At 49.1% G+C, this 69,060-nt stretch overlaps 1 protein-coding gene and 1 pseudogene across 1 annotated transcript; both read left to right on the top strand.

Moving 5' to 3' along the window:
• The first annotated feature begins 22,818 nt into the window (after positions 1-22,818).
• On the top strand, positions 22,819-24,783 carry LOC120924709 (annotated as a pseudogene).
• A 29,537-nt stretch (positions 24,784-54,320) lies between these two features.
• Positions 54,321-65,526, top strand: LOC120924710 (involucrin-like). The gene is made up of 2 exons (XM_040335724.1): positions 54,321-54,457; positions 63,782-65,526. Exon 2 carries the CDS (start codon positions 63,784-63,786, stop codon positions 65,167-65,169), a length of 1,386 nt encoding a protein of 461 aa, XP_040191658.1. The 5' UTR covers positions 54,321-54,457; positions 63,782-63,783; the 3' UTR covers positions 65,170-65,526.
• Positions 65,527-69,060: the final 3,534 nt, after the last annotated feature.

Raw genomic sequence — 69,060 nt, 5'->3', positions numbered from 1 at the left:
AACCACTTGGTGCCCCCAGGCCGTCATATGACGTCCTTGACTTTGTGCGGATCTATCTGAATGATGGGGCAGCTACAGGCATCATTCAGATATCGGCATTTTCAGCCGGCGATTCCCTACGCCATAAGAATGATCATAGTGGCTGTTCCGCCGCTTGATCGTTCTTACGGGTGGCAAGAGGGGACTCCCCTCCCGCCGCCCTCCGGTGCTTCGAACGACTCACCGCTGCAATCGGTGAGTCGGAGAATGGATCCGCCAGCCACAAATGTTCACCATAGAGATTTTCAGCGTACCAGATGGTCGCCGGAGTCTCTATGATCGTCGGAGGCCGGGTGTGATGTTATGACGTCACGCCCGGCCTCTGCATTCAAAAAAAGGGCGCCGCCTCGGCTGGGGATTGCACTGTAAAGGGGCACTGTGATGTAATGGGGGCTGCACTGTAATGTAACGGGCTGCACTGTTAAGGGGCACTGTAATGTAACGGGGGCTGCACTGTAAAGGGGCACTGTGATGTAACAGGGGCTGCACTGTAAAGGGGCACTGTGATGTAACGGGGGCTGCACTGTAAAGGGGCACTGTGATGTAACGGGGGCTGCACTGTAAAGGAGCACTGTGATGTAACGGGGGCTGCACTGTAAAGGGGCACTGTAATGTAACGGGGGTTTCACTGTAAAGGGGCACTGTGATGTAATGGGGGCTGCACTGTAATGTAACGGGGCTGCACTGTTAAGGGGCACTGTAATGTAACGGGGGCTGCACCGTAAAGGGGCACTGTGATGTAACGGGGGCTGCCCTGTAAAGGGGCACTGTAATGTAATGAGGGCTGCACTGCAAAGGGGCACTGTAATGTAACGGGGGCTGCACTATAAAGGGAAACAGTGATGTTACTGGGGCTGGACTGTAAAGGGGCACTGTGATCTAAAGGGGACTGCACTGCAGTGGTGGCCGCTCATACAGGACACAAGGGTGCTGCCCTCTAAGCAATGCACCCCGCCCCTAATTTCCATGCAGCGCGCTGGACGCATGGATTTTTTGGGGGATTTTTTTTTTGAAGCACATGATTAGAACCTGAGGCTCTAATTGGCTTCAAAAAGGGTGGGCAATGTTCTGCTCCGAGAACCCACCAAGTTGTGTGACAGTAGCGAATTAATATTCGCTAATGTTCTCCTCACGACCAATTAGGAAGCAGGTCCTGAGACCCGATTGGCCGAGAGTCCTAAGTCCTGATTGGCCCGGGAGGAGAAGCGACCACCGGGACTCAGGAGGAGATGCAGGGGGAGAAGCCGCAACATGGTGGGGTAAGTATGGGGCTAACGAGGGGCCTGGGCTGGCGGGCGAGTAAGTGAAGCGGCGATTGATCAATCGAACAACGGGGGGTGGGGGTAAGCAACGATCGATCATTCGAGCGAGGGGGTTTGGCTTGATGGTGGGAGGCGGTTGCTGGCTGGGTTGGGGCTGCGGGCCGGCCCCCCAAGAAAATTGAGCACCAGCCGCCACTGCTGCACTGTAAAGGGGCACTGTAATGATTGCAGTGTCCCTTTGCAGTGCAGTCGCCTTTGTATCACAGTGTCCCCTGTCACAGTGCCTCTTGCAGTCATATCCCCCAAAATCCCCCCCCAACCCCCCCCCCCCAATGTCCTATTTCAGTCTCTGCCTCCCCTACACAGTCCTACCTGTAGCAGGGTAGAGGCAGTTTTCAGCCATGTGTCTTCTCCCAGGTCCCCCCTTCCCCCATTGCTGATGTCAACCTGTCAGCAAGGCAGGGGTCGGGAGGAGCTGCAGATCTGGATGGAGGGCGGGAGCTGACAAAACTTATCATGTTATTAAGTGGGTGATTAGCTGCTTGGTAATTATTATTATACACGATTTATTTAGCGCCAACAGTTTACAGCGCTTTGCAATGTATAGGGGGGGCAACACAGTTACAGTACAGTTCAATACGGAAGGTACAGGAGGGCGTGGCTTGTAGAGTGTAATGGCTACCCATGTAGTGAGAGGTTCTCAGCCGTTGGAGACGTCCTTTTCCCTGGCAAGTGGCGATATGCAGGTACCGCCGGTATATCCCATCAAACGCCCTTTCAAGAAACGAGACGGGCTACGTTTGCAGAGTCAAGCAGACTTTTAATGCCACATTTTTCTTCCTTATATCTGGTTACAAACTGTACAGAAACAAATGACTCTCACCCCCCCCACACCCAGGGGGGCTTCAATACACATACTTTGAAATAATGACATTCCCTTGAGCCAATCAGTCGCTAGCCGTTTTGGCTCCTAAACTTAGCTTGATCAGACAATAGAATTCAATTAACCTTTAAAACAATTATCACTCACACATAATCCCCATCAGCATACACCTCACAGGAGGCTGTTACCTACACAAAAGAGAGTTCATTAGCTATGCAAAGGGTACATTAGCATTCAGCAGTGAAAGAGACCCTTGTCCAATTAACCCTTTGAGCTCAGAATACAATGTGGTACATCCAATTGTGACAAGCCATGCAGTTCCTTGTAGTCCTCCCTGCATGAAGATTATCGATGTCCCGGCAGCATGCATAGGTCCGTTACATAGAGCTTACAATCTAAAGGGAGGGGGTGGTGGTACAAAAGGTAGTAGCTGCAGAGAATTTGATGGGGGTGGCTCTGGGATAGTTGTAAGGTGGGTGTGGGATAGGCTTCACTGAATAAATGAGTTTCAGGGATCTCCTGAAGGTGGACAGGGTAGGGGCTGATTGGACATACTGGGGCAGGGAGTTCCAGAGGATGGGAGAGGCTCTGGAGAAGTCCGGAAGGCGAACATGGGAATAGGTAACAAGGGAGCTAGAGAGCAGGAGGTCCTGGGAGGAGCAGAGGGGACGATTTGGGCGATATCTGCAGATGAGGTTGGTGATGTAGATGGGGGTGATGTTGTGAATGGCCTTGTTGTTGTGAGTGAGTGAGTGAGAAACTTATATAGCGCAACACATGCGAATTGAATCGCCTCTGGGCGCTTAGTATCCGTTCCCTACTGTCCTTTTGCCTTCAGAAAATATGGGTTTTGAGTTTTTTTCTGAAGGCCAAGTAGTTCACCTCCAATCGGCAGGGCCGGCGCAACCACCAGGCGGACCAAGCGGCCTCTTGGGGCGGGCAGGTCCGCAGCCTGGGATGGGGCGGAAAGATGACCTTTTTTTTATTTTTTTATTTACTGTCCGGAGTTGCCGCCGCCCTCCGGCGCCCGGTGTCCCGCTCCAGGGCTCGAGAGTTGCGGGAACGGCGTCTGTAGAGGAGAAGGGAGGGAGAAAAAGTTTCACTGGCACCGCACTGCCCCGCCCCCTCCCCCGGCGAGCTGTTGCAGAAGAACAATAACATCATTAGCATGTGACAAGCCTCTGTTGCCTGACTAGTAACTCCCCCCAGCAGGAGATCGTGGCCAGCACTAGCTAAACTTCTCTTCTCTTCTCTCCTGCTGAAGGGAGCATGCTGGCTGCTTGTAATTTTTTTTTGTGATGGACGCTGATGAGCTGACCAGCCAATCTGCAGGCACTTGATAGGGCTAGGTGCATGCAGATTGGCTGGTCAGCTCATCAGCGTCCATCACAAAAAAATTTACAAGCAGCCAGCATGCTCCCTTCAGCAGGAGAGAAGAGAAGAGAAGTTTAGCTAGTGCTGGCCACGATCGGGTTTGTCACATGCTAATGATGTTATTGATGTTAGGAAGCAGCATGGATGGAGGGTAAGTCACAGAAATTGTGTGTTACTGTGCCCCCCCCCCCCCTGCAGACTTTAATTAAACTCCTGTTTAAAGGGAAACCTGGCTGAGGTTGACAGGCTGGCATTGTGAAGATGGATGAGGATGACTCTGGGTGGATATGAGAGTTGCATTGTGGAGATCCTCTTCACAATGTAACTCTCATCCCCACAGAGTCATCCTCATCCATCTTCACAATGCAACACAATCATCTTCATCCCCACCCAGCACCATCCATCCCTCTCTAACGCATCCCCTGCACGATCTATCCCTTTCCACAACACATCCCCACCCAGCACCATCCATCCCTCTCCACAACGCATCACCACAACGCATCACCACCCACGCCAAGCACCATCCATCCCACTCCACAATGCATCCCCACCCACCCCTCTCCACAACGCATCCCCACCCACGCCTAGCACCATCCACCCTCTCCACAACACATGGCTGTGGAGGAGGCGGGTACAGAGAGAGGTGGCTGTGGAGGAGGCGGGTACCACCCACCCCTCTCCACAACGCATCACCACCCACGCCAAGCACCATCCATCCCACTCCACAATGCATCCCCACCCACCCCTCTCCACAACGCATCCCCACCCACCCCTCTCCACAACGCATCACCACCCACGCCAAGCACCATCCATCCCACTCCACAATGCATCCCCACCCACCCCTCTCCACAACGCATCCCCACCCACCCCTCTCCACAACGCATCCCCACCCACGCCTAGCACCATCCACCCTCTCCACAACACATGGCTGTGGAGGAGGCGGGTACAGAGAGAGGTGGCTGTGGAGGAGGCGGGTACCACCCACCCCTCTCCACAACGCATCACCACAACGCATCACCACCCACGCCAAGCACCATCCATCCCACTCCACAATGCATCCCCACCCACCCCTCTCCACAACGCATCCCCACCCACCCCTCTCCACAACGCATCCCCACCCACGCCTAGCACCATCCACCCTCTCCACAACACATGGCTGTGGAGGAGGCGGGTACAGAGAGAGGTGGCTGTGGAGGAGGGGGGTACAGAGAGGTGGCTGTGGAGGAGGGGGGGTACAGAGAGGTGGCTGTGGAGGAGGGGGGGTACAGAGAGGTGGCTGTAGAGGAGGGGGTACAGAGAGGTGGCTGTAGAGGAGGGGGGTACAGAGAGGTGGCTGTACAGGAGGGGGGTACAGAGAGGTGGCTGTAGAGGAGGGGGTACAGAGAGGTGGCGGTAGAGGAGGGGGCACAGAGAAGTAGCTTTATAGCCCTCTCTGTACCCCCCCTCCTCCACAACCACCTCTCTGTACCCCCCTCCTCCACAACCACCTCTCTGTACCCCCCTCCTTAAAATGACTAAGATTGTATTTTTTTTCTTTTTTAATAATTATGAGGTGGCACTGGTGGGCAGTAATGAGGTGGCACTGATGGACACTAATGGGCTGAACTGGTAGGCAGTGATGAGGTTGCACTGACAGGCTGAACTGGTGGACACTAATGAGGTGGCACTGTTGGACACTGATAGGCTGCACTTTACCTCTCCACCCTAAACAATAACCTCCTCCCCAACCTAGATTTTCTGAGATAATGAAAAAAAAATTAAAAATATCGGCCATCGGCCGCCCCAATTTTGACATATCGGCATCGGTATCGGCCAGAGAAAAACCCATATCGGTCTACCTCTAGTCTGCACTGTAGGGGTGTCTGCATTGTAGGGGTGTCTGTACTGTGGGGGTCTGCACTGTAGGGGTTTCTGTACTGTGGGAGTCTGCACTATAGGGGGGTCTGTACTGTAGGGGTGTCTGTACTGTGGGGGTCTGCACTATAGGGGTGGGGGTCTGCACTGTAGGGGTGTCTGTACTGTGTCGGGTTGGGGTCTGCACTGTAAGGGTTTCTGTACTGTGTGGGGCTGCACTATAGGGGTGTCGGTACTGTGGGGTATGGGGGTCTGCACTGTAGGGGTGTCTGTACTGTGGGGGTCTGCACTATAGGGGTGGGGGTCTGCACTGTAGGGGTGTCTGTACTGTGTCGGGTGGGGGTCTGCACTGTAAGGGTGTCTGTACTGTGGGGGTCTGCACTATAGGGGTGTCTGTACTGTGGGGGTCTGCACTGTTGGGGGGTCTGAACTGTTGGGGGTGTCTGTGTAATGGGGTCCAGAGGTGCAGGGTGCTATGTAATGTAAAGGGGTCCAGTGGTGTATGGTGCTGTGTAATGTAAAGGGGTCCAGTATGTTTTACATTTAGTAGTATGGTGTATATTATACTAAGAATTTCTGGTGTGGCGTGGTTACAAAAGCACAAATTAGTGTGTTTTTTTATATAAAAAAATTATTGAAAGAAACATTTTTGCAAGGGAGGTGGGTGGCCGTTGGGGGGCGCCAAAATGGAGCTTCGCTTGTGTAGGCAGAAATCCTTGCACCGGCCCTGCCAATCGGATGGTGGTTGGTAGAGCGTTCCATAGTCTTGGTCCTTGGACTGCAAATCTTCGTTCTCCTTTGGACTTGTATCTGGCTTTGGGTGTCTGAAGTAGATTTTGGTCGGTGGATCGGAGAACGCGATTGGTGTTGTGACATTTTAGTTTTTCGCATAGATATTGGGGGGAGTTGCCTTGAATACACTTATGCGTTAGACAGAGTGCCTTGAAAGTGATTCCGTCTTTTACTGGCAACCAATGAAGGGATCTCAGTGAAGGTGAGATTGATTCCCATGGTTTTTTACCAGTCACGAGTCGAGCGGCCGTATTCTGAACGACTTGCAGGCGAGTGATTTGGTATTTGGGGAGTCCTAGATAGAGGGCATTTGCGTAGTCGAGTCTGGAGTTGATGATTGTTCCCACCACGACTGCAATGTCCTCTTTCGGGATAAAGGGCGTGAGTCTGCGTAGTAGTCGCAGCAGATGGTGGGATCCGCTGACTACTGACTCTATTTGTGCATCCATTGTCAAAGATGACTCAGAGACTATTGACATTGGTGCTAGGGGTGATGGTTTGTCCCAGAATGGGCGGGGGTGTCCATGTTGGTGCAGGAAATCTCTTTCGGTTGGCGCGAAACAGGAGAAGTTCTGTTTTTTTATGTGGTTAGCATTTTGAATTTTACACGGTGGGGGAGGGGAAGCCAGTGAAGGGATTGGCAGAGAGGGGCAGCAGTCACGGATCGGTTAGTGAGATGTATTAGCCTAGCAGCAGAATTCATATTAGACTGAAGGGGTGAGGAGCCTGTGTAAGGGTCGGCCATTAAAAAACATTTTAACCTTAGATTCATGCTCATTTTGTGAAGGGGAATCGGGTAGTTTTTTTTAAAATCTAAGCAGTACTTACCGTTTTAGAGAGAGATCTTCTCCGCCGCTTCCGGGTATGGTCTTCGGGACTGGGCGTTCCTATTTGATTGACAGGCTTCCGACGGTCGCATACATCGCGTCACGAGTAGCCGAAAGAAGCCGAACGTCGGTGCAGCTCTATACGGTGCCTGCGCACCGACGTTCGGCTACTTTTGGAAAATCGTGACGCGATGTATGCGACCGTCGGAAGCCTGTCAATCAAATAGAAACGCCCAGTCCCGCAGCCCATACCTGGAAGCGGCGGAGAAGATCGCTCTCTAAAACGGTAAGTACGGCTTCGATTTTAAAAAAAACTACCCGATTCCCCTTGACAAAATGAACATCAATCTAATGATAAAAATTTACTTTTCGGGTGACCTCCACTTTAAGGAGAGAGTTGCAGTAGGCAAGGCGGGAAATAATCGCGGAGTGAATAAGTTGCTTTGTGTTGTCATTAGTCAGGAAGGGTTGAATTCTGGAGATGTTGCGGAGGTGAAGGCAAATAATATGAAATAATATGGTGATTTGAAAGACTCCTGCTCTCCAGAACAGATCTCTAGCTCCTCCCCCCTGCCCTGCTGATAGGATGACATCGGTGGTGGGAGACACGGGAGAAGACACACGGGCTCAGTGAAAAATACACACAGCAGGAGGTGAGCAGAAACCACGGCCTGTGGTAGTCCTGTCGGGACCGTGGTCAACGCTCACCTCCTGGCCATCAACAGATAACGGAGCGGTACCGGTCCACGGCCCGAGGGTTGGGGACCCCTGCTTTAAAGGACTTCTGGACTTTTAGAGGAGTTTGTATTCATGCTTCTCCCTCTAATATAAACTTTTTCCCTGCTTTTCCAAGATATATTGCTGGTGGGCAACTGGGAATCTCACACCCACCTCTGCGAAATTTCCCATGCTGGCTCTGCTCCTTCCGCACATGGTGCGGCTGCCTATTATGCATCACATAATTCATAGACATACAGTAAATGGGGATTTTTTTTTCCATGCATGTGTTGAAAGAGAAGAGCCAGAAGTAGGTTCGAGACTCCCCCTGGACCACACAGAAAAGTTCTCTTGAAGTGGGGGCAGGTGGGTAAAGGCCTTTAGGGGGCGCTGTCGTGGGGAGAGTACTTAAAGGATAACTCTACTGAAGGCACAGCTATCCAAAGAAAATGTATTTAGGGTATAGGTATAAAGAGTTGGCTGAACGATTGAGGCACACATCTGCAGAGTGCCGACAAAATGTTATAGAACTATCCTGTATGTTTATAGGCACCATCTAGTGGACATAATGTGGTATTTGTTTTTAAATACCTTAAAGTGATACTAAAGGTTTGTTTTTTCTTTTTTTTTAAATAACAAACATGTCATACTTACCTCCACTGGGCAGCTCGTTTTGCACAGAGTGGCCCCGATCCTCCTCTTCTGGGGTCCCTCGTCAGCTCTTGCGGCTCCTCCCCGCATTGGATAACCCCCTAGGAGAAGCGCTTTCCCGAAGTGGGTTACCTTGCGGGCGTTCTCCTGAGTCATTCATTTGGCGTCCATTAGACGCCGAGTGTATGACTCAGCCCCGCCCCCTGGCACCCGAGCCAATGGCTGCGCTGCTATCAATCTATCCAATCAAAGCCTGAACTATGTGGAGAGGAGGATGGTGGGGGACGCGCAGAGAAGATGTATGGGCTCAGGTAAGTAAAATGGGGGGAGGCTGGGGGGCCGGTGACTGCCAGGTGTTTTTTCACCTTAATGCATAGGATGCATTAAGGTAAAAAAAACACGAACCTTTACAACCCCTTTAAAGTGATATTAAAGGTTTGATCTTTGTTTACCTCCCGCCCGCCCAAAGTACATATACTGTGGGCGGGTGGCACAAGCAGACCGGATCACGTACATGTAAGTGATCAAGCCTATTTTGGGTTAGAGGCATGCAGCGCACCACTGAGTCAGTCGCTCCTGCCCCCTCCACTGCCCGGTGCTCCAGTGAGCACTGGGGGCAGAGCGGAGAGCCATGACTTGCAGTCACCGCTCTCTGTTCCAAAAAGGCAGAGAACTGAGCTATCAGTGCTCATGTGATTGTCCCAGTTCTCAGGCAGGGGGCAGCTGCAGACAGATGCTGCAGGATAAAGGTGAGTATATATGCTTGTTTTTTGTTGTTCCACTCCTTTAATGCACAGTGTAGGATTTTTTGAGCCTGATGTGTCCAATGATACAGCACTATAGACTTAGGCCCAGATTCACAGAGAGCGGGCACACATTACGCCGCTGTAGCGCAAACAATGTACGCTAAGCCAACGCTTCGCAGAGAGGCAAGCATGGAATTCACCAAGCCAGTGCTCCCAACGCTGCGCTGGGTTTCGAAGGCGTACGCCGGCATAGGTGGAAGTGGGCGTGAGCCATGCAAATGAGGCGTGACCCCATGCAAATGAAGGGCCGAGCGCCAGACAGATACGTATCACGAACTGCGCATGCGCCGAGACGTGGATGCATCCCCATGCTCACTACCACGTCGGAACAACTGCCTAAACTACGCCGGATCACTGCGTACGTCGTGAACGTAACCTACGCCCAGCCAGACATGTCCAACGTAAAATACGCCGGCTTGTGTTTCCTGGTGCAGACCTTTGCATGTCTGCTGCTGGGTTACACCTCCTTTATGGGGAATAACTTTACGCTGGACGTACAACTTACGCGCACTGCGTCGGGCGCACGTATGTTCGTGAATCGCCTCACTCATTTGCATATTTGAATGGCTAATCAATGGAAGCGCCACCATGCGTCCAGCCTAAATGTGCAACCACCCTACGCCGGCGTAGGCAAGTTATGTCGGCGGGATGAAGCCTGTTTTTAGGCGCATCTTAGTTTGTGGGTCCGGCGCACAGATACGACGGCGCACATTTGCACTTACGTCGGCGTATCTTGTTATACGTCGGCGTAAGTGCTTTGTGAATCTGGGCCTTTGAGTTTATCTTGGACAGTGTTGACCATCGGAAGTGAAAGACCTGAGGTCTGAGTTCTTCTAACATCTGTACGCCTTTAACCTCAAGACACCATTGTTATTTCTGTCACCAACGAGAGTACCATTTAGCTGTGTTCCTACCAGGGTGATGGTTTGTCGTGGAGGTTGTCTTCTATCTTGTTGGTTTGGTGAGGAAATGGTCTTCAATCTTGATTATTTGATGATGAATTGGTCTTCAGTCTTCATGGTATGGTGAGGAGGTAGTCTCCAATCTTTTTCGTTTACTGAGGAGGTGGTCTTCAATCTTGATGGTTTGGTGAGGAGGTTGTCTCCAATCTTGTGGGTTTGGTAAAGAAATGGTCTTCAGTCTTCATGGTTTGGTGAGGAGATGGTCTTTAATCTTGATGATTTGGTGAGGGTGTGGTCTCCAATTTTTATGGTTTAGTGAGGTGGCGGTCTTCAATCTTGAAGATTTGGTGAGGACGTGGTCTCCAATCTTGATGGTTTGGTGAAGATGTGGTCTCCAATCTTGATGGTTTGGTGAGGAAGTGGTTTTCAGTCTTGATGGTTTGGTGAGGAAGTGGTTTTCAGTCTTGATGGTTTGGTGAGGAAGTGGTCTTTAATCTTGATGATTTGGGAAGGGTGTGGTCTCCAATATTGATGGTTTGGTAAGGAAGTGGCCTTTAGTCTTTTTTTTTGGGGGGGGGGGGGAAATTTTATTCATTTTTCAAGTATAACATAGGTTTACATTGTACAAAGCATTTCCTTTACATAAGAGATTAACCCTCGGATGCCAAAACAGTAACCAATATGTACAGTAGCAGGAACAATGTGGATAGTACACATATTACACATAGATTGAGTAATCATCCATGCTTAGATCCAACCTCCTACATCTCCAGGGAAATACCCCTATGTACATGCATATAAATGAGTGGCCTTCATTCTTGATAATTTGTTGAGGAGGTGGGCTCCTATCTTGATGGTTTAATGAGGAGGTGGTCTCCAATCTTGCAGATTTGGTGAGAATATGGTCTCTACTGTAATCCTGATGATTTGGCGAGGAGGTGGTCTCCAATCTTGATGGTTTGATGGGGAAGTGGTCTTCAGTCTGTATGGTTTGGTGAAAAAGTGGTCTTAAATCTTAATTGTTTGATGAGAAGGTGGTCTTCAGTCTTGATGGTTTGGTGAGGAAGTGGTCTCCAATCTTGATGGTTTGGTGAGGAAGTGGTCTCCAATCTTGATGGTTTGGTGAGGAAGTGGTCTCCAATCTTGATGGTTTGGTGAGGAAGTGGTCTCCAATTTTAATGGTTTGGTGAGGAAGTGGTCTTCAGTCTTGATGGTTTGGTGAGAAGGTGGTCTCCAATCTTGATGATTTGGTGAGGAAGTGGTCTCCAATCTTGGTGGTTTGGTAAGAAGTGGTCTCCAATCTTGATGGTTTGGTGAGGAAGTGGTCTTTAGTCTTGATGGTTTGGTGAGAAGGTGGTCTTCAGTCTTGATGGTTTGGTGAGGAGGTGGTCTCCAATCTTGATGGCTTGGTAAGGAGGTGGTCTCCAATCTTGATGGTTTGGTGAGGAAGTGGTCTACAATCTTGATGGTTTGGTGAGGAGGTGATCTCCAATCTTTGGTCCATCGCTCAGTGCTATCAATGTAATTCTTCACAGACACCAGAAGAAGTGGAACTTTGAAACCACAACATGACCTGTGTAATTGACAGGACCACACCATCAGACCGAAGATGACAGATAATGTTATTGTCTTTTAACCTTGAACATTGCAGACCTCAAGAAGGCTAATGATGTATATATTTTTTTTATAAATGTTTTGTCAAAATCTTTTCAACAAATATTTGGAATAAATTACTGATATATTAGAGGATTTGGTCCTTTGCTTTACTAGTAGCACCATCTGCAGTCTGAAACACTTTTGACATTTTCTCTCTGGGTAGAAGCAAAGGAGCACAGCAGGCTCTATGGCATGACTAGGGCAGCCGGATAACTTACTGCACCAACCAACACAAATACATATACCCCTTAACTCTCTATAAATGACCACACTGACACCTGCTATATTAAAATGGCCTGTTCGGCCTTTATTTAACAAAATAACCAAAATAATTGTATATATATATAAAAATATATATATATATATATCCCAATCCCAAATATATAAAACAACAACATTTTAAATAAACATTTTTACCATTCCTTGGTTGTCAGCCCCCTGACAACCCACTGATCACTCTTTTTGGGCCTGTGGTACCCTCGTAGCTAACAACATGTCCCCAGTCGCAACCACCGCCTCGAGGACCCTAGCTGACCACAGACCCACCCACTTCTCCCTGGTGGTCCAGACTGACACCAGACCACCGAGGAGGACTCAATCCCTGAAACGTGCCCCTACCGTTGTACCCAACCATCCTTCTCTTTAGAAAAACGTCAGGGCACACACCGCCACTGCGGCACAAGTGAGACACCTCACACTTGTGCCCGCCGCCAAACGAAAAAAGCCCTCCTGATGCCCTCCTCCAATCCCAGGGCCCAAAGATCGATCCCGATCGGGTTGAGATGCACCCCATCTCCTCTCAAATACCTCCAGGTCTCGACTTCGAGTTCTGGATGGCGAACTGCCACCCCCCCCTGTTGGACTACAAACCTGCCCACCTCCCTGTTTACTTTTATACGGGCCTTATCTAACCTTTCCAGCGACCGAGCCTCTCTCCACGCCATACGAGCCACAATATCTGACCAGACTATGATTAAGTCGGGAAAAGAGGCCCGGAGACGCCGGAAATCCCATTGGATGTCCTTAATAACCTGACGCATAGGACGAATGCCCAGGTCATTCCCCCCCGCATGTATTACCAAAATGTCCGGTACCCGGTCTAAACTTGCGCCCCTGTGAACCTCCGGTACTACCTTCTGCCACATCAAGCCCCGGATACCAATCCACCTGACCCTTCCTTCCTCCCTGGGCAAACCCAGCTGTCTACCCCCGGGCTTGACATCCGCCCGCCTTGCCCCCCAAAAAACAAATGAATGTCCCAAAATCCAGACTAGGCATCCTTGGGGATCTGAAATGACAAAATTGAAAATACCTAGCAAAAAGCCCCAACTAACACATAACATGACATATCATAAACACATCAGTCAACATATTCATAACAAACACTTAAGCACCAGGTAACGCAGAAGCCTGATCACTGGGGGGGAAGATGCCGAGATATTGTTAATGGCCCACACCACCCCCATGTTGTCGCAATTGAACCGCACTTTCCTATTCCTGAGAGATTCCCCCCACAATTCCACTGCCACCACAATGGGAAATAACTCCAGTAACACCAAGTTGCGAAGGAAACCAGCTTCCTTCCATGCCTCCGGCCAGGGCTCAGCGCTCCACCGACCTTGACAGTAAGCTCCGTAACCCACCGACCCTGCCGCGTCTGTGAACAACACCAAATCAGCATTGCTGACCGGTCCTGTTTGCCACATCGAGCGACCATTGAAGGAATCCAAAAAGGTCCCCCAAACCCTCAGATCATCCCTCAATTCAGTGGTCAGCCGCACAAAATGGTTCGGCACTCAAACCCCCGCCGTGGCCGCCGACAACCGCCGGCTGAAGATGCGCCCCATAGGAATGATTCTACAGGCAAAATTTAACTTTCCCAACAAAGACTGCAGCTCCTTCAACCGAATCTTCCTCTTGACCCGAGCTACACTTACCTCACTCCGCAGCGCCACCACTTTTTCCTCCGGCAACCTACACTCCATGGCCATGGAGTCAATAGTGATCCCTAAGAAAACCAATTCCGAAGCCGGGCCCTCCGTTTTGTCCGCCGCCAAGGGAATGCCAAAACGCTCCGCCAAGTACTGCACTGTGCCTAGCAACACCCCGCAACAGCGGGACTCCGGGGGCCCCACACACAGGAAGTCATCCAAATAGTGGATGACGGAATTCACCCCCGCCACCTCCCTGACCGTCCATTCAAAGAATGAACTAAAAGCCTCAAACAAGGCGCAGGAAATGGAGCACCCCATCGGCAGGCAACGATCAACGAAATATTCACCCTGCCAGTGACACCCTAGCAAACGCAAACTGGCGGGATGCACCGGCAAAAGCCGAAATGCCGATTCGACATCCGTCTTAGCCATCAGGGCACCCCTGCCGTATTTCCGAACCCAGGAAACAGCCGCATCGAACGACGTATAGGTAACCGCACATTGCTGCGGGTCAATACCATCGTTCACCGAACTCCCCTTTGGGTAAGACAGATGATGAATCATCCGAAACTGCCCCGCCTCCTTCTTAGGAACCACCCCTAGCGGGGACACTATCAAGCCCGCTACCGGCGGCTCCGAAAATGGGCCAGCCATCCGGCCTAGCGCCACTTCCTTGGCCAATTTTGCCGACACCACTCCTTGATGGAGCAGTGCCGACCTCAAATTCCCCGACACCGGAGGGACCTCCAGCATCGTACTAGGAATCACGAAACCCTCCCTGAAACCCGCTTCCAACAAGCCAGCCGCCGCCCTAACCGGATACTTACTTAGAAAAGGCAGCATCCTTCCCAGTCTCACCGGCGTCAGTCCCTTTTCCAGCGCCCTCTCCGGAACGTCCTTTTCCTTGTTTAAAACATCTGTTAAAGGCGTGTGTCCCCCCACATCCTGAACACTCATGTTTGAATCGGCATGACCCGCCAAACCTACAGGTTCCGTCATTGAACTGCCAACAGACCCCTTTCTTTTTAAGGGCCGGCGATCCCGCGGCGGAAGTGCCGCCGGCCCCCCCTGGAAAAGACTGGCTCGCCGGCCTGGTCATCAACCTCATCCACAAGCTGATGTCCTTATGGTCCCACCGAATGGACGGCCGCACTGCCTTACGCTGACGAAATTGTTCGTCATACCGCAGCCACGCTAACCCCCCATAAACCCTATGCGCTTCATGAATGGCATCAAGGTAACAAAACAGTGCGGAGCAGTTCTCGGGGGCCTTTTCCCCAATTACGCTCGCAAAAATCGCAAACGCTTGCAGCCAATTCGCAAACGTGCGTGGAATCAGCCTGTATCTGCGCTTCTCCTCCTCATCTTTTTTACTCTCGTCCGGTTTTACCCGGTCGAGATTAAATTTTTCCAGCGGGAGCAGTGAAAAAATTTCCACAAACTCGTCTTTTCCAATTTTTTCCCTCACCTCCGGCTTCAGGTGGGCCCCTAGCGGCCCCTCAAAACAAATGTAAATCTCTCCCCTCGCCGCGTCGTCCAACCGGACTTTCTCGACGTCCTTGTCCTTGTCTTTCCGCGCCGCCGCAGATCCCTCGCTGTCCTTCTCTGTCTGCGTCCCTGCAACCCCCGTTGTGGGTGCTGTCTGTGTGGGGGGGGTAACCACTGTTACCTGCGCTGCCTGCAAAAGGGGTGCTGACCCCGTGGGGAGACCCACCTGTGCGGGAGGGACCCATGGACCCACCGGGGCTGGAACTTGGGGGGCACTCCCATCTAACCTGCGCAGAAGCTCCCGCAAAGCATCCCAGACCCCCCCTTCCCCCGTGTGATTAAGCACCGCCACCCCCCCACTAATCTCATGTGACACCACCGGCCCACCTCCCCCATAGAACGTTGAGACTTGGTCTTACCAGGTCGGCGCGGCCGTGACGGTCCTCCAGCCGAAAGTCCTGCTGCTCTCCCGTCCTCCAGGGGGTCCTCTGTCAGCTCCCCCTCCTCACTGCTGCTGGATAGCACCGCCGCCTGCCCGTGTGGCCTCAGACGCTCCTCTCCTCTTCCACCTCGACCTCTGGACACAGCTGGCGTAGTGAGAGGGGCGGGGGCGACCCCCCCCCGAGGGCTCTCCTCTCCATCGCTGCTGAATTCCTCGATAAGCTCATCCCTCAGCACCGCCGACGCGGCCTGAGCACCATCCCCTCTCCGGTCAACCCTCCCAGGCCCCTGCAGAGACCTGGAGGCGGGACCTCCCGACTGGCGCGAATTTACTGTTGCCGCTCCCCCCCCACCGCTAGTGGAGGCCTCGCCACGTGCTAGGCCGCCGCCTGTGGATCGCGCTAGGCCGGCGCCTGCTGGAGGGTCCTTCCCACGTCGGGCCGCCCCCCCGACCGGAGCGTCGCCAGTGGGGGCAGCCGAATGGATCTGCGCCCGTACTACCACAGGGGAAGGAGGCCTAGAACCACGGGAATCGCCGCGCTGTGCGCCCTGCGCCCTCCCCCCCGACGGGGACCGACTGGGGCTCCTCACCCTCCTCTGTGACCTGGGGGTATTGTCCGGGCTAAAGCGCTCCGGCGGAATAGACCGCCTGGAGCGCGTGGATGCAGGCCGCGTGGTGGGAGGGCCCTGCTGTACCCCCCGCAGAGACGCGGTAATCTGGCTTTGTAGCCAGTCCGCTCCATGGACCTCCGCCACAGCCTTCAGCTGCTCTAACAGGCTAGCTACCTCACTCATGGTCCCTCACTGTCTACCCAGGCCGAACGTACCGCTGGAGGATGACTTTCCCTTCAGGCTTCCTCTCCTAGACTGCTGCTGCCCCCTCCTCCTCTCTCCCAACGAATCCAGCCAACTCCTCCCCTTTGCTGCATCCTCCAATCCAGTAAGACTCCTACTATACTGACCACCCCCATTCCTTTAACCTCTTCCCCACTGCCAGTTACCTACACCCTGTCATGTTGTACTCCACCTACGTTTCACTACGGCTCCATACTTGTCTGCCTAGCACACAGTACAACACAAAGAGCCCCACTTCTCTCTAAGAAGGTGATCCCCAACATAGGGTGACCAGACATCCCCGGTTTCTGGGGACAGTCCCCGGATTGAGGACACTAACCCCGGACCAAGTCTGTCCCCGGTTTTGTCCCTGGATTTGATTTGAACAGGGGCTGGGGCAATTTCAAAGACAGTCAGTGCAGAATTAAAAGAAAAAATCTGAATTACACCCCCCACTCCTACTAGCTTAGGGGGGTGTATTTTTTTCCATTATCTGTGCCCCTTTCTGATGATCATGTGCTGGTTGGAGCCAAAGGAATATTTATTTAGTTTCGGGTGCATGCCTATTCAGCTCCGCTCGCATGTTCTTCTGCTCAAGTCCCGGCCAGCTGCCTGCCTGCTTATCTCCTTGCCTTCCCTGGCGGAGAGATCTTCCTCCACTCCCCCCCAACCAGTAGTAGCCGAGGCCCAGAGAGTAGGGATGAGCTTCGAGTTCGAGTCAAACTCGTGTTCGACTCGAACATTGCCTGTTCGCCTGTTCGGCGAACAACGAACAATTAGGGGTGTTCGCGGCAAATTCGAAAAGCCGCGGAACACCCTGTTAAAGTCTATGGGAGAAATCTAAAGTGTTAATTTTAAAGGCTAATATGCAAGTTATTGTCCTAAAAAGTGTTTGGGGACCCGGGTCCTGTCCCAGGAAACATGTATCAATGAAAAAAAAAGTTTTAAAAACTGCAGTTTTTTCGGGAGCAGTGAATTTAATAATGCTAAAAGTGAAACAATAAAAGTGAAATATTACTTTAAATTTCGTACCTGGGGGGGGGTGTAAAGTTAGCATGTGAAATATCGCATGTTTCCCGTACATAGAACTGTCCCTGCACAAAGTCTCATTTCTGAAAGGAAAAAAAGTATTTTAAAACTGGCCGTGCGGCTATAATGAATTGTCGGCTCTGGCAATTCAGAGCGAATTCATTCATAAAAAAAAAAATAATAATAGCGTGGGGGTCCCCCCAAATTCCATTACCAGGCCCTTCAGGTCTGGAATGGATGTTAAGGGGAACCCCGCAGATTCTGATAAGCCCCCCGCCCGCAGACCCCCACAACCACCGGGCAAGGGTTGTGGGGATAAGGCCCTGATTGCCACCATTACTAGTAAAAAAAAAATATATCCCCCAGATTTCATAAAAAAAATCTGGTCACCTTACCCCAGCCATCACACAATTGTCCTCTGTTCCAACTCTCCACGTGAGCAGACCACAGCAGCATGGGCTTTCCAGTTCTTATTTCCCCTTCTAGCACACAGTTCTACTGAGACTTGTAGTCCCACACGGTCTTTTCTGATCAGGGGCTGCCTCCCTGGAGAATATATCCCCATAAGCCCCCAGTATCCCTGAGGTTAATGAGCCAGCTCTCCTCCCTTGGCTGTGGCTGCAGCCAATCATAGTGTCCTCTCTTTGGTGTCGGTGGACGTTGAGATCCCATCCCCCCCCACCCAGCCGCTCTCTCTTTTTCACTTATGGCTGGGGAAAAAGAGAGGACAGCTGCAGCAGCATTGATGGTGGTTAGTAGTGCCAAGGACCATATGGCTGCACAGAGCTGCCCAGACTACTCCTATCAGAAACTAAAAATAAAATATAAAAATATGAAAGAAGGGGAAAAAAGACAACCTTAACCACTTGCCGGCTGCCTTCCGTATATATATATACTGCGGCAAGGCGGCTTGGCTGTACAAACCGACGTACCTGTACATCGGTCTGTGCATGTGGTACTGCGGGCGCACCGCGGGAGCTTGCACGCAGGTCCGGCAGATTAGATGTCCGCCGGCCACCCGCGATCATGGTGATGAGAAGCAGAACAGGGATTTGCCAATGTAAACGGAGAGATCCCCATTTTCCTGGTTTAATTATTTGGCCAAGCGCAACTTTATAGAAATTTTACCAACTAATGTAGGCTGCCAGGTTCATACCTTCCAGACAAGCAAAGTTCATTCAGCAATGGTAGGTTCCTAGTCCATGGAGAATCCCAGAATCCCACCAAAAAGGGGGGAACACGTTCTCCATTAGGCCTACATGGTGTTGCAGTTCTTCCTCTAAAATCCCATGTGGAAGACCAGCGCTCTGAGCCCTCCCCTGAAATGTATGAGACACAAAACAGGGGGGCAGGACTCAGAAAGCCCGGGAAATTGTCTAGTGATCTACTTGTGAGGTCAAATGTCATCCCACCCTATCTCTGGGGGTATCACCACGCTTCCACGGGGCGGAGGGTGCTGTATACAATATAATGTATATAATGCATAAGGTAGAGTCCAGGGGCCAGGGAGTGAGATGCTCAGATTGGAAGGGTCAGGGGGTCCAGGTCTCCGGGGATGCTGAGATTTTTTTCAAATCCCAGGAAGCAGTGCCGGCCCAAGACATTGTGCTGCCTGGGACCAAGAATGAAATGCTGCCCCCCCCCAGAAAAAAAATCACGCCCACCAAAAGGCCCCCACATTCATTATTTTATATCATGATAACTAAAGGGGACCCGTCATGGCTCTATACATGTATAAAGGAGTATAAAGAGGACCTGTCATTGCTCTATACATGTAAATGAATATCAAGAGGACCTGTTATGGCTCTATACATGTATATAGGAGTATAAAGAGGACCTGTCATGGCTCTATAAATGGTATATAGGGCTATAAAGAGTAGTTGTCATGGCTCTATACATGTATAAAGGAGTATAACGAGGGCCTGTCATGGCCCTATAGATGTATAAAGAGGGCCTGTCATGGCTCTATACATGTATAAAGAGGGCCTGTCATGGCTCTATACATGCATATAGGAGGCGTATAAAAGGACCTGCCATGGCTCTATACATGTATCCAGGAGTATAAAGGGACCTGTGAATTGCCGGCGCCCACAATGTCTTTTGCGCAAACTAATCAATGTACACTAATTGTGTTTTTTTTTTTTTTTTGGTACCAAAAATATGTAGAAGAATACATATTGGCCTAAACTGAAGAAAATAGTTTATTTTTCTAAATTTTGGGGATATTTATGATAGCAAAAAGTTAAAAAATATATATATTTATAGCACAAAAAATAAAAACCGCAGAGGTGATCAAATATCACCAAAAGAAAGCTCTATTTGTGGGAAAAAAAGGACATCAATTTTATTTGGGTAGCAGAGCTGGCGGAACGTATACGTGAACTCCATCTCTGACCATAACAACTCAAAGACTCACGTATTTACCGCTGGTTATGAATCCTTATTCTGCGTTGTTCCAGAGAACAACGCATTCCTGGATTATACTACCGTTCCTGGAGATGGGAGGTTATCTGCAGGTGTACGCTACGAGTCCCGACCATGCTGATCAGACACGCAGCAGAGACAAGAGCGTACATCCACCTATAACCGATAATGTCCTTGCAGAGTGAATATATCCCCTCAGACAATAGTCTGTGCAATGCACAGGGGCCCTTTCGCTGGCGGACATACAGTGGGGATCGAAAGTTTGGGCACCCCAGGTAAAAATTTGTATTAATGTGCATAACGAATCCAAGGAAAGATGGAAAAATCTCCAAAAGGCATCAAATACCAACCAAAATCTGCTTCAGATACCCAAAGCCAAATTCAAGTCCAAAGGAGAAAGAAGATTTGCGCTCCAAGGTCCCAGACTATGGAACGCTTTACCAACCAGCATTCGGTTGGAGGAAAACCACCTGACCTTCAGACGAAAGATCAAAACTCATCTCTTTTGATATCAAGAGAGACAGGAACAACGAGCGCCCAGAGGCGATTTAGTTCGCATGTGCTGCGCTATATAAGTTTTTCATTCATTCATTCATTCATTCATTCATTCAAATAACAGATTAGACATTCTTATAATATGTCAACAAAAGTTAGATTTTATTTCCATCATTTACACTTTCAAAATTACAGAAAACCAAAAAATGGCGTCTGAAAAAGTTTGGGCACCCTGCAGAGTTAATATCTTGTACTGCCCCCTTTGGCAAGTATCACAGCTTGTAAACGCTTTTTGTAGCCAGCCAAGAGTCTTTCAATTCTTGTTTGAGGGATCTTTGCCCATTCTTCCTTACAGAAGTCTTCCAGTTCTTTGAGATTTCTGGGCTGTCTGTCACGCACTGCTCTTTTAAGGTCTATCCATAGATTTTCAATTATGTTGGGGTCAGGAGATTGTGAAGGCCATGGCAAAACCTTCAGTTTACGCCTCTTGATGTAATCCCCCGTAGATTTTGAGGTGTGTTTAGGATCATTATCCATTTGTAGAAGCCATCCTCTCTTTAACTTCAGCTTTTTCACAGATGGCATCAAGTTACCATCCAAAATTTGCTGAAATTTTATTGAATCCATTTTTCCTTCTACTCGTGAAATGTTCCCTGTGCCACTGGCTGCAATACAACCCCAAAGCATGATTGATCCACCCCCATGCTTCACAGTTGGACAGAGGTTCTTTTCATTAAATTCTGTGCCCTTTCTTCTCCAAACGTACCTTTGCTCATTCGGGCCAAAAAGTTATATTTTAACCTCATCGGTCCACAGAACTTGTTTCCACAATGCATCAGGCTTGTCTATATGTTCATTTGCAAAGTTCAAACGCTGATTTTTGTGGTGAGGACGTAGAAGAGGTTTTCTTCTGATGACTCCTCCATGAAGACCATATTTGTACAAGTATCTCTTTATAGTGGAATAGTGTACCACAACTCCAGTGTCTGCCAGATCTTTCTGGAGGGATGGTGCCGTCAAACGTGGGTTTTGAATTGCTTTTCTCACAATCCTGCGAGCTGTTCTGTCTGATATTTTTCTTGGTCTTCCAGATCTTGCTTTACCTTCCACTGTTCCTGATGACTGCCATTTCTTAATTACATTCCGAACAGAGGATACTGACATCTGAAAACGCTTTGCTATCTTCTTATCGCTTCTCCAGCTTTGTGAGCGACAACTATTTTCACTTTCAGTTTTCTAGACAACTGCTTAGAAGAAGCCATGGTGCTGATTGTTGGGGCAAGGTCAGATGAGTCTGGCCATTTAAAACCTTTGAGATTGACATCACCTGGTCTTCCCAGACGATGATTGAGAACAATCCATGACACTGGCAGGTCTCAGCTTTGCAAAGAGGGCGGGGCATGCTAGAAATTCTGCAGGGTGCCCAAACTTTTGCAGACGCCATTTTTTTGTTTTCTGTCATTTTTAAAGTGTAAATGATGGAAATAAAATCTAACTTTTTTTGACATATTATAAGAATGTCTAATCTGTAATTTGATGCCTTTTGGAGTTTTTTCCATCTTTCCTTGGCTTTGTTATGCACATTAATACAAATTATTACCTGGGGTGCCCAAACTTTCCATCCCCACTGTACCCCCACTCTGCAAACACCTCTCTCCAATCCCAGGAAGTTTTCCACTAGCAGATGGAACTCAACCAGCGTCAGTCTGCCCCAGTCAGCTCTTTAGAGCGGGCTGCAGGAGTACTAACACTGGGCAACACTATGACAATACATGTTAAATACATCTTTATAGCATTTCCACAACAGAAGTAACTATCTCTATATGAAAATACTCAAAGAACACATAGATTGGGTACCACACTGTAAGCACGTGCTTACACACTAACTGGGAAAAGGTTGCTGGGAACCCTGACCTTTATTCAGAGGGGGCTGGCACGGTAGAAAACCTCATTATTGGCCCTTAAAAGCCACCTGACCACAGTTCAATGGTCAGGGATTGTATGAATGGTAATTGGTTTGTATGGCAGCAAACATTTGCATCAGTTTACTGTGTTTCTGAAATGGCTGGAGATCAGGACAAATGCATGATCCAACAGAACCTAAGGTTCTTTGCTAGCAGGAAGTATATTATTGGTAGTTAGTTTCCACAGGTTATTACATGTCCTTTATTTTCCCCAGATAGGGAGATTATTGTCAGGATCCCTCCCATGTATTATCTGTGTTCCTCTGTATAAGGATTCCTATGACTCTGTGTCTCAGTCTCAGCCCCTCCCATGTATTATCTGTGTTCCTCTGTATAAGGATTCCTATGACTACGTGTCTCAGTCTCAGCCCCTCCCATGTATTATCTGTGTTCCTCTGTATAAGGATTCCTATGACTACGTGTCTCAGTATCAGCCCCTCCCATGTATTATCTGTGTTCCTCTGTATAAGGACTCCTATGACTACGTGTCTCAGTCTCAGCCCCTCCCATGTATTATCTGTGTTCCTCTGTATAAGGACTCCTATGACTACGTGTCTCAGTCTCAGCCCCTCCCTGTGTAGGAATGTACAGAACTGGTTAATGAGTGTCAGAGACTTTAGTGTCATTTCTCTCTTCTGCTCTCAGCGATGGCGTCTGCTGATCTAAGGAAGGAGCTGGAATGTTCCGTCTGTCTGAACATTTATACAGATCCTGTGACCCTGAAATGTGGACACAACTTCTGCCGGGACTGTATTGGTCATGTGTTGGATACACAGCAGAGGTCTGGAGGTTATTCTTGTCCTGAATGTAGAGAAGAGTTCCAGGATCGGCCTGCACTGCACAGGAACATAACACTGCGTAACATAGTGGAGAATTTCCTGTCCACCCATCCAGATCAGGAGGAGTCCGGGGTCTTCTGTACTTACTGTATTCACACTCCTGTACCTGCTGTCATATCCTGTCTGCATTGTGAAGCTTCTCTGTGTGACAATCACCTGAGAGTCCACAGCAAGTCACCAGAACACGTCTTATGTGACCTCACCACTTCCCTGGAGAACAGGAAATGCTCTGTCCATAAGAAGATCCTGGAGTATTACTGCACTGAGGACTCCTCCTGTATCTGTGTGTCCTGCAGGCTGGATGGAGAACATCGGGGACACCAGGTGGAGACTCTGGATGAGGCCTCTGAGATGAAGAAGAAGAAACTGAGGAATGTTCTGCAGAAACTGGTGACAGAGAGAGAGGAGATGGAGAAAAGAGTCCAGAGTCTGGAGGAGCACAGGAGGAAAGTACAAGGAAAAGCAGATGATGAAACAGAGAGAGTCACTGTCCTGTTCAGAGACCTCAGGAGACGTCTGGAAGACTTGGAGTAGAGAGTCCTGAGGGACATCTCCGGGCAGGCAGAGCGGATCTCCGTGTTAATCAATGATCTGCTCGAGGATCTGGAAATAAAGAAGGAGGAGCTGTCCAGGAAGATGCAGGACATTGAGGAGCTGTGTAACATGACGGATCCACTGACTGTCCTCCAGGAATCAGACACAGGTGACTTGTGTGATACGGAGGATGATGAGGACAGAGAGAGACGTGATAAACTCCTCCATGATGGAGGGGATCTGGATGTGGCGGGCATCTCACACACATTACACACAGGTTTATGTGATATAATACAGCAAACATCGGGGGTTACAGACATATTACTGGATGTGAGGACAGCTGGTAATAATCTCCATATATCAGATGACAGGAAATCTGCATCATCATTATCATCACATCATAATCGCCCAGAAACACCAGAGAGATTTCAGAATTATCAGGTGATGAGCAGTCAGAGGTTCTCCTCAGGGAGGCATTACTGGGAAGTGGATGTCGGGGGGTCATTGTTCTGTATAGTCGGGATGTGTTACCCCAGTATAGACAGGAAAGGATATCATTCAGTGATTGGATATAATAAGAAGTCCTGGGGTTTGGAGAGGGGGTCGGGTAATCAGTACATAGTGAGACATGACAGTAAACTGATCCCATTACCCGACGATGTCTCCAGTAAGAGAGTCAGGATAGATCTGGATTATGAAGCTGGGTGGATCTCTTTTTTTGAATTGTGTGACCCGATCCGACATCTCCACACCTTCACCACCACCTTCACTGAGCCCCTCCATGCTGGGGTATATGTAGGGTTAGGTTCCTGTATAAAGATATCTGGGGGGAATCAGATAAATCTGTCCAGATGCGGATGACATCACAGGGCAGAGAATCTGATTGGAGTAATACTCAGCCAATAGGAGGAAGCAGAGTATAAGAACCAACATAACTGATTTATTTATAAAGCTGCAGGTTCCGGGGGACGTCAGTTCCGACGTCCATACCCTAACATGACTTAGATCAGCTATTTGGTGGTTTAACTTTACGCCGGACGTACGCCTTACGTAAACAGCGTATACTCATGCGACGGGCGCAAGTACGTTCGTGAATCGGCGTATCTTGGTCATTTGCATATTCAACTCGTAAATCAATAGAAGCGCCGCTTGCGGCCAGCGTAAATATGCGCCCAATGATGCGACGGCGTAGGAGACTTACGTCGATCGGATGGAGCCAGAATTCAGGCGTATCTGGTTTCAAGAATACGGCGCATAGATATGACGGCGCATCCGTGGACTTACGCGGCGTATCAGTAGATACGTCGGTGTGAGTCTTTGTGAATCCGGCTATAGGTGTATTTGAGGAGTAGTAGGTCACTTGGTTGTAGAGAGATCTCTGGAATATAGAGGACAGAGGTTAAATTCCTCTACCCTTTTTTCTTTTTTTCTTTTTTTTTTCTCACAGGCTCACAGAGGTCTATTTGATATGTAGATAATGATATAATGATATAGTGATTTAATGATTTAATGATACTGCATGAGATCGGAATCTGAATTAAGACAGAGGTGAATAAAAGGGAAAAAAAGATAGTAAGAGAGAGATATAAAAGATCACTGGGGCTTAAAAAAAAATATATTTTTTTTTTTTTTCACAGGCACTATGACCATCACTAGAGAGGTGTACAGAGGGGGAGTGATGAAACCAAGGGTACTGAGAGTACTGAGATGTGGAAATACTTGTTTTGTGGAGGGGGAGTGGATAGGGGGGTGAGTTGGATAAAGAAAAAACACACTGACACGGTCCACCCCTCCCCCCCCACCCTTAAAAAAAAAGAAAGCATTATAAATAAAAAAAATGTAAAAAAATTAAAAAAATTAAAAACAAATTGTTAAAGATAAAAAAAAAATACTGACACATGTGCCGCTGTCACATGAGATTAAAAAAAAGTATAGGTATTCGGTATCGGCGAGTACTTGAAAAAAGTATCGGTACTTGTACTCAGTCTTAAAAAAGTGGTATCGGGACAACCCTATAAAATACTATTGAGCAACACATTTGACAAGGCTGGTGGACTGGTGTAGACATGGGGAGATGTTTTTTTGGAGGGGGGGTTTGTTTACGGGAGAAAAGGTTAAACAAAGAAGGAGAGAGGGATATAGAAAGCATAGATTAAGTGTCCGATTATGCTGCCCGGATGGATAGAATAAGGAAGAATAGGTACAGATGTGTAAATAGATGTGTTATATCTGTATAACTGTAATAGTTGGACGTTGAATTTAATGGAATATGTATTCTGTTTTGTATGTTTCTCTTTTTGATAAAATAAAAATATAAGATATTCAAAAAAAAGATGTTCAGAGATAATAGAAATTAATGTCTCTTGTAATTAGGGTTGTCCCAAAACTGATACTAGTATCGGTATCAGGACTAATATCGAGCATTTGCAAATGCTCCCGATGCCTAATCAGATACCTGGGAATGCAGCGGAAGTCAGCAGAGGGAAACCGGAAGTCAGCGGGCAGAGAGGGCGGAGCGGAGAGCGAGTCAACAGACTGACAGCAGAGGAACTAGGGGTAAGCTGGCCTGGGCAGGGGTGCAGGGTGCTGCCACATATTCCGTCAAAATTGGTGACTGGAGCCGCCACATTCGGTAAAGGAAGTGACATTCCGTGTCTCCGTCGGAGTTTAAACATCACGACGCCCATCTTGGTACAACCTGCAGTAAGCCAACAGTGGACATCTGGTTACACCCAGCCCATATAGTTTGCGCTGGGTGAAACAAGATGTCCACTGCTGCTTGCTGCGGTCGAGTGCAAGGTGTACCAAATGGGCGTCGCAGCATATAGTATATACTATATGATAAATTACATGAATGATGAGAGGAAAGGAAAGATTCTGCAATGCTATATGCCAGTGATGGAGAACCTTGGCACCCCAGATGTTTTGGAACTACATTTTCCATGATGCTCATGCGCTCTACAGTGTAGTTGAGCATCATGGGAAATGTAGTTGCAAAACATCTGGGGTGCCAAGGTTCACCGTCACTGCTATTTGCCATATAGCATTGCAAAATCCTTCCTTTCCTATCATTCATGTCACTTATTATGCCAGGCCAGCAATTGATAATCAGTGCTGAATTTCAGTGCCTGCCCATCAGTGTCCACAAATGCCACCTATCAGTGCCCATAAGTGCTGCCTGTCAGTGCCAGCCATCAGTCAGTGCCACCCATCAGTGCTCATCAGTCAGTGTCACCTATCAGTGCCCATAAGTGCTACTGTCACATGACATTAAAAAAAAAAAGTATGGGTAATCGGTATAGGCGAGTACTTGAAAAAAAAAATATTGGTACTTGTACTCGGTCTTAACCACTTGCTTACTGGGCACATACACCCCCCTCCTGCCCAGGTGAAATTTCAGCTTCCGGCACTGTGTCGCTTTAACTGACAATTGCGTGGTCGTGCGACGTGGCTCCCACACAAAATTGGCGTCCTTTTTTTCCCACAAATAGAGCTTTCTTTTGGTGGTATTTGATCACCTCTGCAGTTTTTATTTTTTGCGCTATAAACAAAAAAAGAGCGACAATTTTGGAAAAAACACAATATTTTTTACTTTTTGCTATAATAAATAACCCATTTTTTTTAAAAAGGACAATTTTTTTCTCAGTTTAGGCCGATGCGTATTATTCTACATATTAAAAAAAAATAAAAAAAAATAAGCGTATAGTGATTGGTTTGCGCAAAAGGTATAGCGCCTACAAAATAGGGGACAGAATTATGACATTTTTTTATTATTATTTTTTTTACTAGTAATGGTGGCAATCTGCGATATTGCGGCAGACACATCGGACACATTTTTGGGACCATTCACATTTATACAGCGATCAGTGCTATAAATATGTATATCAGCCCTCAAAATTTCCACTCGCCTGCTACCGTTTGGCGAGTGGATTTAAGCTGGGGGCGAGTGATGACAGGGCTGCATGACCAATCTCCCTCCAATCTGTGCCTACACTTAGAGCCCCGATGAGATTGGCGGCCGAAGAGGAAAGGTGCATGCTCGGGAAAAGTAGTCTGGTGAGCCGCGCACAGGCAGAGCAGTACACAGGTGCTCTCCTTACAATTCTCATTAAGCCTAACAGTATGACCTCGCTGAGCCTGCCCCCCTCCCCCCCCCGACCAATGTAGCTGGAGAGCAGAAAGTAATGAATCAGGTGGAGGATTGCAAAAATTACCACTCCGGGTGTCCCAGGTAGGCAGTGCAGCGCTCACTGAAAGTTGCCCTGACATGAGAGCGGCAGCCTTCCAGTTTGTGCCGTTTTCTTCTCCTTGTGCTCTATGTAAGTGTCCAGCAGTTCAGCCTGAGCACTGTGAACAGACTGGTCTCAATGTGTGCTGTGCGCTGTGCTATGGTCTCAATGTGTGCTGTGCGCTGTCAGTGTGCGCTGTGCTATGGTGTCAATGGCTGTGCAGTTGTGTGGATCTCAGCGCTGGATTGTACTCCCTCCCGCTGTGCTGCAGCTCCTCTCCTCTCTACCAGCCTGAATAAAAGGGGGAAGTGGGGACATGCAAGCGTGGAGCCGCACACACAGGCTCCTGATGATGAGATGAATGGGAGAGAGAGAGAGTGGATGGATGGGAGTTGCAGAGGAGACAGCAAGAGAATGGGGAAGAGATCCAGTTCTAGTGCCCTGTCCCTCTGGTCTGCCCCCAGTGCCCTGTCCCTCTCGTCTGTCCCCAGTGCCCTGTCCCTCTGGTCTGCCCCCAGTGCCCTGTCCCTCTGGTCTGCCCCCAGTGCCCTGTCCCTCTCGTCTGTCCCCAGTGCCCTGTCCCTCTGGTCTGCCCCCAGTGCCCTGTCCCTCTGGTCTGCCCCCAGTGCCCTGTCCCTCTCATCTGTCCCCAGTGCCCTGTCCCTCTCGTCTGTCCCCAGTGCCCTGTCCCTCTGGTCTGCCCCCAGTGCCCTGTCCTTCTGGTCTGCCCCCAGTGCCCTGTCCCTCTCGTCTGTCCCCAGTGCCCTGTCCCTCTGGTCTGCCCCCAGTGCCCTGTCCCTCTGGTCTGCCCCCAGTGCCCTGTCCCTCTCGTCTGTCCCCAGTGCCCTGTCCCTCTGGTCTGCCCCCAGTGCCCTGTCCTTCTGGATTGCCCCCAGTGCCCTGTCCCTCTCGTCTGTCCCCAGTGCCCTGTCCCTCTCGTCTGTCCCCAGTGCCCTGTCCCTCTGGTCTGCCCCCAGTGCCCTGTCCTTCTGGTCTGCCCCCAGTGCCCTGTCCCTCTGGTCTGCCCCCAGTGCCCTGTCCCATTTTGTTAAAGTTGTTTTTGGTAATATTTAATTGTGTAACTTGATTCTGCATAAAACATTTAACAGTGTCATTACATTAGATAATCTATGTCATGCCTTCATTCATAAGGCTCATCGTCTTCATAGTTTTGACTTTAGTTTGAATTAAATCAATGCTGCCATCTAGTGGACTTTCTGTTTAATTGCACCTGTTCTATGTTAATATAGTCAGCTAGAATAGTTCATTAATTTGGTCCATGCAAGCTTCCGTATTTCTATCCCATGAGGCTTTGCAGCACCTCCACAGCCTTCTTTTCCATTTTTCCTTCCAAGCAAGCACATGTCTGCTGAGTTCTTTCTCACGTCAGCCATATCGATGCATCTACGTTTTACTCTGTCTTGTGCTAATAAAAGTTCATAAGGATTCCGCGCCTACTGGAATGCATTAGTATGAGAAGAGTTATCAGTGTGCCCGAATACACATCAGTCACGTGTAGTGAGGGGCATAACAGTAAAACGTAGGCTTCTAAACATGGCTAGCATACAGAACTTCCAGCAAAACAAAGGTTTCTAAGCATGGCCAGCATACAGAACGCCATAGAAACCAAGGCTTCTAAGCACAGCTACCACATAGAACCCCAAAGAGACATCAGAGTTAGCAGCTCCCATATACAGCTAGACATCATGTCGCAGACAAAGTCAGAGCACCTCGTGACAAGGTCAGAAGTTTACTCCACGAGCTCAAGGAGGTCAGTGAAAAGCGAAACAATCGCCATTGCTCGCGCAAAGGCAGAATCTGCCAAGGTGAAAGCTGACTTTGCAGCAAAAGAGGCCGAAGTAAAGGCTAGGTTTGCTGAAAAAGAGATGCAAATCAAATTAGATAAGTTACGCATGGAAACTGAATCTGAGAAGTTACGCATGGAAACTGCATTAGAGAAGTTACGCATGGAAACTGCATTAGAGAAACTAGCTGCAGAGAAGGAGTCAGCGGCTGCTACAGCCGAGGCAGACATCCTAGAAGAACTTGCAAAGCCCACCAGTGAGCGGCACAGCAACGTGCTAGGGGAAGAATCCGTTCCTCATGACAGTACAGAGCGTACCTCAGAATATGTGCGGCGACACGCCAAACCAGACAACTGCCCGCTTACAGCGCCAAGAGCGGAATCAACTCCCGCCATTCACACGCCTTATATCAAGCAAGAAAGTAAACCTGCACTTAGTCAGTTTTCAGCACATTCTGCATCCAGGCTATCAAAGCACTACGCCACAGTTGACCAAGTCGAAAATGAAGAACAACAGGTTAAAAGACCCAGCGACAGCATCTCTGATGACCGCATCTACTCCACAAGTTCCTGGCACAACAAAGCGCCCCCTGGCTACTCACACAACGATCAAGGTATGTCAGATTTCTTCAAGCTCTTAGCACGACGTGAACTGTTAGCAAAAGGACTTGCAAAGTTTAACGATCGCCCTGAAAGTTATAGAGCATGGCGTTCGTCCTTCAGAAATGCAATTAAGGATCTTGGTTTTAAAGTAAGTGAGGAAGCCGATCTCTTAGTCCAATCACTGGGGAATGAGTCATCAGAGCATGCAAGGAGAATCAGAGACATTAACATTAATTACCCAACCAAAGGGCTGAGCATGATATGGGAGAGGATTGACGAATGTTACGGTTCCCCAGAAGTTCTAGAAAACTCTCTTTTTAAAAGAATAGAGGACTTTCCCAAGATTTCTAACAAAGGCTACCAGAAGCTGAGAGAATTGAGTGACCTAGTGACAGAACTCCAAATAGCCAAATCAGAAGGAGACTTGCCAGGCCTTGCCTTTCTGGACACAGCCGTGGTGTTAACCCTATAGTGCAGAAGCTACCTTACAGCCTTCAAGAAGCCTGGATTACACGAGGCTCCAACTACAAGCAAAGGCACAACGTTCCCTTCCCACCATTCTCTTATTTTGTGGACTTTATTCGCCATCAAGCAAAGGTTAAAAATGATCCTAGTTTTGACATCTCATCATCTGACTCTGCTCTCCCTAGGCCAAGTAAGCCTGCTCTAACCCGCAACTTCAAAGTCACACCTGTTGCAGTACGCAAAACAAGTGTATCTCCAGCTGAGAATCCAAGCAGAGAGTGCCCTCTTCACAAGAAGCCTCATTCATTGTCAAAGTGCAGAGGTTTTAGAGAAAAGACTCTCCAAGATCGCAGAACCTTCCTCAGAGAAAACAGAATTTGTTACAGGTGCTGCGCATCAACTTCTCACATCGGTAAAGACTGTAAGGTGAGCATCAACTGCTCCGAGTGTAACAGCACAGAACACAACACAGCTCTACATCCAGGGCCAGCGCCATGGACTCTTACCCCCTCACTCCAGGTGGAAGAGCACGGCGAGGAGCAACAAGACACAGTACCTCCTGTAGTTACACCCCAGTGCACCCAAGTATGTGGAGAAGGTTCGTCTAACAAATCCTGCTCCAAGATTTGTCTTGTTACAGTTTACCCCACAGGCCACAGAGAAAAAGCAGTGAAGCTATACGTGATCCTGGACGATCAAAGCAACAGATCACTCGCCAGCTCAACCTTCTTTGACACCTTCAAAATCAAGGAAGCAAACTCTTCATACTTACTCAAGACTTGTACAGGGGTAAGTGAAGAAACTGGGAGAAGAGCCATCGGTTACCAAATCGAATCCTTTGATGGTCAGACAACCCTGCCTCTGCCAACTCTAATCGAGTGCAATCAGTTCCCAACTGAAAGAGAGGAGATCCCTACACCAGAGGTGGCACTTCATCACAGACATCTGAAGGGCATAGCACACCTCATCCCTGAACTGGATCCCCAGGCTGAGATAGCACTTCTCCTTGGGAGGGACATCATCAGAGTTCACAAGGTGAGAAAACAAATCAATGGTCCCCACAACTCCCCCTATGCCCAGAAGCTAGATCTCGGATGGGTCATCATAGGCAACGTATGCCTAGGGAGTGTTCACAAACCAACCAGCGTGAACTCTCTCTTTACAAAGACACTAGAGGGTGGGCGTCCATCCTTATTTCAGCCTTGTACCAACAGATTCCTCGTAAGAGAGAAGCCTGCCAGTGTAATTCATTCCAACCCTTACACCGCTAATCTTCTTTGTGATGAAGACAGAGATCGTTTAGGATGCTCAGTTTTCCAAGGGACTAAAGAAGATCACAAACTTGCCCCATCAATTGAAGATCATATCTTCTTGGAAATAATGAGACAGGGATTCCACAAAAACAATGAAAACAGCTGGGTAGCACCCCTGCCTTTCAAAGCACAGAGACCCTGCCTTGCTAACAACAGAGAACAAGCTTTAAAGCGCTTTTCTTCCCTTAAACGCAATCTCCAAAGAAAGCCAGAAATGAAAGGGCATTTCTTCTCATTCATGAGTAAGATGTTTGAGGATGACCATGCTGAGATAGCCCCACCTTTAAAAGACAAAGAAGAGTGCTGGTACCTACCAATCTTCGGTGTCTACCACCCCAAGAAGCCAGGTAAAATCCGGGTAGTGTTTGACTCCAGCTCTCAGCACGAAGGGGTCTCACTAAATGATGTCCTCCTAAAGGGACCAGATCTCAACAACACACTTCTTGGTGTTCTCATCAGGTTCCGCAAGGAAGCAGTTGCCATAGTTGCAGACATACAGCAAATGTTTCACAGCTTCCAAGTCAAGGAAGAACACAGGAACTTCTTGAGATTCCTATGGTTCAAAGACAATGACCCTACTAAAGACATTACAGAATACCGCATGAAAGTGCACGTTTTTGGTAACAGTCCATCCCCTGCTGTTGCCATCTACGGACTTAAGCTATCCGCTCAAGAAGGTGAGAAAGACGTTACACAGTTTATTGAAAGAGACTTTTATGTAGATGATGGTCTGAAATCACTTTCTTCACCTGAAGCTGCAATAAGTCTACTCAAGAGGACTCAAAGCACACTTGCCTCTTCAAATCTTAGACTGCATAAGATAGCATCAAACAGCAAGGTCGTCATGGAGGCCTTCCCTTCTCAAGATTATGCCAGTGACTTCAAAGATCTGGACTTAGCTACAGACTCCCTTCCTATGCAACGCAGCCTAGGACTCAACTGGGACCTCAAGACTGACACCCTTACCTTTCAGGTCGACCAAGAGCCAAAACCCTTCACTCGGCGAGGTGTCCTATCCACCATCAACAGCCTGTATGATCCACTCGGGTTCGCAGCACCGGTGACCGTCCAAGGTAAGATTATGCTTAGAGAGCTTACTGCAGACACATGTGATTGGGATTCTCCACTACCTCCTGAGAAAGAGACAACATGGGTAACATGGAGAGACTCTTTAAAGACTTTATCTAACCTACACATACATAGACCATACTCCCACTTTCCTCCTGAAAGGGTTCAGTCTAGAAAGTTATGTGTATTCTGCGATGCTTCAGTCAAAGCAATAGGAGCAGTAACCTACCTCAAGTCAGTAGACATCGAGGGCCAAATTCATATTGGGTTCGTTATGGGCAAGGCCAAGCTAGCACCATGTCCTGAAACCACCATTCCAAGATTGGAACTGTGTGCTGCTGTATTAGCAGTAGAACTAGCAGAACTTATTACAACTGAGATGGATATAGAACTCGAGGATACAGAGTTTTACACAGACAGCAAGGTAGTGTTGGGCTACATTTACAACGAAAGTAGGAGATTCTATGTCTATGTGCACAACAGAGTCCTAAGGATCAGGAAGTCTACACAGCCCACCCAGTGGCGTTATGTCTCAACTGATCATAACCCAGCAGATCATGCCACAAGGTCTGTGCCAGCATCCCGTCTCAAAGACACTACATGGCTCACAGGACCACCCTTCCTGTACAAGTCAGTGCCTACCACTCCACAAAGGGAGACTTATGAACTGTTAGAACCTGAATCTGACTCAGACATCCGTCCTCAGGTTTCCACACTACATACAACAATTTCTAACCAACTGTTGAGATCCAAGCGCTTCGATAAGTTCTCCACTTGGAAATCCTTACAAAGAGCTACAGCTTGCTTGGTTCACATAGCCAGATCCTTTAAAGGCACCCCTACAAGACCAAGTTGTTGCAAAGGTTGGCATTATTGCCACAAGCCATATACAGTAGATGAGCTCACAGAAGCAAAAAATTTAATCATCCGCTGTATCCAACAAGAGACTTATGCACTAACACTAGAATGTCTTCAATATAACAAGAGCATTCCAAAGAACTGTCCTCTAAGGAAATTCAACCCCTTTATAGACAATGAAGGACTGTTAAGAGTTGGAGGGCGCATTTCAAATGCAGGACTTGATACTGGTGAAAGCAATCCTGTCATAATACCAAATAACCATGTTGCTTCTTTACTTGTGGAACACTACCACACACAGACAAAACATCAAGGACGTTTGTTCACGGAAGGAGCTTTGCGTGTGGCTGGACTCTGGATAGTGGGAGCCAAGAGACTTGTGAGTAAAACCATTTTCAAATGTATCACCTGTCGTAAGCTTCGTGGTATTTTCCAAACCCAGAAAATGGCCAACCTTCCTGCAGACCGTCTCAGTACAGAACCCCCTTTCACAAACGTCGGTCTTGATGTGTTTGGGCCTTGGGCTGTCATCACACGTCAAACCAGAGGAGGCAGTGCCAACAGCAAACGCTGGGCTGTCATGTTTACTTGCATGTGCATCAGAGCTGTACACATAGAAGTAATTGAGTCCTTAGACACATCCAGCTTCATCAATGCCCTGAGACGTTTCATCTCTATTAGAGGCCCTGTCAAGCACATACGCTCTGATAGAGGAACCAACTTTGTTGGAGCTTGCAAAGAATTGAATATCACTTCAAACCTTGACACAGAATATGTTGAGAGATACCTTTCAGAACAGGGTTGTACATGGACATTTAACCCCCCACACTCTTCACACATGGGAGGTGCCTGGGAGCGTATGATTGGTATAGCTCGAAGAATCCTAGATTCAATGTTTCTACAATTGGGAACTTCAAAACTCACACATGAGACTCTGACAACCTTCATGGCTGAAGTATCAGCTATAATGAATGCCAGACCCTTGACATCTATACCCAACGATCCTGAAGATCCTTTCCTGCTTACACCTTCCACTTTGCTCACTCAGAAAGTCGAGGTGATCACAGCTCCTTCTGTCAATCTCGACCCAAAGGACTTATACAGATGTCAATGGAAAAGAGTACAAGTGTTAGCTGACACCTTTTGGAACAAATGGAAGAAACAATACTTGTCTAATCTACAGACCAGGAACAAATGGCAAGACAGCAAGCCCAACTTAGAGCCTGGTGCCATTGTTCTCATGAAAGACTCTCAATCAAGGAGAAACGAGTGGCCTTTGGGTCTGATAACCCAAGTGTTTCCCAGTGAAGATGGACACGTCAGGAAAGTTGAACTCAAAGTCATTAGGCAAGGCCAGCCTAAACTTTTCCTCAGACCTGTTTCCGAACTTGTTTTGTTACTCTCCTCCGGAGTGCCATGATGTGTGGTATCCGTGGGAAACCAGGCGAGGAGTGTCATGCCTTCATTCATAATGCCGCATACACACCATCACTTTATGTGATGAAAAAAAACGACACTTTCTGTGAAGTAAAAAATGACGTTTTTGAAACTTCAATTTTCAAAGACGAAGTTGCCTACACACCATCGTTTTCTCACAATGATCTTGCAAAGTGAGGTTACGTTCCACCACGTTTTACCATTGAAGCTTGCTTCATAAGTAGCTTCTGGGCATGCGTGGATGAAAAAACGTCTTACAAAACGACGTTTTTTGCTACACACGGTCAATTTCTGTGAAGTAAAAAGTGCACTTTTGAAAAACGACACATAAAATTGAAGCATGCTTCAATTTTTTTTGGTCGTTTTTTACAAGACATAAAACGACGTTTTCCCCCACACACAGTCAATTAAAGTGACGTTTTTAAAAACGTCATTTTTTTCCATCACATAAAGTGATGGTGTGTACGCGGCATAAGGCTCATCGTCTTCATAGTTTTGACTTTAGTTTGAATTAAATCAATGCTGCCATCTAGTGGACTTTCTGTTTAATTGCACCTGTTCTATGTTAATATAGTCAGCTAGAATAGTTCATTAATTTGGTCCATGCAAGCTTCCGTATTTCTATCCCATGAGGCTTTGCAGCACCTCCACAGCCTTCTTTTCCATTTTTCCTTCCAAGCAAGCACATGTCTGCTGAGTTCTTTCTCACGTCAGCCATATCGATGCATCTACGTTTTACTCTGTCTTGTGCTAATAAAAGTTCATAAGGATTCCGCGCCTACTGGAATGCATTAGTATGAGAAGAGTTATCAGTGTGCCCGAATACACATCAGTCACGTGTAGTGAGGGGCATAACAATCTACGAGGGCGTGTTTAGGGACGCAATTAGGTGTGGAGCAGTGTATGAATTAGGTGGGGCAGCTGGTGGCGAGTAACTCTTGAGGCCTGGCTAGTAGCTCAGGGCTTGAAATTTTGAGCCCTGTGTATATGATTAGTGTATAAATGTGACTGGCAGGGAAGGGGTTAAATGTATACCCTAGTGAGTGATTCTAACTGTGGGGGGAAGGTGACCGATGCTGTGTCCTTATGTACAAGGGGACACAGCATCGGTCTCCTCTCCCTGACAGGACGTGGATCTGTGTGTTTACACACACAGATCCACGTCCTTGTCTGTGTAACGGCCGATCACAGGTACCTGGCGGACATCACGGCCACCAGGCACGCGCATCGGCACCGCCGTGACACGGCGGGCGCGCGCGCGCCCCCTAGTGGCCGGAGGAGCCGAAGACTTCAATAGACGTCCTCCCGGCATTTGAGAGCCACCTTGTGGCCGTCATTTGCCTATGGCCCCGGCTCGAAGTGGTTAAAAAAAGTGGTATCGGGACAACCCTACTTGTAATGAATGGTGTGCTGCTTCTACAAAATTTTAAGCAAATGATTTAATGTGTAAAATGTTGATGTTTGGGACAGTTCTCCATGACAATTGTCCAGGATTGGAGGGTAGAAGCCTCCCGTTTGATGAAGAGGTCAGATCCTTGGTCCTCCTGCCATGTCTAAGGGTCTCCGCACCTCTACATCTCTCTACTTTCTAATATTTACTTTTACTTTGTAACTCTTCTCTTCTAAATAAACTTCCAGAACCTTCACCGTGATCCAAGGTTATTATTTCCTCATTGCATTCCACAATGACTTTGGCATTAGTTGTAATAGCGATGTAACACAGAGATAAGTTTTTTTTTCTGGGACAAACAGAGCTCCTGGTTATGGTGAGCCGGTGTCTTGTTGAGACTAGTTCCCCTATCGATATGGTTCCCTGCTTGACTGTGCAGGCGCAGACAAAGCCAACGGAAATCTCCGAACCTGATCAGCTGTTTTTCAGGTGTGCACGACGCAGGCGCGGCTCGGGCGGCATCCAGGCTCATTCCTTACCATCCCTGTGGATTTAAGGATGTTAAAAAAAGAGCCAGGAGGCCAAGCGAGCGCAGCGAGGACATGAGGCTGACTGGCCACTTACAGCGAATCCCACGTCACCCTGGACCTGTTGCTACACCTGAAAACAGCTGATTGGCTTGTGGAACCCAGCCTACCTTGGAGAGCTCTGGGGACTCTGGGTCAGATTCTCGTACAGCCGCGCAAAATTGTGCGGGCGTAACGTATCTCATTTACGTTACGCCTCTGCAACTTACACAGGCAAGTGCTGTATTCTCAAAGCACTTGCTCCATAACTTGCGGCGGTGTAACGTAAATCACCCGGCGGAATTCAAATTCGGCGGGTGGGGGGCGTGTATCATTTAAATGAAGCGCGTCATTGGTTTCGACCTGAACGTAAATGACGTCCAGCCCCATTCACGGACGACTTACGCAAACGACGTAACTTTTTTCAAATTCAACGCGGGAACGACGGCCATACTTAACATTGGCTGCGCCTCATATAGCAGGGGAAACTTTACGCCGGGAAAAGCCTAACGTAAACGTCGTAACTTTACTGCGTCGGCCGCGCGTACGTTCGGGAATTTGCGTATCTAGCTAATTTGCATACTCGACGGGGAAATCGACGGAAGCGCCACCTGGCAGGCAAAAAAAAAATGCAGTTAAGATCTGACGGCGTAAGAGACTTACGCCTGTCGGATCTAATGGATATCTATGCGTAACCTGATTCTAAGAATCAGACGCATAGATACGACGGGCCGGATTAGGACTTACGACGGCGTACGTCCTTTAAGAATCTGGGCCTCTGTGTCCAGCTCCCCCAGCCCCTCCTATGTGTAAATCACCCTGTGTCCATTAGGGGCACAGGGTGACCGATAACCCCAGTCTGATCTGTGCTAGTCTGACTCGATGTACAGCCACACTGGAATGTTGTATAGATGTATATATTGTGTGTTGTCCATGCTGTTGTGGACTGTTTTCTAGGATCATTTGGGGTGTGGCTGTGCCCCATTGTTCTTTTGTGTCTGTCTGCCTTAGGAGAAATGTATTATGGGATGGATGTTTTGTTATTGTGTTCCTGGCATGTGGACTGGGGGCAGGGTGAGGAGGGTAGTGGTGAATTCCTCAAACAACTCTCCCTGCTGATTGGACAGTTTACCCCGCCCTGAATCAAAGGGAGGGGTGAATTGTTCCCTGAGTGTATAGACCAGGGGTCCTCAAACTATGGCCCTCCAGTTGTTCAGGAACTACAATTCCCATCATGCCTAGTCATGTCTGTGAATGTCAGAGATTCACAATGCCTCATGGGAGGTGTAGTTTCGCAACAGCTGGAGGGCCGTAGTTTGAAGATCCCTGGTATAGACCAACACAAAGTGGCACATAATTGTGAAGTGGAAGGAAAATGATAAATGGTTTCCAAATTAGTCAATACTTTGTAGAACTCCCTTTCTCTGCAATTACAGCTGCAAGTCTTTTTAGGGGTGTCTTGTAGCTGGCCAGCTAGAACCTGTCCTAGGTAGCTAATATAACCTACATGTATATACAGCTAAAACCTGCTAAGAACCTAAATGTAATGCACATGTTTATATGTGAGAGACAAAAGCAAAGTTATTCACTGTGATGTTATGCTTGAATGTCATATAACAGTTCTATGTTGTGTTCACAGAAGCAAAAGAAAAAAATATGCCTTTAAGAATCGTTTATTTATATGACAGTGAAGGTAAGCTCAAATTACACAGTAGAATTCATACCAGAAAGCATAGAGTTAAGCTTTTGTGACTCATCAGTAGCCTTGGCCAATCACAGCTAATCTCACATTGAGCAGAGTCTTGACCTATCACAGCCACCTTTGCATCCATTCTGTCTGGGAGGTTTCTAATACCGTACATGTGCTGCATTCATTCCACATGAAGACAGAGAGCAGAGCAGACATACAGTACAGGGCCAGATTCAGAAAGAAGATCCGACGGCGTATCTCCTGATACGCCGTCGTATCTCTGAGTCCGGCCGTCGTATCTACGCGCCTGATTCATAGAATCAGGTTACGCATAGATCTCCCTAAGATCCGCCAGGTGTAAGTGACTTACACCGTCGGATCTTAGGCTGCAATCTACTGCTGCCCGCTAGGTGGCGTTCCGTGTTTTACTCGCAACGAATATGCAAATGAGGAGATCCGCCGGTTCAGAAACGAACGCCCGCCCGTCGCTTTTTTTTTACGTCGTTTGCGTTCGGCTTTTTCCAGCGGATAGTTACCCCTGCTATATGCGGCGTATCCTATGTTAAGTATGGCCGTGGTTCCCGCGCCGAGTTTTGAATTTTTACGTTGTTTGCGTAAGTCGTTTGCGAATACGGATGGACGTAATTTAAGTTCACGTCGAAACCAATGACGTCCTAGCGACGTCATTGGGAGCAATGCACGCCGGGAAAATTCGCGGACGGCGCATGCGCAGCTGAATCGGCGCGGGCACGCGCCTGATTTAAATACTACACTCCCCCTAGCCGCGGAATTTGAATTCCGCTGGGGGATTTACGATACGCCGCCGCAAGTTTTGAGGTAAGTGCTTTCTGAATACAGCACTAGCCTCTCAAACTTGCGCCGGCGGATCATAAATCAGATAGATTACGCGGATCTAAAGATCCGCTAATCTATCTGAATCTGCCCCACAGAGTTCAGTTTTATGGAAGCAAGGGCCTAAGTAGGTATGTTACACAAGTTATATATAACCGCCCTAACTGCACTCGAACGAACTAAGTCACATCCATCCAGTGCTTTAAGTGGGCCAAAAGAGGTGCCGGTACTCTATAAGGTGCCGGTGCTCCCCCCCCCCCCTTAATACTGAACATGAAAATACCCTTAGAAAGTACCCTGAAAAAGAGCTACTGTAGAAAGAGCTACTGAACATAAATGCTAAATTCAGGTAAGTGCTTTTTACAGGGAAAGGGGCGACAATGGGCACAGTGGCATCATGGGGCACAGTGGTGACAAAGGGCACAGAGGTGGGCAATTGGCACAGTGGCATCATGGGGCACAGTGGTGACAATGGGCACAGTGGCATCATGGGGCACAGTGGTGACAATGGGCACAGTGGCATCATGGGGCACAGTGGTGACAATGGGCACAGTGGCATCATGGGGCACAGTGGTGACAATTAAAGGGCACAGTGGTGACAATTGGCACAGTGGCAACAATTGAGGGGCACAGTGACTGCATTTGATGGCATGGCACAGTGGTGACAATTGATGGAACAGTGGCTGCGTTTGATGGCATGGCACAGTGACTGCGTTTGATGGCATGGCACAGTGGTGACAATTGATGGCACAGTTGCTGTTTGATGGCATGGCACAGTGGTGACAATTGATGGAACAGTGGCTGCGTTTGATGGCATGGCACAGTGACTGCGTTTGATGGCATGGCACAGTGGTGACAATTGATGGCACAGTGGCTGCGTTTGATGGCACAGTAGCTGCGTTTGATGGCATGGCACAGTGGTGACAATTGATGGCACAGTTGCTGTTTGATGGCATGGCACAGTGGTGACAATTGATGGCACAGTGGCTGCTTTTGGTGGCATGGCACAGTGGTTGCATGTGATGGGCTTCAATTTTTTTTTTTTTTTTTTGCGCCCCCCCCCCCCCACAATTTTGAGCACCAGCCGCCACTGTTCCAGACATTTGTAATGTTTGTAGATCCTGGGACACACACACACATGTGTGAAGGTAAAGTGTCTGCAGGGAAAAGTCAGGGAAGGGAGGGGGAGAGATAACAACCATCTGAGAGGAGCAGTGTGACAGGCAAAGATGAATGGATCTGTGTGAGGACGACAGGGAGGAGCAGGACGGCCGGCCAGATAGTGGCTGAGGAAGGGAGGAAGATGCCAGGGAGAGAGCATTGCAGACACAGCCAGAACTGACCTGTAAAGCCAACGTGAGGAGACCTGTTACCACTGCTGCCCGAACCTGCTGGGAGGAAACTTCAAAGGCCCCCCATGCACCTAGGACCCCTGGGCAGTTCACAGAAGTGCCTGTGCCTTAAGACAGGAAAGCCCTCCCCCGCTCTCACAGTGTCCCCCAGCTTTTATGGAGAGGAAAGCAGGCAGCGCTGGGGGGAGACCAGGCACCTATAGGAGGATCACATGTGGCCAGAACAGGGAGGCAGATCGGTGCGCTGTGACAGTTACAGAAATGATGCCGACAGGAGGGAGAGATACACAGCATCGGTTCTGTAACTGTCAAAGCGCACCGATCTGCCTCCCCATCAGCGGGCCCCACTCGGCTGCGGGCCCCATAGCGCCCGCGTGGGTCGCTATGGCGGTAGTTCCGCCACTGATCATCATATTCCTGGCCTGGGGCTGCGTTCCGGTACGGGAAACCCACGTACTGGGCGCACGGAGAGGTGCTGGTACTCTCCAGGGCAATTTTTGGAAGTGGCGGTACTGAGTACCGCCGCGTTCCGGCCCAGTTAAAGCACTGCATCCATCCATTCAGTCATTCATTACCCCTAACTGCACCAAAGCTAACCAAACTAAAGCAACCCTGCAAATCAAGTTGCAAACCACAGTCATACCTTTCAGAGAAATCCGAGAATGCTTTGATAACTTAGAGAGAGAGTATAAATACTGAAGAAAGAAATATATCCACCATCTTATGTTGAATGACAAGATTGAATATTTGAACCGCCATTTTCTGTTATACTTATTCAACACGTGTTTGTACATGGACTGTCTGCTGCAAAGCAGCAGTGTTATCTATGAAGAAAGTGAAGTCAATAAAGAAGTTATTTTTAAGCATTTGGTGTGCTCTTTAACCACTTGACCACCGGGCACGTAAACCCCCTTAATAACCAGACCAATTTTCAGCTTTCGGTGCTCTCACAATTTGAATGACAATTACTCAGTCATACAACATTGTACCCAAATGAAATTTTCGTCCTTTTTTTCACACAAATAGAGCTTTCTTTTGGTGGTATTTAATCACCGTTGGGTTTTTTATTTTTTGCGCTATAAAAGAAAAAAGACTGAAAATTCTGTAAAAAAAAAAAAAAATTTCTTTGTTTCTGTTATAAAATTTGGCAAATTTAGTATTTTTTCTTCATTCTTTTGCATAAATGTGAAAGATGAAGTTATGCCGAGTAAATAGATACCCAACATGTCACCCTTCAAAATTGCACACGCTCGTGGAATGGCGCCAAACTTCGCTACTTAAAAATCCCCATAGACGACGTTGCAGGGTATTGCGGAGTATTGTGGGGTATTGCGGAGTATTGTGGGGTATTGTGGGGTATTGCGGAGTATTGCGGGGTATTGTGGGGTACTGCGGAGTATTGCGGAGTATTGCAGGGTATTGCGGAGTATTGCGGGGTATTGTGGGGTATTGTGGGGTATTGCGGAGTATTGCGGGGTATTGCGGGGTATTGCGGGGTATTGCGGAGTATTGCGGGGTATTGTGGGGTATTGCGGGGTATTGTGGGGTATTGCGGGGTATTGCGGAGTATTGCGGGGTATTGCGGAGTATTGTGGGGTATTGTGGGGCATTGCGGAGTATTGCGGGGCATTGCAGAGTATTGCGGGGCATTGCGGAGTATTGCGGGCATTGCAGAGTATTTTGGGGTATTGCAGAGTATTTTGGGGTATTGCACAGTGTGCGGGCATTGCAGAGTATTTTGGGGTATTGTGGGGCATTGCGGAGTATTGCGGGGCATTGCAGAGTATTGCGGGGCATTGCGGAGTATTGCGGGCATTGCAGAGTATTTTGGGGTATTGCAGAGTATTTTGGGGTATTGCACAGTGTGCGGGCATTGCAGAGTATTTTGGGGTATTGCAGAGTATTTTGGGGTATTGCACAGTGTGGGGGCATTGCAGAGTGTGGGGGCATTGCAGAGTGTGGGGGCATTGCAGAGTATGGCTGGTACTGCAGAGTATTGCACAGGGAGGGATAGATGGCTGGATCTGTGACTGCATGTGTCACAGATCCAGCCCGCAGCAGCTGCTTCTGCTTCCGCTCTCTCCCCTCTCCTCTCTCACACTTTACCGTTCGGTACAGAGAGGAGAGGGAGGAACCGGCGTCATCACATGACGCCGGTTTGTTTACTAGTGATCGCTCCGTCATTGGACGGAGCGATCACGTGGTAAACCGCCGCTATCAGCGGCGATTTACCGTGATCCGTGATCAGCCGGGTCCGGAGGACCCGGCGGTCACGGAGACTCCCGTGTGCGCGCCCCACAGGGCGCGCGGGAGCGCGATTCTAGGAGGACGTACATTGACGCCCTCCTAGAGTTAAGCAACCGCCTTGTAGACGTATTTCGTCTATAGGGCGGTTGCTAACTGGTTAAACCTTACTGCTTCCATAGAACGGCAATAGAGGAATTTCAGAGTAACAGACAGTCTTGTTGGACTGAAAGGTCAGAGATAACACAATTCTTTTAATACCACAGCGCACGAGGCACTTTATAGTGTTGCGCCTGCCACATGTCTCTACCAGCTTTGCCCATCTAGAGAGGGACATTTCTGCCCATTCTTCTCTGTAAAATATCTCAAGCTCTGTCAGATTGGATGGAGAGCGTCTGTGATCAGCAATTTTCAAGTCTTGCCACAGATTCTCAATGGGATTTAGGTCTGGACTGAGACTGGGCCATTCTAACACATGAATAGGCTTTGATGTAAACCATTCCATTGTAGCTCTGGCTGTACTTTAGGGTCGTTGTCCTGCTGGAAGGTGAACCCCCCCCCCCCCCCCCGGTCTCAAGTCTTTTGCAGGTTTTCTTCTAAGATTGTCCTGTATTTGTCTCCATCTATCTTCCCATCAACTCTGACCAGCTTCCCTGTCCCTGCTGAAGAAAAGCATCCCCACCACATGATGCTTCCACCACCATGTTTCACGGTGGGGATGGTGTGTTCAGGGGGATGTGCAGTGTAAGTTTTCCGCCACACATAGCGTTTTGCTTTTAGGCCAAAAAGTACATTTTTGGTCTCATCTGACCAGAGCACCTTCTTCCACATGTTTGCTGTGTCCCCTCCCCCACATGTTTGCTGTGTCCCCCTCCCCCACATGTTTGCTGTGTCCCCTCCCCCACATGTTTGCTGTGTCCCCTCCCCCACATGTTTGCTGTGTCCCCTCCCCCACATGTTTGCTGTGTCCCCTCCCCCACATGTTTGCTGTGTCCCCTCCCCCACATGGCTTCTCACAAACTGCAAACAGGACTTCTTTTGTCTTTCTTTCCCCAATGTCTTTCTTCTTGTCGCTCTTCCATAAAGGGCAGATTTGTGGAGAGACCACTAATAGTTGTCCTGTGGACAGATTCTCCCCCCTGAGCTGGGCAGCTCCTCCAGAGTTACCATGGGCCTCTTGGCTGCTTCTCTGATGAATGCTCTCCTTGCCCGGCCCGGTCAGTTTAGGTGGATGGTCATGTCTTGGTAGGTTTGCAGTTGTGCCATACTCTTTCCATTTTCCGATGATGGATTGAACAGAAGCTCCGTGAGATCTTCAAAGCTTGAAAGATTTTTTTATAACCTAACCCTGCTTTATACTTCTCCACAACTTCATCCCTGACCTGTCTGGTGTGTTCCTCTGCCTTCATGATGCTGTTTGTCCACTAAGGTTCTCCAACAAACCTCTTAGGGCTTCACAGAACAGCTGTATTTATACTGAGATTACATGACACACAGGTGGACTCGATTTACTAATTAGGAGACTTCTGAAGGCAATTGGTTCCACTAGATTTTAGTTATCAGAGTAAAGGGGGCTGAATACAAATGCCCCTCCCCCCCACACTTTTCACACACTTTTTGCTTCTGAGCATGCACGTTTTTTTCCCCATCGTTAAAGCGTACACACGACCGTTTTTCACGATGAGTAAAACGACGAGAAAAAATAGAGCAGGTTCTAAATTATTAATGGCATTTTTCTCGTCATGAAAAACGATCATGTGTATGTGGCATTAGTGTAAACTCAATGGCCCAGATTCACAAAGCACTTGCGCCGACGTATCTCGAGATACGCCGCGTAAGTGCAAATATGCGCCGTCGTATCTGTGCGCTGTGCCCACAAAACCAAGATACGCCTGAAAATAGGCTTTCTACGACTGACGGAACTTGCCTACGCCGGCGTAGAGTGGGCGCATATTTACGCTGGACGTATTTGGCGCTCCCATAGATTTTCTATTCACATATTCAAATGAGGGAGATACGCCGATTCACGAACGTACGTCCAACGCAGTGCGCGTAAAGTCATACGTCCGGCGTAAAGTTATGCCCCATAAAGGAGGTGTAAGTCAGCAGCATCCATGCAAAGGGCTGCACCAGGGAACACAAGCCGGCATATTTTACGTAGGACGTGAATAGGGCTGGGCGTAGGTTACGTTCACGCCGTAGGCAATGATCCGACGTATCTTAGGCAGTTGTTCCCACGTGATTGTGAGCATGCGCACTGAGATGCGCCCACGGGACGGCGCATGCGCAGTTGGCGATACGTATCTGTCTGGCGCTCGACCCATCATTTGCATGGGGGTCACGCCTCATTAGCATGGTTCACGCCCACTTCCACTTACGCCTTGGAAACCCAGCGCAGATTTGGAAGCACTGGCTTTGTAAACACAGTACATGCCTCTCTGCGCTGCGTCGGTGTAGCGTAAAGGAGATACGCTACGGCGGCATAAATATTCACCAGTGTCTGTGAATCCGGGCCAATGTGACTTTTAAAGTGCAATACTCGAAATGAACTCAAGATGGCGGTCAAAACTCCAACGTCCACTGCAATAGTAATATGTAAATAAGCAAAACTATAAACTCATCGGGCCAGATTCACAAAGAGATACGACGGTGAATCTCCTGATATCTACAGATACACCATCGTATCTCTGACTTACACTGGTCCTATCTATGCGCCTGGTTCATAGAATCGGTTACGCATAGATAGGGCTAGATCCGACAGTGTTACACTGTCGGATCTTTTTTTAAATTTAAAAATGGCGCCGGGGGCGTTCCCGCTGATTTACGATAAATAATATGTAAATCAGCGAGATACGCAAATTCACGAACGTACGCGGACCCGTCGCAGTGTTCTTACGTCGTTTCCGTAGCGGTTTTCCGTCGTATACTTACCCCTTCTTTTATCAGGCGCAGCCAATGTTAAGTATAGCCGGCGTTCCCGCGTAAAATTTGAATTTTCCTACGTCGTTTGCGTACGCCGATTCACGAACACGCGCGTCGCAAGTCCCGCTCACGTCGCAACCACCGACGTCCTAGTGACGTCAGTGGGAGCAATGCACGCCGGGAAATTCCCCGGACGACGCATGCGCATTTAAATCGGCGCGGGAACGCGCCTGATTTAAATATGACACTCCCCCTAGCCGCGGAATTTGAATTCCGCCGGGGGATTTAGGATCCGCCGTCGCAAGTTTGGAGGTAAGTGGTTTGTGAATTAGCCACTTGCCTCCTAAACTTGCGGGAGCGGATCTTAATTCACGTAGATCGAGCGGATCTATAGATCCGCTGCGCTACGTGAATCTGGCCCATCACGTGCTTGATGGATACAAAACATGCAATAGTGATACACCCCAACCGAGTCAGCAGGGTGGGGGGGGGGGGGGGAGACTCGGTTGGGGTGTATGTGGAAGTGGAGCATAGCGGAGCCATCAGCTCCCATCATTGGCCCAGATTCAAGTAGAATCGCGCAATATTTGCGTGGGCAAAGAGCAAATTTTTTTCTCTGCGCCCACGCAAATATTGCGCTTTGCCCGCGATTCACGGAGCAGTTGCTCCGTAAATTGCGCGGGCAATATGCAAAGCAGCCGGGCGCAAGGCTGCCTAATGTAAATGATCCCGCCGGGGGGCGGGAATCATTTAAATTAGGCGCGCTCCCGCGCCGAGCGAACAGCGCATGCTCCGTCGGGAAACTTTCCCGACGTGCATTGCGGCAAAAGACGTCGCAAGGACGTCATTTGCTTGTAAGTGAACGTGAATGGCGTCCAGCGCCATTCACGGTTCACTTACGTAAACGACGTTAAATTTGAACGTCGCGAGCGGGAGGCGCAGCTATACTTTAGCATTGGCTGCGCCTGCTATTAGCAGGAGCAACCTTATGCTAAAGGCGCCGTACGGAAACTCCGTACCTTGCGTAGGCAGGGCCCGCGCAACTTTTGTGAATCGGTGGTAGTATGCAATTTGCATACTATACGCCGATCACAATGGCCGCGCCCCCTAGCGGCCAACGCAAGAATGCAGCCTGGGATGTGAAGGCATAAGGAGGCTTATGTCTGTCATATCCTAGGCTGCATTTGGTGTAACGAGGTTCCTGAATCAGGGGCACTCGTTACACCGGAGCAAGTAAGCACTTGCGCCGCGCAACTATGGTTGCGCGGGCGCAAGTGCTTCTTGAATCTGGGCCACTGATTATTATTGGATCAATGATGGGAGGGGGCCAGTCAGTGACAAAAGTTTTTTCACCTTAATGCATATGTAGCGTTACCCCCGGAGGAGCTGCTGGTTGTTTTGGGCGCACATTTACCTTGCGGCTCTCCGTATTCCTAGGGGTGAATGGCGCGTATAGCAGTAGTAAAGGAATGTCCGAAACAAGTGTCTTTTCTGTGCTCTTTATTACCCAGCCGGGTAAAAACAATGAACTGGTGATGAAAGGATAGAGTTGAAGAAAGACGGAGAACAGCAGATTCAGGCGTAGTATTTGGAACAGTCCTGCTCCCAGGGACGGCCCTACCATGGGACCCAGTGGTACCGCGGGTCCGGAGCGGAATCTCTGCCCCCTGTACCACCCCCCTACCTCTCCTGGTCTCTGCTGTTTGAGTGGGCAGGATGGGGGCGCACCTGACCTACGAGATCGCGCCGTCTGGGGTGAGAGTGAGCAGAGGGGGACAAGCCAGTGTGTGTGGACTGTGGAGGTGAAATCATCTTGCCGTACCTCATGTAGCTTGCAGGCACCTCTATGCTAAATCTGATGGATTACTGCAGTTTAGCATGGAAGTGCTGCCTGTTAGCTGACAATTGGGCTTAATGATTGAATTTGTCACTGTCTCCAGGTTTTCACTGCCACCTGGTGTATACCCTCCTGACCCCCCCCCTGGTGTATACCCTCCTGACCCCCCCCCTGGTGTATACCCTCCTGACCCCCCCCCCTGGTGTATACCCTCCTGACCCCCCCCTGGTGTATACCCTCCTGACCCCCCCTGGTGTATACCCTCCTGACCCCCTCCCTGGTGTATACCCTCCTGACCCCCCCTGGTGTATACCCTCCTGACCCCCCCTGGTGTATACCCTCCTGACCCCCCCCCTGGTGTATACCCTCCTGACCCCCCCCCTGGTGTATACCCTCCTGACCCCCCCCTGGTGTATACCCTCCTGACCCCCCCTGGTGTATACCCTCCTGACCCCCCCTGGTGTATACCCTCCTGACCCCCCCCTGGTGTATACCCTCCTGACCCCCCCTGGTGTATACCCTCCTGACCCCCCCTGGTGTATACCCTCCTGACCCCCCCCCTGGTGTATACCCTCCTGACCCCCCCTGGTGTATACCCTCCTGACCCCCCCCCTGGTGTATACCCTCCTGACCCCCCCCCTGGTGTATACCCTCCTGACCCCCCCCCTGGTGTATACCCTCCTGACCCCCCCCCCTGGTGTATACCCTCCTGACCCCCCCCTGGTGTATACCCTCCTGACCCCCCCTGGTGTATACCCTCCTGACCCCCCCCTTGGTGTATACCCTCCTGACCCCCCCTGGTGTATACCCTCCTGACCCCCCCTGGTGTATACCCTCCTGACCCCCCCCCTGGTGTATACCCTCCTGACCCCCCCCCTGGTGTATACCCTCCTGACCCCCCCCTGGTGTATACCCTCCTGACCCCCCCTGGTGTATACCCTCCTGACCCCCCCTGGTGTATACCCTCCTGACCCCCCCCCCCCTGGTGTATACCCTCCTGACCCCCCCTGGTGTATACCCTCCTGACCCCCCCTGGTGTATACCCTCCTGACCCCCCCCCTGGTGTATACCCTCCTGACCCCCCCTGGTGTATACCCTCCTGACCCCCCCCTGGTGTATACCCTCCTGACCCCCCCCCTGGTGTATACCCTCCTGACCCCCCCCCTGGTGTATACCCTCCTGACCCCCCCTGGTGTATACCCTCCTGACCCCCCCCTGGTGTATACCCTCCTGACCCCCCCCTGGTGTATACCCTCCTGACCCCCCCCTGGTGTATACCCTCCTGACCCCCCCCCCTGGTGTATACCCTCCTGACCCCCCCCCTGGTGTATACCCTCCTGACCCCCCCTGGTGTATACCCTCCTGACCCCCCCCCCCGGTGTATACCCTCCTGACCCCCCCCCGGTGTATACCCTCCTGACCCCCCCCCGGTGTATACCCTCCTGACCCCCCCCCCTGGTGTATATTCTCCTGACCCCCTCCCCTGGTGTATACCCTCCTGACCCTCCCTGGTGTATACCCTCCTGACACCCTACCCTGGTGTATACCCTCCTGACCCCCAACCCTGGTGTATACCCTGCTGACCCCCCCCCCCCCCGGTGTTTACCCTCCTGACTCCCCCTGGTGTATACCCTCCTGACCCCCCCACCTGGTGTATACCCTCCTGGTGTATACCCTCCTGACCCCCCCCTGGGGTATGCCCTCCTGACCCCCCTGGTGTATACCCTCCTGACCCCCCCTGGTGTATACCCTCCTGACCCCCCCCGGGTGTATACTCTCCTCCCCCCCCCCCCCGGTGTATACCCTCCTGACCCCTCCCTGGTGTATACAACGTACTTGCGCCCATCGCAGTAAGCTACGCCGTTGCTTTGTGAATACTGCTCTTGCTTCTCAGAGTTACGTTGGCGTAGCGCATATGAGATGCGCTACGCCCGCTTAAAGATACGCCGATGTCTCTGAATCCGTGCCTAAGTAATCACTCACTAACTACACTGCCCAGTGCCCATTCGAAAGAACGATACAAGTACACAAATTTACTTTCGTATCTATGCGCCTGATTCTTAGAATCAGTTACGCATAGATTTGTCTAAGATCCGACCGGCGTAAGTCTCTTACGCCGTCGTATCTTAGTTGCAATTTTAGGCTGGCCGCTAGGTGGCGCTTCCGTATATTTACGCGTCGAATATGCAAATTAGGTAGATACGCCGATTCAGAAATGTACGTTTGCCCGGCGCATTTTTTTTTACGTTAGGCTTTTTCCGGCGTAAAGTTACCCCTGCTATAGGAGGCGTATCCTATGTTAAGTATGGACGTCGTTCCCGCGTCAAATTTTTTAAATTTTACGTCGTTTGCGTAAGTCGTTCGTGAATAGGGATTTACGTTCACGTCGAAAGCATTGGCTTTTTGCGGGTTAATTTGGAGCATGCGCACTGGGTTACATTCACGGACGGCGCATGCGCCGTTAGTCAAAAACGTCATTTACGTGGGGTCATGTTTTATTTACATAGAAAACGCCCACCTCTTCACAGTTTGAATTAGGCGCGATTACGCCGGCAGATTTACGCTACGCCGCCGTAACTTAGGGCGCAGGTTCTTGGTGAATACAGAACCTGCCTCACTAAGTTACGGCGGCGTAGCGTATCTGAGATATCACAAAAATAAGCAATTGTACCTAAATCTACCCCATTGTGTTATTTTTATTTTTTTAATTGTCTGTATTTTTTTTTTTGTTTATAGTGCAAAAAAAAAAAAAACGCAGAGGTGATCAAATATACTACTAAAAGAAAGTTTGTGGGGGGGGGGGAAAGGACATCAATTTGGGAACAACGTTGCACGACCGCGTAATTGTCAATTAAAGTAACGCAGTGCCGTATTGCAAAAAATTGCCTGGTCAGGAAGGGGGGGGGGGGGGGGTAAATCTTCCAGAGCAGCACCATCTCTACCTGTAGACATACAACAAAATGTATTCTCAGTCCATCAGGAAGAAGTCACATTATAGTGATAACTTTTATCCAATAATATTCTCTCCATCACCACATTGATTACATTGGAAATATCCTTCCAGCGGTCTCTTTCTGCAGTCAGCAGCATGAAGCAATCCAAGTCTATACAAGTCCCAGAGCCGGCTATTATTTGCACATTTATTTTTGCTTCCTTAATAAAGGTCGTCATTTCCTGTTTTGCAATAAACGCTTAATCAGAGTGGGGAGGGGTGAGAGCTCAGAGAGGGGGGGGTGAGAGCTCAGAGAGGGGAGGGGTGAGAGCTCAGAGTGGGGGGGGGGTGAGAGCTCAGAGAGGGGAGGGGTGAGAGCTCAGAGAGGGGAGGGGAGGGGTGAGAGCTCAGAGTGGGGGGGGGTGAGAGCTCAGAGAGGGGAGGGGAGGGGTGAGAGCTCAGAGTGGGGGGGGGTGAGAGCTCAGAGAGGGGAGGGGTGAGAGCTCAGAGAGGGGAGGGGAGGGGTGAGAGCTCAGAGAGGGGGGGGTGAGAGCTCAGAGAGGGGAGGGGTGAGAGCTCAGAGAGGGGAGGGGTGAGAGCTCAGAGAGGGGAGGGGGTGAGAGCTCAGAGAGGGGGGGTGAGAGCTCAGAGAGGGGAGGGGTGAGAGCTCAGAGTGGGGAGGGGTGAGATCTCAGAGAGGGAAGGGGTGAGAGCTCAGAGAGGGGGGGGGTGAGAGCTCAGAGTGGGGGGGGGTGAGAGCTCAGAGTGGGGAGGGATGAGAGCTCAGAGTGGGGAGGGGTGAGAGCTCAGAGAGGGGAGGGGTGAGAGCTCAGAGAGGGGGGGTGAGAGCTCAGAGAGGGGGGGGTGAGAGCTCAGAGAGGGGAGGGGTGAGAGCTCAGAGTGGGGAGGGGTGAGAGCTCAGAGTGGGGAGGGGGGAGAGCTCAGAGAGGGGAGGGGTGAGAGCTCAGAGAGGGGAGGGGTGAGAGCTCAGAGAGGGGGGGTGAGAGCTCAGAGAGGGGAGGGGTGAGAGCTCAGAGAGGGGAGGGGTGAGAGCTCAGAGAGGGGGGGTGAGAGCTCAGAGAAGGGAGGGTTGAGAGCTCAGAGTGGGGAGGGGTGAGAGCTCAGAGAAGGGAGGGGTGAGAGCTCAGAGAGGGGAGGGGTGAGAGCTCAGAGAGGGGGGGTGAGAGCTCAGAGAAGGGAGGGTTGAGAGCTCAGAGTGGGGAGGGGTGAGAGCTCAGAGAGGGGAGGGGTGAGAGCTCAGAGAGGGGAGGGGTGAGAGCTCAGAGTGGGGAGGGGTGAGAGCTCAGAGAGGGGAGGGGTGAGAGCTCAGAGAAGGGAGGGGTGAGAGCTCAGAGAAGGGAGGGGTGAGAGCTCAGAGAGGGGAGGGGTGAGAGCTCAGAGAGGGGAGGGGAGGGGTGAGAGCTCAGAGTGGGGAGGGGTGAGAGCTCAGAGAGGGGAGGGGTGAGAGCTCAGAGAGGGGAGGGGTGAGAGCTCAGAGAGGGAGGGGTGAGAGCTCAGAGAGGGGAGGGGTGAGAGCTCAGAGAAGGGAGGGGTGAGAGCTCAGAGAGGGGAGGGGTGAGAGCTCAGAAAGGGGGGGTGAGAGCTCAGAGAGGGGAGGGGTGAGAGCTCAGAGAGGGGAGGGGTGAGAGCTCAGAGTGGGGAGGGGTGAGAGCTCAGAGAGGGGAGGGGTGAGAGCTCAGAGAAGGGAGGGGTGAGAGCTCAGAGAAGGGAGGGGTGAGAGCTCAGAGAGGGGAGGGGTGAGAGCTCAGAGAGGGGAGGGGAGGGGTGAGAGCTCAGAGTGGGGAGGGGTGAGAGCTCAGAGAGGGGAGGGGTGAGAGCTCAGAGAGGGGAGGGGTGAGAGCTCAGAGAGGGAGGGGTGAGAGCTCAGAGAGGGGAGGGGTGAGAGCTCAGAGAAGGGAGGGGTGAGAGCTCAGAGAGGGGAGGGGTGAGAGCTCAGAAAGGGGGGGTGAGAGCTCAGAGAGGGAGGGGGTGAGAGCTCGGAGAGGGGAGGGGTGAGAGCTCGGAGAGGGGAGGGGGTGAGAGCTCAGAGAGGGGAGGGGTGAGAGCTCAGAGTGGGGAGGGGTGAGAGCTCAGAGTGGGGAGGGGTGAGAGCTCAGAGAGTGGGGTGAGAGCTCAGAGTGGGGAGGGGTGAGAGCTCAGAGAGGGGAGGGGTGAGAGCTCAGAGTGGGGAGGGGTGAGAGCTCAGAGAGTGGGGTGAGAGCTCAGAGTGGGGAGGGGTGAGAGCTCAGAGAGGGGAGGGGTGAGAGCTCAGAGAGGGGGAGGGGTGAGAGCTCGGAGAGGGGAGGGGTGAGAGCTCAGAGTGGGGAGGGGTGAGAGCTCAGAGAGGGGAGGGGTGAGAGCTCAGAGAGGGGGGGGGTGAGAGCTCAGAGAGGGGAGGGGTGAGAGCTCAGAGAGGGGGGGGTGAGAGCTCAGAGAGGGGAGGGGTGAGAGCTCAGAGTGGGGAGGGGTGAGAGCTCAGAGTGGGGAGTGGTGAGAGCTCAGAGTGGGGAGGGGTGAGACCTCAGAGTGGGGAGGGGTGTGAGCTCAGAGAGGGGAGGGGTGAGAGCTCAGAGAGGGGAGGGGTGAGAGCTCAGAGAGGGGAGGGGTGAGAGCTCAGAGAGGGGGAGGGGTGAGAGCTCTGAGAGGGAGGGTGAGAGCTCAGAGAGGGGAGGGGAGGGGTGAGAGCTCAGAGTGGGGAGTGGAAGCTCAGAGTGGGGAGGGGTGAGAGCTCAGAGAGGGGAGGGGTGAGAGCTCAGAGAGGGGAGGGGTGAGAGCTCAGAGAGGGGAGGGGTGAGAGCTCAGAGAGGGGGAGGGGTGAGAGCTCTGAGAGGGAGGGTGAGAGCTCAGAGAGGGGAGGGGAGGGGTGAGAGCTCAGAGTGGGGAGTGGAAGCTCAGAGTGAGGAGTGGAAGCTCAGAGTGGGGGAGGGGTGAGAGCTCAGAGTGGGGAGTGGAAGCTCAGAGTGGGGAGTGGAAGCTCAGAGGGGGGAGGGGTGAGAGCTCAGAGAGGGGGAGGGGTGAGAGCTCGCTGGGCTGTCAGCAGATAGAACAGGAGACGTCTGGGGAAATACTGCTGCGTTGGGTGTTGCCGATCGTCACAGATACAAAGGATTCCTCGTCATTTCACTCCCTTGGATCGGATACATTGTATCAGTAAGTAACGTTTGTGTTATATTTGTTTCTGTTTATCTTTCTCTGTATTGTGTGTGGGGGTAACAATGTCTCCAGTTAGTGGAAAACATTTCTGGTATAAGAAATACACCATATTGCCAAAAGTATTGGGACGCCTGCCTTCACACACACATGAACTTTAACCACTTAACCCCGGACCATATTGCTGGTCAAAGACCAGAGCACTTTTTGCGATTCGGCACTCCGTCGCTTTAACTGACAATTGCGCGGTTGTGCGACATGGCTCCCAAACAAAATTGGCGTCCTTTTTTCCCCACAAATAGAGCTTTCTTTTGGTGGTATTTGATCACCTCTGCGGTTTTTATTTTTTGCGCTATAAACAAAAATACAGCGAAAATTTTGAGAAAAAATTCAATATTTTTTACTTTTTTGCTATAATAAATATCCCCAAAAAATATATATAAAAATACGTTTTTTTTCCTCAGTTTAGGCCGATACGTGTTCTTCTACCTATTTTTGGTAAAAAAAAATCACAATAAACGTTTATCGGTTGGTTTGCGCAAAATTTATAGCGTTTACAAAATAGGGGATAGTTTTATTGCATTTTTATTATTATTTTTATTTTTTTTACTACTAATGGCGGCGATCAGCGATTTTTTTTTTTTCGTGACTGCGACATTATGGCGGACACTTCGGACAATTTTGACACATTTTTGGGACCATTGTCATTTTTACAGCAAAAAATGCACTGATTACTGTGAAAATTACAATTGCAGTTTGGGAGTTAACCACAAGAAGTGCTGAAGGGGTTATGTGTGACCTCATGTGTGTGTTTACAACTGTAGGGGGGTGTGGCTGTAGGTGTGACGTCATTGATTGTGTCCCCCTATAAAAGGGATCACACGATCGATGACGCCGCCACAGTGAAGAACGGGGAAGCCGTGTTTACACACAGCTCTCCCCGTTCTTCAGCTCCGGGGACCGATCGTGGGACTCCAGCGGCGATCGGGTCCACGAGTCCCGCGGTCATGGTCACGGAGCTTCGGACCGGGTCGCGGGACTCACGGACCCGATCGCCGCTGGAGTCCCACGATCGGTCCCCGGAGCTGAAGAACGGGGAGAGCTGTGTGTAAACACGGCTTCCCCGTTCTTCACTGTGGCGGCGTCATCGATCGTGTGATCCCTTTTATAGGGGGACACAATCGATGACGTCACACCTACAGCCACACCCCCCTACAGTTGTAAACATACTTCAGGTCACACATGATGTATATCGGCGTGAAGGGGTGAAGGGGTCCTTAAGTGGTTAATATATCTGATAGTAAATTAGTGACGCGTGAGGAGACTGAAGGCGTGAGCTGAGGGGTAGAGAGATAGATTTGGGTGTCGTCCAGGGGCGGACTGATCATTCGGGCACCCGGGCACTGCCTGAGGGCCCCATGCCACTAGGGGGCCCCATCAGGGTTGCCAGCCTCAGTAAAACCAGGGACAGTATGTAAAAATCCCAAGATTATAGCTGCCCCGCCTCTCCAGTGCCTTTTCAGTGTGTGTGTCTGTATTCTGTGTGTGTGTATACTGTGTATGTATATTGTGTATACTGTGTGTGTATACTGTATGTGTATACTGTGTGTCTGTGTGTATACTGTGTATGTATATTGTGTATACTGTGTGTGTATACTGTATGTGTATACTGTGTGTCTGTGTGTGTATACTGTGTGTGTATATTGTGTATACTGTGTGTGTATACTGTATGTGTATACTGTGTGTCTGTGTGTATACTGTGTGTGTATATTGTGTGTGTGTGTGTGTGTGTGTGTATACTGTGTGTATATATTGTGTGTCTGTGTGTGTATACTGTGTGTGTATACTGTGTGTATATATTGTGTGTATACTGTGTGTGTATACTGTGTGTGTATACTGTGTGTATACTGTGTGTGTATATTGTGTGTGTGTGTGTGTATACTGTGTGTATATATTGTGTGTCTGTGTGTGTATACTGTGTGTGTATATTGTGTGTCTGTGTGTGTATACTGTGTGTGTATACTGTGTGTATATATTGTGTGTCTGTGTGTGTATACTGTGTGTGTATACTGTGTGTATACTGTGTGTGTATATTGTGTGTGTGTGTGTGTGTGTATACTGTGTGTATATATTGTGTGTCTGTGTGTGTATACTGTGTGTGTATATTGTGTGTCTGTGTGTGTATACTGTGTGTGTATACTGTGTGTATATATTGTGTGTCTGTGTGTGTATACTGTGTGTGTATATTGTGTGTCTGTGTGTGTGTATACTGTGTATGCCAAGCTTTTTTTCTCAGAGAATGGGTTCAGGAACTTACCCATTTTGAGTCACACCTTGTCTCCGCCCCCTACCCACCTCTGAGCACTGTTTCTTGGTTTCACCCCTACCCACCTCCCAGTACCGCCCCTTTTAGGGAATACAAAGCCAAGTATAATTTTTTGGTGCTAAGCAACAATAGACCCCCCTCCCCAATAGACCCTTTGCAACAATAGACCCCCCCTCCCCAATAGACCCTCCGCAACAATAGACCCCTCCTCCCCAATAGACCCTCCACAACAATAGACCCCCCCCCAATAGACCCTCCACAACAATAGACCCCCCCCTCCCCAATAGACCCTCCACAACAATAGACCCCCCCTCCCCAATAGAGCCTCCGCAACAATAGACCCCTCCTCCCCAATAGACCCTCCACAACAATAGACCCCCCCTCCCCAATAGAGCCTCCGCAACAATAGACCCCCCCTCCCCAATAGACCCTCCGCAACAATAGACCCCCCCTCCCCAATAGAGCCTCCGCAACAATAGAGCCCTTTAGAGAATTTGAAGAATGTGCTGCACCACAATGGCAGGTTCCCAGTCACTATTTCTTTTCATGTAAGGCCAATGTTTCAAAAGTGTCCGATGTGTCCGCCATAAAGTTGCAGTCACGTTAAAAATTCGCAGATCGCCGCCATTACTAATAAAAAAAAATTATAATAATAAAAATGCCATAAAACTATCCCCTATTTTGTAGACGCTATCACTTTTGCGCAAACCAATTAATAAACGCTTATTGAGATTTTTTTTTTTACCAATAATATGAAGTAGAATACGTATCGGCCTAAACTGAGGAAAACATTTTTTTTTATATATTTTTGGGGATATTTATTACAGCAAAAAGTTAAAAATATTGAATTTATTTTTCAAAATTGTCGCTCTATTTTTGTTTATAGCGCAAAAAATTAAAACCGCAGAGGTGATCAAATACCACCAAAAGAAAGCGCTATTTGTGGGGAAAAAAGGACACCAATTTTGTTTGGGAGCCACGTCCAGTGCCGGGACAAGATCTTCCAGTGCCCAGGGCAAAGATGCTAAACTGCGCCCCCCCCCTTTCCCTTAGGGTTAGGGTGCCCACCCCATCCCTGCAATAAACCATTGCGCCAGGGGCAGCCGCTCCCTCCTGCCCACCCCTTTTTCCGGCCCTGGCCACATCGCATGACATTGTCAGCTAAAGCGGCGCAGTGCCGAATCGCAAAAAGTGGCCTGGTCATTTGGCAGCCAAATCCTCCGGGAGCTGACGTGGTTAAGCTACATTCCCCTTCTCTGGGGGCTACACTGTGAGGGGTTATTTACGAAAGACAAATCCACTTTGCACTACAAGTGCAAACTACAAGTGCAAAGTGCGCTTGAAATTGCACTGAAAGGGCACTTGGAAGTGCAGTCTCTGTAGATCCGAGGGGGGACAGCATTTTAGCTTGCTATAATAATAAATATCCCCCAAAAATATATAAGAAAACATTTTTTCCCCTCAGTTTAGGCCGATACGTATTCTTCTACTTATTTTTGGTAAAAAAAAATCGCAATAAGCGTTTATCGATTGGTTTGCGCAAAATTTATAGCGTCTACAAAATAGGAGATAGATTTATGGCATTTTTATTATTTTATATTTTTACTAGTAATGGCGGCGATCAGCGATTTTTTTTTTCTTTCTTTTTATCATGACTGCGACATTATGGTGGACACATCGGACATTTTTGACATGTTTTTGGGACCATTGTCATTTTTACAGCAATCAGTGCTATAAAAATGCACTGATTACTGAGAAAATGGCAGTGAAGGGGTTAACCACTAGGTGGCGCTGAAGGGGTGGGCTATGTGTGACGCAACACTGATCACCGCTTCCGATATTACAGGAAGCGGTGATCAGTGTCCTGTCACTAGGAAGACTGGGGAAATGCTTGTTTACATCAGCATTTCCCCGTTCTTCGTCTCCATGAGACCATCGCGGGTATCCCTACGGACATCGAGTCCGCAGGACCCGCAGTCGGGCTCGGTGGCGGCGCGCATCCACAATGCCGCTTCTTAACCACTTATCTCCCGGACCATATTGCTGGCCACTTTTGCGATTCGGCACTGCGTCGCTTTAACTGACAATTGCGCAGTCGTACAATGTGGCTCCCAAATAAAATTGGCGTCCTTTTTTCCCCCACACATAGAGCTTTCTTTTGGTGGTATTTGATCACCTCTGCGGTTTTTATTTTTTGCGCTAAAAAAAAAATAGAGCGACAATTTTGAAAAAAATTCAATATTTGTTACTTTTTGCTATAATAAATATCCCCCAAAAAATATATAAAAAAAAATGTTCCTCAGTTTAGGCCGATACGTATTCTTCTACATATTTTTCGTAAAATCGGTTGGTTTGCGCAAAATTTATAGCGTTTACAAAATAGGGGATAGTTTTATTGCATTTTTATTAATTCTTTTTTTTTACTACTACTAATGGCGGCGATCAGCGATTTTTTTTTTCGTGACTACGACATTATGTCGGACACATCGGACAATTTTGACACATTTTTGGGACCATTGTCATTTTCACAGCAAAAAATGCATTGTTTACAATTGCAGTTTGGGAGTTAACCACAAGGGGGCGCTGAAGGGGTTAAGTGTGACCTCATTTGTGTTTCTAACTGTAGGGGGGTGTGGCTGTAGGTGTGACATCATTGATTGTGTTTCCCTATAAAAGGGAACACACGATCAATGACGGCGCCACAGTGAAGAACGGGGAAACTGTTTTTACATACAGCTCTCCCCGTTCTTCAGCTCCGGGGACCGATCGCGGGACTCCAGCGGCGATCGGGTCCGCGGGTCACGGAGCTTCGGACCGGGTCGGGGGCGCGCGCCCGCGACCGGGCACTTAAGGAGGACATACCTGTAGGTGCTTGTGCCCAGCCGTGCCATTATGCCGACGTATATGTGCAGGAGGCGGTCCTTAAGTGGTTAAAGCTCTGTCTCCCTTCACATTTGAGGCTCCCGAATGTCTTCCATGTTTCTCTCTTGGGGTAGGGGTAGGCAACCTCGGCACTCCAGCTGCGGTGAAACTACAAGTCCCATTATGCCTCTGCCTCTAGGAGTCATGCCTGTGATTGTCGGGGTCTTCCAATGTCTCATGGCAATGAAATCATGGATTTCAAATTCTCCAGCGGGAGGCTTTTTATATCTAATTGACGAGGGGGATTCGATCCTGAGGAAAGCTGTTGGATTCCTTCTACTGATGTTCCTGCCTCCATTTGGTGAAACTTTTTCATTAGAAGTTTCCTCTCAAGCCCGGCCCTAAACGGGTGGGGAGGCCTCGTAAGGTTGGGTGGGGAGGCCTCGTAAGAGGAAGGTACTGTCATGTTATAGCCTGCAGTTTTCCTACCTGTGTAATTCTTACTTCCTTGCTGCAATGCTGCTCCAAGACACATACAGTTGTGCTCATAAGTTTACATACCCTGACAGAATTTATTATTACTTGGGCATTTTTCAGAGAATATGAATGAGAACACAAAAACTTTTCTCTCATTCATGGTTAGTGTTTGGCTGAAGCCTTTTATTATCAATCAACTGTGTTTACTCTTTTTAAATCATAATCACAACAAAAACTACCCAAATGACCCTGATCAAAAGTTTACATACCCCAGTTCTTAATCCCGTTTATTGCCCCCCTTTAACATTAATGACAGCTTGATGTGTTTTGTGGTATTTGTGGACGAGGCTCTTTATCTTCTCAGATGGTGAAGCTCCCCATTCCTCTTCCAGTTCCTGTAAATTCTTGGGCCGTCTCACATGAACGGCACATTTGAGATCTCCCCAGAGGGGCTCAATGATATTGAGGTCAGGAGACTGAGATGGCCTCTCCAGAACCTTCTCTTTATTCTGCTGTAGCCAATGACAGGTCCACTTGGCCTTGTGTTTTGGATCATTGTCATGTTGGAATGTCTGTCCCATGCATGCGCAGCTTCCTGGCTGATGAATGAAATGTTCCTCCTGTATTTTTTGATAACAGTCTGCAATCATCTTGCCATCAATTTTGACCAAATTCCCTGTGCCTTTTTAGCTCACACATCCCAAAACATCAGTGACCCACCTCCGTGTTTCACAGTAGGGATGGTGTACCTTTAATCATAGGCCTTGTTGTCTCCTCCCCAAATGTAGTGTTTATGGTTGTGGCCAAAAAGCTCAATTTTGGTCTCATCACTCCAAACGGCCTAGTGCCAGAAGGTTTGAGGCTTGTCTCTGTGTTGTTTGGCGTATTGTAAGTGGGATACTTTGTGACATTTGCATAGTAATGGCTTTCTTCTGGAGACTCGACCATGCAGCCCATCTTTCTTCAAGTGCCTCCTTATTGTGCATCTTGTACAGCCACACCACATGTTTTCAGAGGGTCCTGTATTTCACCTGAAGATATTTATGGGTTTTTCTTTGCATCCCGAACAATTTTCCTGGCAGTTGTGGATGAAATTTTAGTTGGTCTACCTGACCGTGGTTTGGTTTCACCAGAACCCCTCATTTTCCACTTCTTGATTAGAGTTTGAACACTGCTGATTGGCGTTCTCAATTCCTTGGATATCTTTTTATATCCCTTTTCTGTTTTATACAGTTCAACTACCTTTCCCCGCAGATCCTTTGACAGATGAAAGATGCAAGGGTCTGTCAGGAGTCCAGGAACTCATTGAACTTTTATACACACACACTAATTGCAAGCAAACCGATCACAGGTGAGGATGGTTACCTTTAATAGCCATTCAAACCCTTTTGTGTCAACTTGTGTGCATTTATCTGGCCAAAATCACCAGGGTATGTAAACTTTTGATCGGGGTTATTTGGGTAGTTTCTGTTGTGATTATGATTTAAAAAGAGTAAACACAGTTGATTGATAATAAATGGCTTCAGCCAAACACTAACCATGAGTGGAAGAAAAGTTTGGTAGTCTACACAAAATCAAATGGTGTCCTCTTTCTTGGGAACAACAACAACGGGTGAGGCCCAGGGGCCCTGGGAGGGTTGGATAGTTCCCAGGTCCAACATTTCATTCAGTTCTTGTTTTATGGTGTTCCAGACGGCTTCTGGAACACAGTAAGGGGCTTTTTGGATGATGAGGTTTCCACATGATGAGTGGTGAAGGTCGTCCTTCCGGGCCGAGAGGAAAAGATGGGACGGCGGTGGTGCACAACGGTTTTCATGGACACCTGTTGTTCCTGGCTGAGCTGGGGGCCCAAGGTTACCTGGTGTACATCAGATGAGTGACGCGCTACCTCCAAGGTTACCTGGTGTACATCAGATGAGTGGCGCCCTACCTCCAAGAGATCAAGCACGATTTTGTCATCTACTTCAGAGGGTAGGGGGCAGACCACCAGGACGGGAAGGTTTCTGTTGTGGTATTCCTTGATCATATTGACATGCGCTGTCTTTTGCCGCTTCCCCCGATCGTCCAGCACGAGAACATAGTTGGTCTCATTTAACTATTTGATGGTTCGAAAGGGTCCCACCCATGTAGATTGTAATTTTGTTATGTGGATCTGTACCAAGCTCCTGAGGGACCCTAGTGAAAAAGCAGGCCAGAGCTAAGACTCCACGGCCTGGGGAACCCTAAATTGGCGATTTACAAGGGCTCACTCTCACAGACTCCTGACAAGTACATTATGAGTAGCTGGATGCTATCATGGTGAATGGCCACATTCATTTGTAGTTTCTGCAAACTGCAAACAGGTTGGGTTTGCTTCGAATCCATGCTCAACCCGAACCTCAATGCCATCTTTCTTGGGTACAAAAACTACAGGTGAGGCCCAGGGGCTCTGGGAGGGTTTGATAATTCCCAGGTCCAACATGTTGTTCAGTTCTTGTTTTATGGTGTTCCGGACGACTTCTGGGACTCAGCAATTGTCTTTTTGGATGAGTCGGGTTTGCAAGGTTTCCACACGAGTGGTGAAGGTCGTCCTTTCGGGCCGAGAGGAAAAAATGGGACAGCGGTGGTGCACAACGGTCTTCATGGACACCTGTTGTTCCTGGCTGAGCTGGGGGCCCAAGGGTACCTGGTGTACGTCAGCCAAGTGGGGCGCAACCTCCAGGAGATCAAACACGACTTTGTCGTCTTCTTCAGAAGGTAGGGGGCAGACCACCAGGGTGGGAAGGTTTCTGTCATGTTATTCCTTGATCATATTGACATGCACGGTCTTTTGCCGCTTTCCCCGATCATCCAGCGCGAGAACATAGTTGGTCTCATTTAACTTCTAATTTGAAAGGATCCCCCCCCCCCCCCCCCCATAGATTGTAATTTGTTATGTGGATCTGTACCAAGCTCCCGAGGGACGCTGGTGAAAAAACAGGCAAGAGCTAAGACTCCATGCCCTGGGGAACCCTAAGTTTGCAGTTTCTGCAAACAGGTTGGGTTTGCTTCAAATCCATGCTTAACCCAAACCTCAAATCGAATGGTGCCACCTTTCTTGGTTACAAAAACAACAGGTGAGGCCCAGGGGCTTTGGGAGGGTTGGATAATTCCCTGGTCTAACATTTCATTCAGTTCTTGTTTTATGGTGTTCCGGGACGGCTTCTGGAACACAGTAAGGGACTTTTTGGATGGGCCGGGTTTGCAAGGTTTCCACATGATGATTTTCTCTTGATCAGCTCTGCGGGAAGTCTGCCCGCTCTCTGAACACAATAACACACTGGGGTTGATTTACTAAAGCTAAAGAGTGCAAAATCTGGTCCAGCTCTACATAGAAACCAAATCGGCTTCCAGGTTTTTTTGTCACCGCTTAATTGAACAAGCTGAAGTTAGAAGCTGATTGGCTGCCATGCGCAGCTGCACCAGATTTTGCACTCTCCCGTTTTAGTAAATCGACCCCAATGTGTGGATGAGAGAATCTGGTTACTTTTTTTTTCAATCCATTGGTTGAACAAAAAAAAGTGGCTCGTGTATGGCCAGCTTCAGTCTCAGCTTCGGCCTGTGTAGGAATGTATAGAACTGGTCACATTGGTTAATGAGTCTCAGATACTTTCACTTTTGTTTCTCTCTTCTGTTCTCAGGGATGGCATCTGCGGATCGGAGGAAGGGGCTGGAATCTTCGAGAGAGACATATGGAAGAAAAAATGGCGGTGCAAAGGAGGTGCAGAGACATATGGAAGAAACAATGGCGGTGCAGCGACATATGGAAGAAACAACAGCAGATCAGAAACATATGGAAGAAAAAACAGCGGAAACGAGACATATGGAAAAAACAACGGCAATGCAGAGACAAATGGAAAAAACAATGGGGGTGCAGAGACATATGGAAAAAACAACGGCAATGCAGAGACATATGGAAAAAACAATGGCGGTGCAGAGACATATGGAAGAAACAATGGCAGATCAGAGACATATGGAAGAAACAACAGCGGTAACGAGAAATATGGAAAAAACAGAGGCAATGCAAAGAAACATGGAAAAAACAATGGAGGTGCAGAGACATATGGAAGAAACGATGGCGGATCAGAGACATATGGAAGAAACAACAGCGGTAATGAGAAATATGGAAAAAACAGCGGTAATGCAGAGACATATGGAAAAAACAATGGGGGTGCAGAAGCATATGGAAGAAACATTGGATGTGCAGAAACATATGGAAAAAACAATGGCGGTGCAGAGACATATGGAAGAAACATTGGAGGAGCAGAGACATATGGAAGAAACAATGGCGTTGCAGAGACAGATGGAAAAAACAATGGCGATGCATAGACAGATGGAAGAAACAATGGCGGTGCAGCCGCATATGGAAGAAACAATGGCGGTGCAGAGACATATGGAAGAAACAATGGCAGTTCAGAGACATATGAAAGAAACAATGGCAATGCAGAGACCTATGGAAGAAGCAATGGTGGTGCAGAGACAAATGGAAAAAACAATGGCGGTGCAGAGACATATGGAAGATACACTGGCGGCGCAGAGACATACGGAAGAAACAATGGCGGTGCAGAGACCTATGGAAGAAACAATGGTGGCGCAGAGACATAAGGAAGAAACAATGGCAGTGCAGAGACATATGGATAAAACACTGGCGGCGCAGAGACATTTGGAAGAAACAATGGTGGTGCAGAGACCTATGGATGAAACAATGGCGGAGCAGAGACATTTGGATGAAACAATGGCGGTGCAGAGACATATGGAAGAAACAATGGCTGTGCAGAGACATATGGAAGAAAGAATGGCGGTGCAGAGACATATGGAAGAAAGAAAGGCGGTGCAAAGAAATATGGAAGAAAGAAAGGAGGTGCAGAGGCATATGAAAGAAACAAAGGGGGTGCAGGGACATATGGAAGAAACAATAGCGGTGCAGAGACATATGGAAAACACACTGCCAGTACAGAGGCATATGGAAGAAACGATGGCGGTGCAGAGGCAAATGAAAGGAACACTGCCGGTGCAGAGACATATGTAAGAAACAATGGTGGTACAGAGACAAATGGAAGAGACAAGGGCAGTAAAGAGACATATGGGACCATATTATATACTATCTATCTATCTATCTATCTATCTATCTATCTATCATTGGTTAAACTCAATGGACTTTTTTCAACCTATGTTACAATGTTACACTGCACAGGCATGGTCTGCCATTGCCACTATAAGGACGCTAGTCCACCACTGTCACCATCAGGAAACCAATCCACCATTGTCACTATCAGGAAGCCAGTCTATAATTGTCGCCATCAGGAAGCCAGTCCATCGTTGTCGTTTTTAGGACGATGGTCCACCATTGTCACAATCAAGAAGATGGTCCACCATTGTCACTATCAGGGAGATGGTCCACCATTGTCACTATCAGGACGCCAGTCTATAATTGTCACCCTCAGGAAGCCAGTCCACCATTGTCACTATCAGGGAGATGGTCCACCATTGTCACTATCAGGAAGATGGTCCACCATTGTCACCATCAGGAAGCCAGTCTATAATTGTCACCATCGGGTAGCCAGTCTATAATTGTCACCACCAGCAAGCCAGTCCATCGTTGTCGCTATCGGGAAGATGGTCCACCATTGTCACTATTAGGAAGATAGTCCACCGTTGTCACTATAAGGAAGCTGGTCCACCATTACCCTTTCTTTTTGTTTTATGTCACTCTCTATCTAACTGCAACCCCCCCCCCCCCAAAAAAAAATATGAGGCAGGGTGGGCTAGAATTTCACATCGGGATCTAGTGCTCAGCAATAATGGAGCAGATGGGCCCCAATAGTGGATAGACAAGCCCCAGTCACTTTTCAATGCAAAATAGAGTTTATTGATCTTCACCCAACACTCCTGGGGGAGAGGGTTAGGGCACAGGACACTCCATGGACTTGGTCCTCTCCAGATAAGGGAAAAAAGTATTTACCTTTTTCACAGGTAGAGGTCTGTATTCTGTGAAATCATCTTTGGACTGCTATTGCTTTGAACACTATTTGATTCTTCTACAGACTCATTGGGGAGAGGCCACCACACTTCAGTCATAGACAGAGCTTCACCCAACTTCCTAGATTCCCCAAATAGGCTTAAGTGCCTCCATGGTGCAACCTCCTAGGGGTTCACCAGGGAGATATAAATATTCAGAACTGATTAGTGCAACCTTCCACACTATTGTCAGGAACACCCCCCTAGCAGCAGACAGAAGCAAACAATAACCTGAGTCTAGGAGAGACCCAAGAAAACTAAAGTATAAATCCTCAATAACCCAATAACCGGGTTTAAATCAGAGACTAGGAAGGGATCCTTCGGTTGTAGCAGTAACTCTCAGCTTAGTGGGGTACAAACGGAGTATGGTAGTTGCAATGATCTTAGACACCTGGACCCCATTCACCTGGATATTGGCCTTCTCTCTGGCATTTCTCAGCACCGCTTCCCTGTCTCTATAGTGTAGGAGACAAACACGGATGGGCCTAGGGGGGCACCTGGTTTCGGTGGGCGAACGGTTTGCGGTGAGCCCTCTCAACGATAAAGAATGGGGGAAAGGCCTCCTTTTCAAAAACTTCCAGCAGCCACCCTGCAACAAAGGTGGTGGGGTCCCTCGCCTCAGTTTTCTCCGGCAACCCCACTATGCGTATGTTGTTCCGTCGCAGATGGTTTTCCATGTCACCTGCTCTGTTAATAGTGTCTTTAGCCAGCTGATGTGCTACATGGGCCTCCCGAGCGACTGGGGGCAGCTTGTCTTCCACGTCGCTCACCCTGCTTTCCACTGTGATCGTGCGCTCCCGGATCTTCTGCAGAGCCTGTCTCAGCAGGGATACATCCTTTCTCAGGCCCCCAAACTGCTCCTTATTCCTTAAGAGTATTCACTGAATCCGTGCAGACATGCACCGCTCTAAGTATCTCAGCCAAAGTGGGTTTCTCAGTGTCATCTGCATCTGTATCTGTGTGCAGGGGAAGAAGCTGCTCAACTGTATAGTCCTGCTCTCCATGTCCCTCTGCCTCTCCCGCAGACTGCCCCCGTAAGCCCTGTGCTGCCATGTGGGACAGTTCTGCGCCCCCCACGCGGTCTGATCCAGGGGTCCCCCCAGCTTTTGGGCATAGTGTAACATGTCCCATGGGTTCTCCTTGCCCTAAGTCTTTTGCGACCGTTTGCTGACCCCCTCCTTTGATTTCTCAGCTCCTCTCTGCGTGCATTGAGCCAGGGCCACAGCGGCGCCATCTTGGATTTCTCAGCTCATGAAATCCTCTTTTTTTCTTTGCCATTCTACGGGTGCAGAGGGCCGGCGGGTAGACCAGGAGGGTGACCGGGTCAGTAGCCAGCTTGAAAGCCGTGTCTCACCGTCGGATCACTTCTGGGAGAGGATTGGTAGCCTGTGCTGTGGTGGAGCTGTGAGACCCACCTCCTCTCACATGCCGGTCTTGGCCACGCCCCCATCCTTCAGTTGTAGAGAGACAGAGAGTGGAATCTACTAATATTCCAACTCAGAATAGGTTCCATCCTCTGGCGGATTGGAGAGGGAATTAGTCAGATTTCAGAAGAAGAATAAAAGGGAGGAGAGAAATATAGCTGAAGGTATATATATAATTTGAGATCAATCTCCCTCACTAAAAAGCTAAAGTATTGGATTTGGCCCTAAATCTAAGTTGAATAGATGCAATGCATAAGTTGATTTGAACAGGTTTATCAGAAAACTAAACATTCAAAATTAGAATGCCTACCGGGTCCCACTCCGAAAGCCAATTATTTCAATATGAGACAAGGGATTATCAATAGTGGCCTTGGAAATAAGTCAATTCTCATTCCGCTAAAGGCCTCCAACTATCAGGTGGAGATTTTTAAGCAGACGGTGGATGAAGAATTACAGGATCTACATATAAAGAAATGTAAAGATGTTGACTTAATTACTAAGGGCATATGGATGTAGCACCCCACCACCCCTAGATAGGCTGCTAGCATGTCTGGTAAATTCAGTTCTGTTTGGTTCCTCTGTAATCATTGTAACAGCTGTTGATTTCTGTGGCTGTTATGGGTTTCACAAGCTGCAGGTTTGATTGCTCTCCCCTGCCTTCTGGAGACCTCTGGAACATAGACGGTTGAGCAAGGGCTGAAGAGCACATAGCCAGGGCTGGTGCCAGGATTTTTGACACCCTAGGTGAAACCTAATTTTGCTGCACCACCCTTGGCTCCACCCCTGACTCCACCCCCTTTGTCCTGCCCATGTATACCCCACTCTTTTAATGTAGCGCCCATCAAATTCAAATGCAGCCTCACCAGCGCCCATCAATGCGGCCTCACCAGCGCCCATCAATGCAGCCTCACCAATGCCCATCAATGCAGCTTACTAGTGCCCATCAATGAATGTTGGCTTGCTTCCATTCATTTAGGAGTTGGGACACAGGCACAGCTCTCCGCCGCCTCTGACCCGATGTACGTTCGTCAGCTGCCTGCTGATGCTGAGACTTTGTTGCTTGTTACAGAGAGAAGAGAGTAGGAACACCAGTGGCCCAGGCACCCCTAGGCAGCAGTCCACCCTAGGCGGCTAGTGGTAGCACCGGCCCTGTAACCAGTCTGAGGCCTGGAGCAGCCCGGTTCTAACCCTGCAGGACTAGGCAGACTGCTGGAGTTTGCTGCGTGTTTATCGGTGTCCCAGCTGTGGTATAGCTGGGGTGGGGTGGGGAGCTAAGAAAGGGATCCTCATCTAGGGACCTGATCTGGAGAGCTCACTGAAGAGTGCCGGGTGGGAGTTAGCAGGAGTCTGATGGGATACTGGAAGGTTGAATCTCGTGATCCTGTGACATTGTGAGTACTGACCTGAGCTCAGGATCTTAGTGACTGTTTCCTTCGGGTAGAAGAGCCAGTGGTAGTCCAGAGCTCAGGGTTCTAGTG

Source organism: Rana temporaria, chromosome 1 (genome assembly GCF_905171775.1).
Source record: "Rana temporaria chromosome 1, aRanTem1.1, whole genome shotgun sequence".
Classification (NCBI taxonomy): domain Eukaryota; kingdom Metazoa; phylum Chordata; class Amphibia; order Anura; family Ranidae; genus Rana; species Rana temporaria.
The sequence above is the reverse complement of the archived record's forward strand: the minus strand, read 5'-3'. Positions and strand labels throughout refer to the sequence as shown.

Excerpts from the sequence above, each read along its gene's own strand:
- LOC120924710 (XM_040335724.1), top strand. The coding sequence starts at position 63,784 with ATGGCATCTGCGGATCGGAGGAAGGGGCTGGAATCTTCGAGAGAGACA.